Below are 72,089 nucleotides of genomic sequence, written 5' to 3'. Positions count from 1 at the left end.
AAGGTGCAACTACATCTTGAGTCCAGATCCTCTCTTTGCCTTCTCTACTTAGCTCCTTACTTGAAACGGCCCAGATTATGGAGATGGGCGACTTAGATGACTTCATTAAAAAAAATTAAAACCAATTTTTTATTGAAGTGTTAAAGAGAAAAAAGACTATCACGCCTCACCCTCACCCATCACCCTTTTCTCCTCCACCTTACCCAACCCATCTCACCGGCGACCCTATCGATGAACGACCCACTCCCAACGGTGACCTTAATGGCCACTCTATCACCTGAAACAAGGGCCTGAAGGAGAAGATCTTTCAATTCCTTCCAAAGTTTCCCACAACTGAGTTGCCAATGTATATATAAATATAATATTACAATAAATTGAGCAAAGATACTAAGAACCCATCAAGATTTTTTCCCATATTATACACCAACGGTAGTTTCAATTGCTTCATTTCCCATATCTACAAAGCAGAGAGATAAAGAGAGTGACAGATATAGATTCGCATATATATATATATATATATTGTGTGTGTTGATTTCCAACCACACTGCCAATCAAGCACTCAGTTGGAGAACACTGACAGAATAGATTAAATCCGAACAACCTGTCACAAAAAGAAGAGATTCCGGCGGTGGTTCGTCCACCCGAGGGCACTCCGATGATCAAGTCAGTTATCTCTCAAAGATAGCAAAAGTGCTAAGCTCACTATTCAGAACATAAAAAGCATACCTTAGACCCATGAGGGTGCCTCTCTTTTATAGCCAACACAATCCTAGTCCCAATAAAAGCCTAACTCTAATGGACTTAGGATTACTGCTAATATTGGACTCCCAGTAGGATTAGGATAAACTCTCTAAGAGTCTTATCTTTACCCAAACTGAAGTCTTTTCTCATTCTAGGACTCTTGTCCCTTATCCGCTTATCCCGGATTCTGGTATTCTCGCAGATAACCTCGGCCTAGCCGAGATCATCTCAACATCATGACCAGGACACGTGGCACCCCGGCTGGCATTTCGGTGACACCTCAGCCACGTGTTGTCATTCAAAATTTATGTCCCCATATATATATATATATATATTGAGAGAGAGAGAGAGAGAGGGGAGGGGAGGGAAGAAATCAAATTTTGTTAATTTTGTTTTCTTAGATTTTTGTTTATTATTTTTGTGAAATTTGAATTATTGTTTGGCTTTTGATCAAACCTCTAGAAATCTGGGTTTGATGATTTTTTTTTCCCCTTCTTTTTCTTCAATTACTCCAAGTTATGGGGAGGCATAAAAGCAACAACAATGGCCAATGAATAATGGTCGCCCGCGAACAACAATGGTTGATGGACGATGGTTGCTATGGACAAACAACGATGGTGGTTGGGATGGTTCTTTGATGTGTATCTCTCTCCCTCTCTCTCTCTCTCTCTATCTCTTGTTTCACGCTTTCAATAAAAATTTGGTTTTTTTATTTTTATTTTAATGAAGTGATTTGAGCCGTCCATCTCTCTTAGCCCAATCTGGGTCATTCCTAGTAGGGAGCCAAGCAGAAAAGGCAATGAGAGTATCCAGACTCCTCCATCTTGTATAGAGGGCAACTCCATAGAATGAAGAGTGCAAGTGTATCTTGTGAAGGCTTTTGAGATGAATTATGAATTTTATAAAAAGATTTTGATAAAAATTTTAAATTTACCATTGTAGTGTATCATATCATATAAAAAATTTTATTAAATTTTTACTTAAATTTGATGAAAATTTTGATGAAACAATGGAGATGCTCTTACTAGCCTCATAACTAATTCCATGTTTGAAAGTACATACCCTTTGATAAATTGTGTATCATACATAAATGTGTTGGAATGACTTGGAGACTATGGACCTATTTGATGCAACTTTTTGTAAATTAAAAGTTGATAATTAAAAATTAGAAGAAGTTGAAATCGCCTTTTCATAGCTTTTAGATAATCATTTTTTTTTCCAGCCGATTTAAATTATTTTTACCTAATGCGTTGTAAGAAGAAGTTATATCAAATAGTCTAGCACATATTTTCAAAACAAAATAAAGTTATAAGCAGCACGTATAAGTTGTACCAAACAATCTTGTATATCAATGTTGTACCAAACAATCTTGTATTTAGATCAATGATATGAATAGAGATTTGTAGATGAAAAAGAATAATAAATAAAAATGAAGGGTGCTTTTTTAGTAAATCCCATTTCTAACAGTTTTAGTCCATACAATCCAAAATGTTTTAGATTATTCCATTAGGTCCGACTCATTGTACAAGGACCAAAAAACCCTCAAGCGAAACGCGCATTCATCATCTTTGAATCAACTAATCGTCTTTCTGCTTGTCTCTCTCTCTTCTAGAAAATCACGGAGAAGATCTCTCATCCTTACAAAATCCCAAACCCTAGCCCTCAATCCCCTATATTTCCTCTCATCGTCTCATCATCACATCGCGGTATTCATCTTTCTTGTATTGTTCTTTGCCGATATCGCTGAAATCACTATTGTCTGCTCTATCTTTGTCGAAATCACTATTGTCGATCATCTATGGCAACCCAACCGTTGAAATGCGCACCAAATGTAAGTATTCATCATCTATTTCCTATACAACCCCTAAAATTCTTCCCAAATTTGCATCAATGCGAACTTCCACACATATCCCTTGATTCTATAATGTGTGGAAGTTCATAGTATTATTGTTATTCCCCTTAATCGTGTGGTTTTTGTTATTGACACTATTCATGACTGAATATGAACCCTTTACCTCCAGTTATATGCTTTTTTCCACCAAAAAAAAAAAAATTTGCAGTCACAGTTATTCTTATTGTTGTTAATGGTAATGAACATTCACATAAAAAACAAAAATCATGGACGAACTCACTTTTTTCATTTCTTCTTGTTATTGTTGTATATTATTCTAATGTGAACATTCATATCTCGCGTAAATTGACCACCTCTTTAGCCCAAACCATACACATATACATTCACCACTGTGTTTAGACCAAATATATCACATTGTTGTTTTCATGTCAACTTTAATATTTCAGAGTGCATTTTAATTTTGATGTTAAGCTTAACATTGGCATTGCATGATTATAATAAGTCAGCGCATTGTCATCCAAATTAGATGAGTGAATGTTCACATTGGTATGTTTTACCCAAAAAAAATAGCACTTGTTATCCCTTATGATTTCATTGGTGTTGTTTGGATGTGAACATCCATAATGAACAAATGTGTGCTAATGCCAATATGAATGTTCACACCAGATGTGAATGTACATATCAGTGGTGTGGATGTTCATAACCCTGTTGTTGTCACAAAAAAAATGCATTTGTTTAGCTATTGTGATTGAATTGGTCTTGTTTAAATGTTACCATCTACACTCTACAATTATGTGATAATGCCAATATGCATGCATATCCCACCTCCAGTACATTGAAAACTAATGCATATGTAAATGTTCACATCAGTTATGTGAACATCCAACAGATATGAATGTACACATCCACCATATGTGAATGTTCATATCAGTGATGTGGATGTTCATATCATTGTTGTTGTCACCAAAAAATAGCACGTGTTACCTCTTGTGATTGTATGAATATTGTCTTAATGTGCATGCCCCATGTAACAGATGTTGTACATAAAAAAGCTCCCAAACGAAAAAGAGAAGAATACCACATCAAGGATGAAAGCCCACCTACAGATAACATCATCCATGTTAACATGTATCGTGTCAAGTACAGGTCCAATATGACAAGCTTGGTGAAATTAATGAAAAGCACCAAGTTTACAGAACCTCAACTCGACTGCTTGAGGCAAACTCCATTTTGGCAATTGTTGGATGCATTAAGGAAGTGCATGAAGTATGACGATGTTGTTGTGCATGTCCTGGAGATGTACAAGGCATCCAAAGAGGCCTTCTACATTGGCAAAAAAAAAGATGACCATACACAACAACACGTAAAACTCATTTTTGGTGTGGACTGTGACACCAAATCAATGGACCTATCACACAGTGCCAAGCTAATGACTGGCATCATAAAAGGTGCAAAATCTTGGCCGGTTGAGTTCAAAATGGATACGCACCCTTTTGCATGTACACATGCCTCAAGTTTTTTTTCTCGGTGAGCGACGAAGCAGTAGGATAGGGATACTACGTGTATATCCCATTGGAAAACTTGAAAAAATCTAACTAGGCCAGACAAATCAGAACAACGCTGACTTCTTCCATTGCCTTAAACAACAAAAAGTTGGAAAAAGTGATCGGTTGTGTCATGTTATTAATCATAAGTACCCATATTCTCAACTGTTAACATTTGCATGTTCTTAACAAAAATGTTGACATGAATAACACATTCATATTAAATCTCTGGAGTTTATCCATTTCTTCCCCAACCCATCCCCCCCTCCCCCACACACAACTACTACACTAAACAATATCACTTTTTAATTCAACAACAATCTCCACATGTTGAACCCCCATTGATTTGGCAAGCAAGAGTATACTTTGAAGCTCATCATCATTGTCCATGTCACGACCCAAACCTTCCCTATAGGTTTAGCGTCGTAACCGGCCAGTAATCTTAAGATTACCTACGGCCTCTAAAACAGGATCACAAAATAAAGGGTTAGCAGAAGGAAATAACAAAAACATAATCGTCCAATGAGTTGTGCAAACTTATATGAAACAGAATATTTGAATCTTTATATACATGTCCAAAAATCATTCTCACGTTATACCCACACATTTAATTATAACATCTCAAGTACAACCAACAAAAACAAACAAAGTTTTATTTACAGAAACAGCCGAAGCTTATAACACGCGACACTTCAGGAAACTCTATACGAGGCACAGTGATTGGCTGACAACAAAACACAAATCCAGACAAAAGTTTTCAAGCCTGATCTCCAGAACGCTCACATATACATAAATATACATACAGTGAGCTAAAGTCCAGTGAATAACACAAGTGTAAAAAAGTTAGGGAACGAATTCCAAACATATCATATTCATAAAACCAGATCATAACCGAATCAATTCTTATATCCGAACATAATAATAGTACATCTAATAGAATATATCACATCGTCATCTGACTAGAGTAATCGATTCTGGATACCGATTAAACATATCACCACTTTGTCAAGTGGCTAACGAGATCTTGTAATCACGTATATGTCATGGACCCCCATTAACATGTCGTCCTCCATGATTTTGGACTATCTATGGATGCCATAATAGATTTCAAACGTAGGACATTCGTTCACGTAAACAAATATCATTTGAGAAATCATAACTTATCAAATCACATTTGAAACATAATTCATATGAACATATCTTTATAATAACATTACTCACAGTGGGCTTTCAGAAATAGTTAATCGGTCACTAATTCTCGACCTACAATCAAAAACGTACATAGCACATAACACGTCATATCATTACACATTCATATAGCCATCACAGCTTAGCTTTCTCTACATTTATTCTTATTATTTCTTATCACATGCTCATGTACATTGAAACAGATTCTTTGTAATTTCTTAACTTATTACATTTTTTTCTTAGTGTGTTTCTAATTTATATTCTCATTATTGTGGCTTAATTAAGGCTTAGAAATGCCTAGGATGCAATGAGGATGCCAAAGTGTACTTTGAAACACTTAGTCAAATTTTTGAAAACAAGGTCTTCGCTCGAGCGCAACTTTGGTCGCTTGAGCGATCTGCAAAATTCTGTAAAACTTCTAGGAGCTCTCATTTTACGCTCGAGCGCAACTTTGGTCACTCGAGCTGGGGATAAAAAATAAGGGTGGTTGCTTGAGCGCTGGTTCTGCTACTCAAGCGTAGTGCTCATGTTTGGAAAACTTCTGAGAGCTTGCATTCTTCGCTCGATTGGTAGATCCATCGCTCGAGCAGTCTGTGAATTTTCTAGGTTTTCAAAATAGAGTTTTGAGCTCCAAACATGCAAATTTAAAGGCAAAACTTATGCATGGCTTGTTCTTAAACTTGAAAACTTTTCCATAAATATGAATACATGACCTCTTAAAACCATTTATTCCAACTTTTTTTAAATTTACCAAAATTGAATTCAAAAGCTTATGTATGCAAGATTTCCAAATCTCTTTCTCCAAACTCATGAATTTGTTAAATTTGAGCTCAAAAGCTCCATGCATGTACAAAATCCTTTTCCAAAACATGAATTTAAAGGTTAAAACATAAGAAATGAAACATGCAAGCACAAATTAGCTCATAAACCAACATAGATGCTAGGATACAACTTCAACATGGCGAAACTTCATACATTTATGTATGCATGTATGAATTACAACTCAATTCTTCATTCTAAGCTCATAATATGCATTTAAACTCTTATTCTTCATGTATTCTCATGTTTGATGACCTAGGTTCACAATTTGGGAGTTGAATTCTTACCTAGAGTCTCCAAATTCTCTTGTTCTTGCACAATCTTGAGCTCACAAATAATATTCTTCAAGTCTTCCTTCAAATTTCCTTCAATTTCTCCTTTCTCACTCTAGAATGAGAGTTCTCTCTCTCTCCAGAGCCTTTCCTAATTTTTCCACTCAAATGAAAAATTCTTGAGCTCAAGAATGAGCTTAAGAGCCCATTTATATAGTTGTAATACTATAATACATTAATTGAAATATTAGGCTTACCAAACACAACTTAATTATCAAACTGAATCAATTTTTAATTAAATTTGCCATAATGTTCTGAAAATTCTAATTAGTCCATTCAAGTGGTCAATTTCGATTTCGGATGCCGATAAGGCTTTCAATTTTTATATCAAAGCAGAATTCTAAATAGATATTTCTACGAGTAACAGATAGAAAGCCAAATAGCATACAAAATACACAATTAGCACATAATTCTATTCTAAACACTTAGTTAGCATTCTTAATTACGAAGTAGTAATTAATTACGGATCGAGATTGTTACAGTCCAAATTGCACCTATTAATCCCAAGTAGCCAAGAGAACAATGAAATCGAACCAACAAACAACTTGTTCCATTTTTCACAGACACACTTCACCAAACATGAATAACACAGTGTTCGCACCACATTTATTACAGTAATAATGCAACAACCACATTATAACTGCACAAAACTACAAACATACAATAACCAATGATATGTGAACATTCACATCTTGCAAAAAATATAGCTATGTGCATATTTTACACTATTAATTCCAAACTGAAAATATCCCCACCATCATTGCATATCATTATACATTTGACAAGTTCAAACTCACACCACTAAAATAAAGTGACAAAATAAACCCTCCACAATGATAATAGATGCAAATAGACCTATATAATGATATGTGAACATTCACATTGTTCACATAATCTGAATTACCTAACCAAACAGAGGCAACACTACAACACCACATAAACCGTATCAAAACAAAATAAACCAATTGACCAAAAACAACCTTTCACCAAAGGTCTACCACAATCAACTTATTCAAAAAAATGTACATGCATTTCTATCAAAAATCCAATACTTAGTCAACAAAAATATACATGCATTACCAGTCAAAAATCATAATCTTATTTATTAAACATACACTTGCATTTTCATGTATTTTAAAAAATGCACATAATTCAAGAACAGTGCATGCAATCCTTCACATAAAACCAAACATAAATGAACATGCATTCATAAACAAAATGATACTAACCTTGAGAAAAAAAAACTATCAACTCGTTCTCTACCTCCGATCAATGACTAATTTCGCACAATTATGTAACAAAATAGGGCACAAACGAACACCAAACTACAAAAACGAACACACCTATGGAATGCACAAAGCTTTGAGTCGTCGTCGTCTTTTCTCTCATTGCATGCAACGAAACCCTACCACAATGAAACCCTACCATACATGATTGACTTTGCTAAAATCGTATCCAACTAAACCAGAATACAAAACATGAATAACGCTAACAACCAAAACTAACATATATTTCCTTTTTATGTATGACATGTATTAATAGTATACACAAGGGTATAATAGTCCAAAAAGAAAAATAAAATTGAAAAAAAGATCTCATGGAATAAAACAATAAAGATGTGGGACTGACCAAGCTACAATAAACCTTTGTGAACTTATTAGGTTAGAACAACTCTAAAAAGGATTTATGAATAAATCTCTCAAAAATGAATGAACGAAATATAAACTATTTTTTAGTATTTTTATTTTTCTTTTCTTTTCTTTTCTTTCACCCTACAAATTGACTTTAAAATCCTTGATCTAAAAGTATAATAGTCAAATCAAAGTGGAATTTACCAAGCTTCAAGTCAATGTATGGTTAGCCTTAATTATTGCCCAATGTGATATTAGGTTAGGGTTTAGTTGTTTCCTTGATCTAAAAGACTAATAGTCAAATCAAAGTGGAATTTACCAAGCTTCAAGTCAATGTATAGTTAGCCTTAATTATTACCCAAAGTGATATTCGGTTAGGGTTTAGTTGTTTTAGGGTTTAGTTGTTTCCAAGTTATCATTTCAGCTTAAGAGAGTATTTGAGTTTGGTAAATTCATTGTAAAACCAATTTCGGTAATTTGAACCATTCACTTTTTTGGTTTCGTTGAGTAGAATATTCATGTAAAAAATGTATTTTTGAATTATATTTGTTTTAATAAAATAGAAAATAAATAATTTTAAGACTAATCATCTATTTTTTGTAATACAAATTTGATTCAAATATGTAGCTATAGATATCTGATCATCATAATTCAGGCCAATCCTAAGTTTTGTTGGGCCTAGGCAAACTATAGAAACGGAGCCTTTATACATATTAAACTAAATTATTAATAAAATGAGATATATGCATATTTTTTTTATTTGTTAATATTCACACAGAATTTGCTTACACACACACACATATATATATATATATATATTCACTAGAATTATGTATTAAAATTTATTTATATAGATTAAGATAAAAACACATCATTACAAGTCAAAAAGATTAAAATAAAATAAAATAAAATAAAAAACTGATTTTGTTGCTTTAGAACTCAAATAAATACAGCTTTGTTTTCAATTTTTCAAGAAAAGAAACTTTAAGAAAATAAAAATTAATTTAAAATATCACTTAAACATTACTCTTTTTTGTATTTTTAAATATAAAATTACTAATTGAATTTGCATAATTTAACTTATGTACTACATATTTTTCAATAGAAGATAAAATTAATTTATTCAATTCTTATTGTGACAACTAATTTATTCAATGTTTTTTATGATATAGTCGAGTGAATATAAGATTTAATTGATTTCAATTTTAACAATTTTATTTTTTTATAGGCAATTGTAGTTGACAAAGTCAACAATATTTGTATAAACAATCAATGCATTTGACAAGCAATCAGTCATTACTTTTAAATTATTCAACACTTCAATTGTTTTTTAATTGTTTCAATAAAACTTCATTTTTTTAAGCTATTAATGCAATAATGTTATGTCTGATTCTCTAGAATGAAAGTGAAATAAAATGAAATGAAATACTCATTCATTAGTCTCTACATTCACTTACAATGGTAAATAATAATTCCATTTGCAATGTATTTTGTATTATTATTTTCGTGAACCAAATATAATAATGGACATTATGAATAAAACTATGAATCCATCCCATTTTCACTACAATAAACCAAATACTACCTAAGCCTTAAAATATTTGGGGCCCCTAATTTTTAAACAAAATTTGGTAGCCCAAGGCGACCACCTTGGTTGCCTACTCCCAGGGTCGGCTCTGTCTTGATTTTGTGCATGAATATTCTATTTAATGAATCCTAAAATATGAATAATTCAAATCAACGAAATGAAACATATGGTAAGCTCTATAGGCCCCACAAATTCTTTTATATTGAGATGTGAATATGAGAGAAATTTAACTCATTTGGTTATTACTCAAACTAAAATGGTTATGATTCAACACTCAAAAGTTGTGATTTTGTTACAATTTTTAGATTATACCAAAAATTGTTTCGATTATACTAAAAACTAGAGGAACATATATTTGTGTATTTATTAATTTTTTAAAATATTTTTTTACAAATATTTTACTCTTTAGATACATCTAAATAAGGTGCATTTAAAAAAATAAAAAAAATGTTTAAAATTTTAAAAATATTTATTAAAAACAAAACAAAAAAAAAACTTAATTTAAAAAAAATTAAATTCAAAAAATTGAAATCAAACATTGATTTTTATTTTATTTCTTATTTTTTTGAACAAATCTAAATGAGAATATGACAATTGGGGATGTGGAGAAAAACAGAGAGGTGGTGGTGGGTTTTGGGAGTGGGTTGTTAGGAATGGGGCTTTAGGGGAGGGGTGGGGTGGGGTTGGGGTTATTTTGTTTATGCTGTGTTTGGTTGGGGTTTTTGGAGTGAGATTTGGAAAAGGAATGAGAAATGTAATCCTATTTATGTTTGGTTATAATAAAAAATATATGGGAAAAGAAAGGGGGTGAGAAATAAATAAAGAAATTGGAGACCTTTTAGGACATCAATTCTATTTTATAACCAACACAACCAAACATAGTTGGGATTTGGAATTCTATTAATTCTTTCTCCTTTTCCTTTCTAGGAATGGCAACGGGGCGAGGCGGGGCCGGGGATCACCCTCCCCGTCCCCGATCCCCGATGATAGAAACTCCCCCGTCCCCGGCCCCGATCCCCGACGGGGAACCCACTACTGCCCCCACCCCCGCCCCCTAACGGGGATCGGGTTTCCCCGACCCCGAAAATCCCCGGCCAACACAAAAAAAAAAAAAAAAGCTCCAGAAAATGAATTCATCAACAACAACGACAACATCAACAGATCTAACAGATCAAAAAATATTTTCATCATTTTCATCACCAACAAATCTTCATCAACATTTTCATCTTCATCTCCACAATTTTTCAGATCTGAAGAATAAAAGCAAAAAAAAAAAAAGAGAGAAGGAATTCCGTGAGAGACAGAGAGAGAGAAAAGGAGATCCGTGAGAGAGAGAGAGAGAGAGAGATACCTTCCGTGAGAGGGAGATGAGTCGGCGGTGAGGGAGCTCTGTGGTTGTGTTAGAGAGTGAGACTGAGTGAGAGAGAAGAGAGAGAGGGGCGAGACCAGACCAGATGATGCCAGACCAAATGATACCTGTGTGTTATTTGTTGTGCCTGCCAACTCACACACCACACATACATATATATTCTGTGTTATGTTTGTACCAAGCACACATATATATATAATAATATAATAACATATATATAATAATATAATAATAAACACACAACATATATATAATATATATATATATATAAATAGACAACACAGGTACATATATACATATAAGAACAGAATCGGGGGGCTGAACGGGGCGGGGCCGAGGCCGGGCCGGGGTTGGAAACTGTATCCCGTCCCCGGCCCGAACATCATCGGGGATTTATTTTTAAATACCATCCCCGGCCCGTCGGGGGTATTTTTCGAGGAAAAACCGCTCAATTCGGGGTCGGGGGGTCGGGTCCCTGTCGGGCCGGGTTCAAATTGCCATCCCTATTCCTTTCATTTCCATTTCCCTTTTCATTTCTCTTCCCAAATCCCCCAACCAAACACAGCGTTAGGGTTCCTGGAATGGAATTGGGGGTTTATGGGTTTGATGGTTTAAGGTCGCTGGGAATGGGATTGGGTTCCCCGGAATAGGGGTGGCTAATTTCCTTTTTTCCATTTTTTTCTTTTAATGTATAATATATATGTATGTATATATTGCAAAATGATTAATGTAATGACTAAAATAAATTTTACCGTTGGTTAGAGGGATAGTTGAGATTGAAACAAAAATAAAAATCTAGAATTTAAATTGAAAAAATTAAAAATTAAAAATTTGATTTATGAAAAGAGTCCAACTTTAGGGTTTTTCTTATAATTTTCCCAAAAAAATATAATAAATTAATAAATTCACATATTAAGACCACGTATGTCCTTCTAAATTAATAGGAAATTTATGTGTAGATCTTAATAGATAAAATTATAATTAATGACATTTTTCATTCAACATTATTAAAAAAATCACTAATTGTTAATTTTAGTAAAAATTTAAAAATTTTATTACAAAAAATGTTATTAATTATAAGTTTTAAAGACAGTTTAAAACAAAATGTTACAAAAAAATATCATTAATTTTCAACTTTGAAAGATAGTTTAAAAAATTCATTATAGAAAAATGTTATTTATTGTAAGTTTTAGAGACAATTTACAAAAATCGTGACAAAAAAATCACTAATTATCAATTTTTAGCGACATATATAAAAAATTATCACAAAAAATATTTTTAGCGACAATTTTACTAGCACTTATTGAAAACAATAGTAAGTTGGTGTTTGATAAAATTGAAGACTGAAAATTAAGTATTGAAAACTAAATGCTGAATTTTTTAAGTTAAAAATTTGTTTGATAAAAATTTAAACGCTGAATTAAAAATAAGTTGTTTAATATGTGTAGTATAAAATTTGAAATTTTTTATTTTAAAATTATATATTTTAATTTTTATATTATGATAATGGTGGTGGTAGTAGTAGTGGTAGCAGTGGTGTGGTGGTAGTAGTCGCGATGATAGTAATAGTAAAATGATGGTGATGTTTATGACAATAATGATAATGGTGATGAAGGTGATGATAGCAGTGGTGATGGTGACGGAATGATGGTGGCGGCGATGGATGGTGGTGATAGTGATAGCGACAGTGATGGTGATATGATGGTAGTGGTAGTGGTTGTGGTCGTGGTCGTGATAGTGAGAACGGTAGCAATGGTGGTGACAGTGATGATGGCCGTGGCATGATGATAATGGTGACGATGGCATGATAGTATGGTGGTGGTAGTGATAGTAATAGTAATAATTGCAATAGTGATAATAAACTTATAATAATGAATATTGATAATTATATTTAATATTTGTAAATTTAATTAGAATTAAATAAATTTTATATGATTTAAACTTTTCTTAACTTTCAACTTATATTTTAAAAAATATTTAATTTTTTAAAGAATGTCAATTTTAATTATCAAATAAAATTAATTAATTAATTAATTATCACTTAATCAATTCACCTTTTCAAGCGTTAAATTGTTATCAACCATTCCCTAAATTCAACTATTATGAAAAGTAGTTTACCAAATTGATTGGGAATATGAAGGGAACAACGATCAGGGCTTGGGGCGATCTGGAGTGGAGGTATGAATAAAACGAATTCAGAATATAAATTCGAAAGAAGCTGCTGCGTTAGGTTGTATTTCTGAACAAGCTTCATGGCACGCCAACTACAAACATTCTGCTTACGTCTTTCTCGGAGGCATTCCCTTTGATCTCACTCAAGCCGATCTTCTTGCTGTTTTTGCACAGTAAGTCACTTTCTTTTTCTTTTTCTTTTTCTTTTATTTATGTGTGCAAGAACAAGTTAAATATGGAACTTGTAGGAAATCATGACATTGTTTGTTTTCATATTTTGTTCTAGATAGATGCTTCTTTAATCTACATGCACAGTTCAAAGATAGATGATAATTCTCACAAATTCTGCTTATACATGTTTTGGCATTGCTTTTGCCTGCTCCTTTGTCTTGCTGTTATAATGCCAAGTCATTTCTTATGTTCCAGTAATCATTCATGACTGGAATTAGTTACTTAAAAAAAAAAAAAGGGGCAAACTTCATTTTAGCCTATGGTTTGGATCATGTGCCGTTTACTCCCCTAACATTTGAAAATGATCACATAACCCTTTTGATTAGTATACTGTTAAGCCCGTTAATGAATTAATGAAAAAGACTAAAATGCCTTGTTTTTTCTCCATTTGTTTGGAAATACAAGTGCAATTTACCCCCTTGAAATTTGAAAATAAGCATATAACTCCCTTTGTCTGTCACGTGTTTCACACTTTCTATTAAATTGGACAGAATGTTTAGTGATGCACTTCAATCCATAAACCATGTCGGGGTTATGTGGTCACTTCCAAATGTTAGGGGATAAACCGCACATAACCCAAATCACAAGGGATAAATTGAAGTTTGCCCTTAAAAAAATTATGAATGGAATTAAGCCATATGAGTAACATTTTCTTTTTAGGGGAACTACAACTGTGGTGAGGTCATGGAGTGTGTGACAAGGGCTGGGTTTTTGGTGACACAACTTTTGGGAGTGGATTCAATTCAAGTGAGTTTCAACAAAAAATGAGAGAAGAATTTAATGTATAACTATAAATTTCTTGGACTAAGTTTCTTCAGGGGATATTAAAGTTATCGAGGAGCTATAAACATCGGCATGAATCTTTTTGATTTAAGGGGAGTATAAAATGGGAAAAAAATCCAAGCTTGATCACGTGCTAAGAAACTTCATGCGACTGCAGATTACAGAGGATATGTTGGAGAATAATATTTTGAATTAATGAACTTGGTCGGTTTTGTTCGATGTTTAAATTTTACTACTATCGCGGAAGATATCCTTGACAAGAGTATTTTGAGCTTGTGGCCCAAAGGCAGGAGACGTGAAACAACATCAAATTCAATTGCTTTTGGAAAGTGGATATTCTTGCTACTAATTCTTATTTTATTTATCAAAGTTCATCCTAATTGTGATTATTGCCTACCCTATTTGTGAATAATGGAGTTTGTCATTTGTTGTTGGATATTTCGGGATTTAGCTTTCTTGGAAGAAAAATATTGAAAATTGCTGTTTTTTCCTATCATTTTTTCCCTTGACAGAGTGGAATGGCGAAAAAAGATTCATGTAGCAGACCCCACCTAATTAGACACAAAACTTAGTTTGTTTTAGTTTAATAGATTCCATAGGTGAACCTTCTGTTCATAGCAGAGGGATGAGGGGGTGTTGTGCTATCATCATTATTAGTCATATCAGTCCCCGTCCAAATTTTGTTGTCGTTGACAGACTGTAAAGGGATTTCGATCGATGCCACCACTATGTGACCTTCGGCGAAAGAAGAGAATTAACTTGTTCCCTCTCCCTTTGAAGGAATCCAGCAGCTGCCTGAAGACGGAAGACTCACTGCTCGGTACCAAAGAGTCTACTTGAGCTATACAAGATTAAAATAAACTAGCAGCAGTAACCACATCAATGTTGCAAGTTGTCGTTCTTTACGCTGTAACATGATTTTATGAAATCCAAATGAGCATTCTTGCTATTGTCAAGGTATTCTAACTTCTGTTGCTTTACAAAAAATAAATAAATAAATAAAATCATTATTCAACAAAAGGTCTCAAACACCATTAATCACTGGGTCTATATCCTACCTTCTTTTTATTTCCCTAAAGCCTTAATTATTCTCCAGCACTTCTCATGTTTGAAAGCATTTATAACATTGAACTTGGAAGTTGGATCTCTCTTCTAATAGCTCAGTGGTGCCTGTAGTTTCATGTGTGTAGTAGATATGTCGCTCTAAGTTGATTTCCATTCAGTGTGGGGATTGTTCATACTCAAAGTAGCCCTGTGTACCGTTCTGTCCTATTTGCAGCACTAATTAAAAACTGCAGATATGTGAAAAATGAGAATTTCAACTTAAATTTAGGTTATAGGTTTTGAAAATAATTGGCTTATTTCAAATATCAAATCATAGGCCCGTAAGTTTCTTTTATTAGTTCTTGTTACACAGTAGTGTGAAACTTGTAACATAATGTTTATTTATGTATGAGAAATAATGGGTTTCATAGCTTGCATTAACTACTATTCTTTCTGATTTTTATGGTGCCATTCTTTTCCACATATATTCATCTGCTTTTATCTTGTTATGTTTTATTTTGTTTTTATTTTTGTTTTGTTCTCATCACTGGAATCTGCTGTCTGATTGAGTAATTTACAGATATGGAGAGATTGTTGATGTTAATCTTGTCAGAGATGAAGGCACTGGTAAATAAAAAGGTTTTGCTTTCATTGCATATGAGGATCAAAGAAATACAAATCTTGCTGTTGGTCTCTCTCTCTCTCTCTCTAGCTATATCAATTTGACTATAAGAAAATATTTGCTTATATAGGCCACGTTTGGGAAGTGGCTATTTTAGTTTTTGGCTATTTTAGTAGGCTAAAATTTTTGTGTTTGGGAAGATGATTGGATTTTTTTGTGGTTGGATGTGATGTTTGTGAGAGAAAAAGTGAAATGATTATGGATTTTATGTGATATTTTGTCTTATTAGCTATTTTAGCCTATTTTGTCTTTTTGTGGTTTTTAGCCTAAACTAGGCTATTTTTTTTCTTCCCAAACACCCCCATAAGTTTCTTACGAATGTCACAATTGAAAATATTCCCTATTGTTTGCTAAGTTGTAATACCATTGCTTATTGTTTGATATACCTAACAGACAATCTGAATGGAGCTCAAGTTCTCGGTCAAATCATTAGGGTTGATCATGTTACTAACTATAAAAAGAAAGAAGAAGAAGATGAAGAAATAGAGCGGCAAAAGATGGAAGCACAAGGAGTGTGCCGTGTTTTTCAAAGAGGCGAATGTAACCGTGGAGCTGGATGCAAATTTTCCCATGATGAACAAGTAAGATTGATGATTCTCTTTAGAAGCACCATAGCCATTTTATGTCTTTTCTTGCTTACAAGGTATAGAATATCTTAGTTGGTCAATTTCTTTGCTTTCAAAATTGTAAGTTATAGCCCTAATAACATTAGGAGAGCCCAATAGCATATAATACAACTGTAATCTTTCTATTAAGGGAAGTTGAGTTTTAGTGAATTTGTGATTGTGCAGCTCGTTAGAAAGTCTAGGTAGAATTTTTAAGAGTTTTCTTCTCCTGTATCATTTTTCTCCTCCTCTTTCAAGAAGTCACTATTTGGGTGCTATTCACAGTCCTTGTACCCAGAACCCTAACCTATCTTTTGTTTTTGTTTTTCCTTATTAATCAGCAACTAAGACAATTGTATTAGAGAACATGTCGAGGGGGCAGAACCTTTCTACAATCAAGGAAAAAGAAAAAGGAAAATAGAAGATGCCAGAGATGGTTCCAAAAACCCTACATCAAACCATAGAAAACCACCCCCAACTGCAAGTAATATCAATAAAGTTCTAACTTCTCGAAAGGTTCCTTCTTGGGGTCTGACATAGATTTTCATTTAGCTTCACCAGCTTTACCAATTATCACCACAGAAGTAAAAATACATCTCCTCTCCTAAAACTTCTTAAAATCTTCCATAAAGACAAAGAAAACACTGACAGACTTTCTTGGGTTTCTCACAAAATGTCCCAGCCAATGGCCCATGTTCATCAATATTCTATCAACTCTAACCCATTCCCTTACCTTTGGCCATTTGAGTGAATTAATCTTATGTCAACTAAATTTCTTTGATAGCCAGTGTGGGATGATTCATAATTTTTTATGTAAATGTCATGTTGTTGTTGGGATTTTGGAAGGCTTAGCTTTAGATTGTCTTCCTATTCATGATTGCCACATTACCAGTAATTGTGAATGAAATCTTTCTATTTTGTTATAATCTGATTGCATGAATCATTAACTATTGTGGCATGTACATGACATGAGACGTGATGGTTGCTTCATATTTTTGTTCTCAATAGATTTTTAACTATATTTCTGTATTTCATGTGTAAAAGATCATTTCCCATTGTTTGGGGAATGTATACTATTCCCAGGGTGTTAAACAAAAATGATAATTGTGCGTATATGCCTACATACGTACGTACATGCAAATGTATTTAGGTGTCAACTGTTATGCAACTTTAATTCCAAATTGGACCCTATCAATACCTAATTGGTAAAGAAACTTTTGCCCTTTGTGGATACAATTGTACATGTGTTAGTAGTTTAAACAATCTGTGTGTTTGTAATGCCCGAATGCATCTGCATCTCAATGCCAACCCAGTGATCTGGGTTATTCAACTATGATTGATTACTCAATAGTTCAATTAAAAAATTCTTATGGATCTTACACGTAATTGTTGAAGCATGTGTGAAGGTAGAGTCACACATTGGATAAAAATTAAAAGAGATAGGTCTTAATATATATAAGATAGGCTCTCCACTTATAGGCTTGAGCTTTTAAGTGGGTATAAGTTCCAAATAATGTGTGTCGGGCCTTGATGTGTTATTTGTGGACTCTAGAGTTTCTTCTTAATGGATTGGGCCGGTATTGTTGTGTGCTTATGGGCTCTTGGTATCAGAGCTAATGGCAGACGATCAATGGGCGAACTCTCCTGGAGCATCGATGTTGGTGGACTTGGGCTTGCATGGAGACTCTCAATGGAGCAAGAAAAATACATGATTAACTCTTGATGGAGCAAAGAAAATTCTTGGTACACGTGGAAAGGTTGGACTGCGATAAGGTGGCTCTCAATGGAGTATGGTGAATCATGATGGAGTGTGTGCGGATGGCCCAAGTTAGACTCAATGTTGGAGAGTTATAGATCAAGATTAAGGGGGAGTGTGAAACGATCTACGATGAACTTACTAATAATAGATCAAGATTTGAGGGGGAGTTAGGAGATGATCGATGTTTGGTTCACACATGATGGGGAGCATGTGTGAAGGTAGAGTCCCACATCGAATAAAAAATAAAAGAGATAGGTCTTAACATACATAAGATGGGCTCACCACTTAGAGGATTAAGCTTTTAAGTGGGTATGAGTTCCAAATGGATTTTTTTTTTAAAGTTGAAATAAATTGATTTATTTTTTTTCAGGTAATTTGCATTACTTATTGTTCTTATGTAAAAAAATTATTATTTTATCTTTTCTTAATCATATATTATTCTCAAATTTTAATTTTTATCTTTGAGACATTAAACTTCTAGTCGATTCATATTAAAAAAAAAAAAACACACATTAATGTTTCTTACATAACCAAACCAAGCATTGAGTCTCATGAAATGAGGTCGGCTACATGAATCATTCTTCTCTACTCAACTCTATTCAAGGCCATTTCGTTAGTTAAACTAAGAAGATTTATATCTCTATTTGCTACACTACTCCACGTCAACTTACGTCTACCCTTTCCCCTAACACTATCATCTACCGTCATTGTATTGTATCTCTTCACTACTGCCTCTGTTGGTGTCCGTTGTATATGACTAAACCATCTCAATCTATTATCTCTTAATTTATTTTCTATCGGAACTATTCTTACTTATTCTCGAATATACTCTTTCGTAACTATGTCTTTCTAGTCTTGCCACACATCCACTTTAGCATCTTCATCTCAGCAACACTCATCTTATCTTCATGTTTGTTTCTTAATTGTCCAACATTCCGTCCCATACAATATTGCTAGTCTAATAGCCGTTCTATAAAACTTCCCTTTTTGGATACTCATTTATCGCACAGTACTCCAAACGCACTCCTCCACTTAAGCTACTCCGCCTTAATTCTGTGGACCACATCCTCTCCAATCTCCCAAGTCGTTGTGACAATCGATCCTAAATAACAAAAATGGTCACTCTTAGATAGTTCTTGGTTCTCAATCTTCACTTTTCCTCTGCTTCCATTATGACTGTTACTAAAATTACGCTCCATATACTCTATCTTAGTTATGCTTATCCTAACTATTTTAAATTCAAGTGTTTTTCTCTAAATTTTTAACTTAGGCCTCGTTTGGGAACCCTCCCATTTAGTCAAAAAGTCAAAAAGTTACTAAATTAGCCAAAAAGCCAACAACCCATACCAAAAAGTCAAAGATTCTCTTCTCTCTACTTTTTGCACATCTTTTCGTAAAAAGTCAAATAGTCATCACAAACATACTAGTTTTTTTTAGCTCATATTTTAGCCAAATAGCTAAAAAATTACTAAATTAGCATGTTCCCAAACGAGGTCTTAGTATTAACTCCTCCTCTAGTCTTATCTACTAAGACGATATCATCTGCAAAAAATATACACTATGGCACATCATCCTGAATATTGCGCCTCAATTCATCCATAGCTAAAGCGAAAAGATAAGGACTTAAGGTTGATCTTTGGTGTAACCCTACAGTAATTGGAAATTCATTTGTCTCTCCAGTAGGCGATCTAATAATAATCACCACATGTTCAGACATATCCCTAATCACATCAATATAACATTTTGTCATCCCTTTCTTCTTTAACACCCACTAGATGATATCCCGATGCACTCTATCATATGCTTTAAAAAAATTAAAGAATAAATATTAAAGAAAAAAAAAATCTTACATTTATTGAGGTTTCTAACAATTAAACCAAACTCATTTATTATCAACATTTATCTTAAAATAATGCTATATGCACCAACTAGTGTTCCAATTGATGATGTAACATAATTTATGATGTTTTTGCTATTTGTAATTTGTAATTTGTATAATGAGTGGGGTCAATAATAATGTCATAACTAGTGTTGGTACACTAGTTAGTATAGTATATTAATTGGTGTATGTAGCACCATCATTTATCTTAACCTTAAATGTACTAAATTTAATTTGTCCTATTAAATATATATGAAATTCTTAAGTTTGGCATCATCAAAAAAATCAAAAAGCCAAAAAGTCACTAAAAAAATAAAAAAGTCCATACTATTTACCACTTTTTGGAGGGAAAAGTGTCCATTGAAAAAAAATTTAAAAAAAAGAAAAAAGAAAAGAAGTGCAAAACAGCGCTGCACAACACTGTGCAGCCACACATCCCAAGTAGTTTGATAACGTGACACACTTCTAAGCCACACATGCCATAAATAAAAAAATAAAATAAAAAAAATTGAAAAGGGACAGCAAGTACACTGCATAGTCCAGGTGCTTGTGTCAGCGAGGATAATATGGTAATTTTATAATTTTATACAATATTTTAATCCACATTTTTTCATAAAAAGTCAAAAAGTTAACCCAAACATCTATATTTTTTTCCTCTACTTTTTAGTCCAAAAAACAAAAAGTACACTTATTTAGGACACCCCAAACAACCCCTACTCTATTTTTTCCACAACAAGTTTTTGAACTTTTATAAACAAAAAATAAAATAAAAATTCAACCATTAATGAAGGTGAGAAATTAATTTTGTCATACTTTAATTTAATAAAAATAGTTTAAATGAGATAAATAAAGATAGAAAAATAAATTTTAAGTATCATACATGACAAATTAATTGAGTATTTTATTATTCTCAAATAATTTTTCCATTTAAGTAAAGATTATTTTAATTTTAGGTGTAAGAAATGATAAATTGTTTGAATTGTTTAATATTCTCAAATGATTTCTTGATCCTTCATTTCTTATTAGCTAATTTTAATTTATTGTGAGGCAATTAGATTTTTTTTACTTCTATATTTATTTATTTTTTTTATTTTTTTAATCAGGTAAGAAATATTAACTTGCTTTTTTAAATATCCATCGACTAAAAGTTTAATGATTCAAAGATAAAAATTAAAATTTAATAATAATATATGATTAAGAACAGATAATTTTAGAGAGATTGTTTATTTTTAAGTATTTAATTAATAAAAATTAATTTTTTTTTCTTTTTTATTAAAAGATTTAATAATGTCTTAACAATTTAAAGAATTTATTTAATATTGCATGAAATTTAACAATTTTATTAAATAATGCTAAAATATGTATGAGTCTTTGATAATATATATGTAAAATGTCAAGGGAGTTGAGTAAAATATCTCGTTTGAATAGATAAGGTAACTAATGAGCAATATTTTAATTTTTGGCATTATAGCCTAAAACATTAGTATGACATCAGCAAATTCTGTTAAATAGTTTAACAGTGGGGGAATCTTAATAGTAGTTTCAAAAGTATGAAAAGTTAATGTAATTATTGAAATTATAAGAGAAGTTCTGCAATTGTTAAAAACCTCAAGGAAGTAAGTGTAATTTACCCAAAGATTTATATATTTTCTGTTGTTTGGAAATGAAGAACTACCCCAGGTTGTTCATATGATGACAAAATTGTTTTTAATTAATTAACCCAATCTAAAGGCACATTAATTTTTTTAATTCGTTTGAAAATTGATTATTTTAATTAATTTTTTTTATAAGAGTGTGGGGATATATTTTCTGAGTACCAACACATGGCCAAGGTGACGCCGATGTGTCAGCCGAGGTACCACGTGTCCTGGTCGTGACGCCGAGGTGATCTCGGCAAGGTCGAGGTTATCTCCGAAGATATCGGAATCCGAGATAAGCGGATAAGGGACAAGAGTCCTAGAATAAAGAGGAGACTTAGTTAAGATGAGGAAAAAACTCTTAGGGAGTTTATCTTCATCTCTTGAAGAGTCCAAAGTAGGTACTGAATTGGAGTCCATAGAAGTCAAGCCTCTAGTGGACCTAGGATTGAGTAAACTATAAAAGAGAGGCACCTCCGTGGGTCTAAGGTACGCAATTTTATACTTTGAACAGTGAGTTTAGCACTTGATTATCTTTGAGAGATATACTGACTTGATCGTCGGAGTGCCCTCGAGTGGAAGAACCACCACCGGAGCCTTTTCTTTCTGTTACAGGTTAGCTGAAACCATCTATTCTGTCGGTGCTCTCCAGCTGGTTACTAAGCGGGTAGTGTGGTCAGAAAATCACCCACACAATTTGGCGCTATCTGTGGGAACTTAGAAGAATAGATGGCCAGTAACGGATAGAAGGAAAACATTGGGGGCGACTCTCCTGCTGGGAGTGGCAGACCAATTGACCTTGATGTTGAAGGAGACAACCACAATGCAGAAACTCATGACCAGGGCCACAGGGAGAAAGACGTCGGTCAGGAGGGCGACACTTCGAAGAAGACAAACCAAGGCAAGTACTATAACGAAGATAACCTTCAGGTATGGAGGGATAGGTGCCTACGGAGGGATGAGGAAGTAAAAGAATTGGCAAACAAGTTGGCAGACCTACAGTCGGTCGTCAACTTCATGATGCAAAACAATGTCATGCAGCCACCATACCCGCTGCAGGACACGCCGATGCCAGCAGCTAATACCCAGAAGGGAGGAAGAAGAACAATCCGCGAAGTCCCTCAGCACACCAGGAGCGGAAGGCACTCTCACCGACCTTCCAAGGAAGTCGGACGAGAGGAGTCCCGAAGAACGTATCACAAGAAGGACCCAGAGCCCAAAGAACATCGACATGTTTAAGGGCAGGCGCTCTGCTTTGACACAACACATGGAGAGAGATCAAAACGAGCCCACCACGAGGCCGAAAGTAGTGTGCCGACGAGATTGAAGTCCAGAGATAGCCGAGCTCCAAGGAGGAGCAAAGAAGACTTGAGAGATTACCTCAAGAGGAAGCAACAGAATGCTGAAGCCGAGGTAACTTCCTCGGTTAAGCCGAGGACACCATTCTCGGTGGAACTGGACAAATTTGAAGCACCAAAGAGATTCAGTATGCCGAGGTTCCAGATATATGATGGTAAGTCAGATCCCAACTTTCACGTTGGACTATACCTGAATTCAATAGCGTTATATAGTGGGAACAAGCCGTTGCTCTGCAAAGTATTTTCCTCATCCTTCGGGGAAATTGCATCAGATTGGTTCCATAAACTACCAAAGAGAAGCGTAAAACCTTGGGAAGGCCTGGCCGAGATGTTTGTGGCCAGGTTTGTGACAAATAAACTACAGTCCTTAAGGGTCGACGCACTGATGGCTTTAAAAATCACCAAGGATGAAGGCCTTAGGGCCTACGCAAAAAGGTACTACGAGGTGTTCAATTGAATACCTGATTGCAACTAAGAGGTGGCGGTCGTATCCTTCAAGAACGGCCTGAAAGATGACTGCCCACTACGGAAGTCTTTGGCAAAGACATTGCCAAAAAGCATGGAAGAACTCATGGCGAGAATCGAGAAGTACGCCAGAGCCGAGGAGGATGCGTCGGGAAATAAAGAAACAAAACAGGAGAAAGGAAACGGCTTGCCGAAGCGAAGCCGAGGTAACAATGGACCGACCAAACAATAAACGGAATTGAGAGCTAAACAAGCAGTAACGACTGTGTTCCGAATCTCGGTCCACAAAGTCCTGGAGCAAATACGAAACCAACCCTACTTCAGAGCACCAGCAAGGGTACCAGGGGAATTTATGGGAAGAAACGTTGGTAGGCGTTGTACTTACCACAATGAAGAAGGGCACCCAACTCAAGGTTGCAGAGCCCTAAAAGCACACTTAGAAGACTTGGTAAGGCAAGGCCATTTGAGAGACCTTGTTGATGAGGCCAGGACAAGAGAAAAACAGGCAACATTGCCTCAAGCACCAGCAGCTCCGTCTCCCCCAGCACAGCAACCGCAGGCAGGAGGACCACGGGTGGTTAATGTAATTCACTCAAAGGTGAACGAAAACGACATACGAGGGGAGACCCAGAAGGTAAAACACCTACAGCACGTGAACCAAGTTGGACATAAAAGACCTCGGCCTGAAGAATGCCAGGGACCGACGATTGCCTTTACTGAAGCCGACCTAGAGATGGTCCAGCTTCCACATAATGATGCCTTGGTAGTATCCTTCCAGGTTGGGGAGTGCCAAGTGAAACGCATCCTAATTGATCAAGGCAGCTCTTGCAACATCATGTATGTTAGATGTTACAAAGAGCTAGGCCTTCATCCTGATGACTTGGAGCAATCCAATAGACCGATGGTCGGCTTCAATGGAACGCCGACGTGGCCATTAGGCGCAACAAGCTTGGAAGTACAAGCTGGCACTAAGAAGATCAGTACAGAATTCATAGTGATTGACACACCTTCGCCATACAACATCATCTTGGAAAGGCCATGGTTGTATGTAATGGGGGCAGTTCCCTCGACATTGCATCAACTATTGCGGTTTCCAACAGAGCATGGGATTGAAGAAGTCAGAGGAGATCAACTGCAGGCAAAGAATTGCTCTATGGCAGCAATGAAATCCACCTACAACATTCGAGAGCCAGAAAAGATAGAAATTGAAGATGAGGACGTAGAAGTCCTAGAAGACGTCGGCAAAGAACCAACCGAGAAGAGTGAAGAGGCGCTAAAGAAAATCCTCGTCCAGGATGGGGATGAAGAATACTTTTTTCTTCTCGGCTCGGGCTTAGCCGAAGAAGAGGAAAAAGAGTTGGAGACTTTTTTAAGAACCAACATTAAGGTGTTCGCCTGGACACCTTACAAAATGCCTGGCATCGACCCCGAGGTCACTTGCCATAGACTGAATGTCGACCGGTCGGCAAAACCTGTGATTCAATGAGCCAGAAGACCGACGTTGATGCACGTCGAAGCAGTAGAGGAAGAAGTGGACAGACTTCTGGAGGCCAGGGCCATCCGAGAAGTTCATTACCTGACATGGCTATCCAACACAGTAGTAGTAAAGAAGAAGAACGGTAAATGGAGGGTCTGCGTAGATTTTACAAGCCTAAACAAAGCTTGTCCCAAAGACAGCTTTCCTCTACCCAAGATTGACTAGTTGGTAGACGCCACATCTGGACATGGAAGGATGAGCTTCCTGGACGCTTACAGAGGATACCACCAGATAGCCATGTACCCCCCAGACGAGGAGAAGACAGCGTTTATCACCCCGAAAGGGCTGTATTGTTATAAGGTAATGCATTTTGGGTTGAAAAACGCAAGAGCAACTTACCAAAGGTTGGTAACCAAGATGTTCAAAAACCTGATTGGCCAAACAGTAGAAGTCTACATTGACGACATGGTCGTGAAGACCAAAGAACCTAAGGGCCATCTTGTCGACCTAAAAGAGGTCTTTGATATACTCAAAACATACCGGCTCCGACTCAACGCATCAAAATGCGCATTTGGGTTGGATCAGGTAAGTTTCTGGGGTACCTGGTAACAAGAAAGGGCATTGAGGCCAGCCCAGATCAAATCAAGGCCATCCTAGAGTTGAAGAGCCCGACATCGGCAAAACAGGTACAGATGCTTACTGGAAGGGCCGCAGCCCTAAACAGGTTCATAAGCCGAAGCTCAGACAAATGTAAACCTTTCTTCAACTTGGTAAAAAAGGCCACGGACTTCCTATGGACTGAGGAATGTGAGGCCGCCTTGGCCGACCTAAAGAAATATCTGATCACGGCTCCAGTCCTCTCAACACCTGAACCTGGAGAAGAACTGTTTTTGTACTTAGCCGTTTCAGAACACGCAATAAGTGCGGTATTAATTCGTGAAGAAATAGGGGAGCAAAAGGTTGTTTACTACGTAAGCAAAACCTTAGCCGATGCAGAAACAAGGTATCTACCCTTGGAAAAATTGGCACTGGCCTTAGTAATGGCTTCAAAGAAGCTGAACCATTACTTTCAAGCGCATAAGATTATAGTGCTAACAGAGCACCCACTGAAGTCCTTGTTACAACAAGGAAACTTAACTGGAAGAATAGCAAGATGGGTAGTGGCCTTGGGCCAGTATGACCTGGAGTTCAGGCCGAGAACAGCAATTAAGGGACAAGTTTTGGCCGACTTCGTGGCCGAATTCACGTTAGAATCCATCGAACATCGGGCTCCGTTGAGCCAAGATGAACGATGTCCAAGCAAACAAGGAGAAGCCCAGCCAAAGGCAAAAGAACAAGGAAAGGAAAAACTCAGACCCTGCAGCATATACATCGACGACTCCTTTCGCCTGTTTGTCGATGGGAGCTCAAACCGGCAAGGAGCGGGGGCAGGAGTAGTGTTAATATCTCCTGATGGGGACATATTGGAACAATCTATTCGATTAGGGTTCAAGGCCTCAAACAATGAGGCAGAATACGAAGCATTGATTGCAGGACTAAAGCTGGCAGTGGCGGCAGAAGCAGATGAGGTAATAATTTTTTGTGATTCACAACTTATAGTAAATCAAGCAACATGAGAGTTTGCAACCCGAGATGAGATGATGTCGGCATACGCAAAGGAAGTCATCAGGCTGGCAGCCTTGTTTCGCAACTGCCGACTTCTTCAAGTCAGCCGAGATGATAATAACCACGCCGAAGCGTTGGCCAACTTGGCAAGCTCAATGCAAACTGGAAAAACAAGAACAATAATGATTGACTATCTGTCAAACCTGAGCATAGAACAGCCAATCACAGAGCAAGAAGCAATGTGTGTGGACTTGAGACCAAGCTGGATGGATGCAATTGTTGCATTCCTGAAAGAGGGAAAGCTGCCAGAAGACCATAAGGAGGCACACAAAGTCAGATTGAAGTCGACAAGATTCAATCTAATAGCGGACGGACATCTCTACAGAAGGTCCTTCACTGGACCCCTTTTAAGGTGCGTACACCTTTTGCAGGTTGAAGATTTTCTATACGAAATTCATGAAGGGATTTGTGGAAGCCACGCTGGGGGCAGATCACTAGCTCATAGGGCCATTACCCAGGGGTATTGGTGGCCCTACATGCAAAAAGACGTAGAAGCCTACGTGAAGAAGTGTGAACAATGCCAAAGGTTCGCACCTTTGATACACCAGCCAGCTACTGACCTGAACCCTGTATCCAGTCCTTGGCCATTTGCCCAATGGGGCATGGATCTCGTTGGGCAATTGCCCCAAGCAATTGGACAAATGAAGTACTTGCTGGTAGCAACAGACTACTTCACAAAGTGGATAGAAGCAGAACCTCTTGCCAAAATCCGAGATGTGGACGTCAAGAACTTTATATGGAGAAACATCATCACCAGATTTGGCATTCCAAGAGCAATAGTTGCCGACAACGGAACGCAATTTGACAGCAAACTCATCAAGAACTTCTGTGCGAAATTCAAGATAAAGAATTACTTTTCAACACCAAGTTTTCCCCAAAGCAACGGGCAAGCAGAAGCATCCAACAAAGTAATCTTGGATGGGATAAAGAGGAGACTACAGGCAGCCAAAGGAAAGTGGGTAGACGAGTTGCTCAATGTACTCTGGGCATATCGGACTACGCCGAGAAGATCAACAGGGGAAACCCCCTTTGCTATGGCCTATGGCACAGAAACAGTCATTCCTCTTGAGATCGGCATCTCAAGGATCAGAACCCAGGGAGTAGAGAATGGGACCAATGACATACTTCTAGCCCGAGATCTGGATCTCTTAGAAGAAAGAAGGGAAAAAGCTACAATTCAGCTCGCAGCATACCAGCAGCAGCTTGCTAGAGCTTACAATAAGAAGGTCAATCCAAGGGAATTTCAGGTCGGCGACCTAGTCCTGAGAAAAGTTGTTGGCAACAAGAAGGACCCCAGAGAAGGCAAACTTGGACCAAACTGGGAAGGACCCTACAGAATCACTTCGGTATTAGGCAATGGGGCGTACCGACTTGAAGACAATGAGGGCAAAGCTTTGCCAAGACCCTGGAACACTTGTAATTTGAAATTTTTCTATCATTAGATGTTCCTTGTTATTTTTTACCGACATCATTAATAAAATTTTAGCAGAGTTCTCCAAAGACTTGTGAATTGATAAAAGATGCATAATGATTAATAATGAGAACCCAAGTGGAACTCAGGTTCACATTGGGGGCAGAGAGAAGACAGTAATGCTTAACGTTTGTTGAAATTTGTAGCAATTTACAAGTTGAAGTTAAGCCGAGATAATTGTTTATCTTCACTTGTTGAAATTTGTAGCAATTTACAAGTTGAAGTTAAACTAAAGTAATGCTTAACACTTGTTGAAATTTGTAGCAATTTACAAGTTGAAGTTAAGCAGAGATAATTGTCTATCTTCACTTGTTGAAATTTGTAGCAATTTACAAGTTGAAGTTAAACTAAAGTAATGCTTAACGCTTGTTGAAATTTGTAGCAATTTACAAGTTGAAGTTAAGCCGAGATAATTATTTATCTTCACTTGTTGAAATTTGTAGCAATTTACAAGTTGAAGTTAAACTAAAGTAATGCTTAATGCTTGTTGAAATTTGTAGTAATTTACAAGTTGAAGTTAAGCCGAGATAATTGTTTATCTTCACTTGTTGAAATTTGTAGCAATTTACAAGTTGAAGTTAAACCAAAGTAATGCTTAAACACTTGTTGAAATTTATAGCAATTTACAAGTTGAAGTCGAACCAAAGACAAGAAAACTTGCCGAGATATATCATCGGTTGACATAACCGAGATGTGTCACCCCGAGAAGGTTACACAAAGGAGGAAGAGTGTACATATGCAGAATATTCTAAGTATAGAATCATGCAAAGACAAAACAAGAAAACAGGAGTGCAGGCACTTAGAAAAGAAAAGTTATATTCATTCACCAAAGGGCACATCGGTCATACAAAGAACATACATTGTTTCCCAAAGATAAAGAAGCAAGAAAATACAAGTAAGAAAAAAACTTAGAGCTAAGGCTCCTTTCCTCTAGATTGTTGAATTTGAAGATCAGATACCACCTCAGCCTCCTTCTTTGCCGCTATCTCGGCGTCAATTTCTTGGAGAGTTTCTTCAACAGTCTTGACCTCATAAGGGATGTCGGCTAGTGCGATGTCGGGAACAGCTTTTTGGACAACCTCATCTCCTTCTTCATCCTGAGTCAAGTCTAGGACTTGCTCATTCTGAGGAAGGGACTTGGCCCCATCAGCATCTTTGGACTTTCTGACCAAAGCCTCATCCTCTTCCTCATTGGCATCCTCATACTCGGATTCGCCGACGTCTTGACTTGAGGGTTGGGCTGGAGGGAATGGAAGAGGAATATTGTCGGCATTTCTCAGGGGCGAATCATCAGGGACATTCAGTTTTTTCAGAAGAGACATCCAACCAAGGGTGAAACCCTTGTTGCATGCCTGCTTCACTTGAAGTTCATAGGCCTCAGTAACGTCAGCCATACCTTGATTATACGCCTTTTCATCAACTTCCTTAATCTCGGCGTCTTTAGTGGCCAGAGCCTCCGGAAGCTCTTTTCAGCTTGGGCCATTTTTTCTTCTGCTTCTCTCTTTTGGGACTCAGCCACTTTCTTGATGGCTTCAGCGGCCTCAGCCTTCTCTTCGGCATTGGTCTGGGCTTTTATTGCAGCCTCGGCTTGGTCCTCTAGTTTTTTCATCTTCGATTGAAGACCTTTGTTGGTCTTTTGGAGGGAAGAAAACTCTTTCTTCATGTCGGCCAGATTTTGCCGATTCTCAAAAGACTGCATTGAGAAAGAGTGGGCATTCTGGATGGCCTAAAAGAAAACAGAGGTATTAAAGAATATTCAAAGTGTAAAATAAAGAGAAAGAAAAATTTGCCAAGTAGAAAACGTTTACCTGAACAGGGTGCTGTAACATTAAGGCATAGTTCTCATACTCGCTATACTTGGCGTTCCGCTCCAGGTCACCTGGGAGAAGTAGAGCGGTATTGAGTGCAATGCCAACATTGATATTGTCGGCACTGTCACTTGCCATTACGGGCTTATCCTCTAGGGTGATTTCGGGAGCCCAGGGGACAGCGGGCTTTTTTGATCCCGAAGTTGTTGCGGAAGAAGATCTCAGCTTTTTTGGTTATTGGGATTCCGATGGTTGAGACTCAGAGCGCCTCTTCCTAGCAGAAGGCTGAGGTTTGTCACTCTCAGCCAATTTTGAAATAGGCAGAGCGTCTTCAGACTCAACTTGAGCCACCTTGGCCTTCGGTTGGGCTTTCTTAACTCTTTTTGGTTTTGTTGGAGGTTGGGTTTGTATTGGTTATTCGTCAATAGATGATGGAATGTTGGCTAGGAGGTCTTTAGCAACTGGCTTTGGGCGACCCATCTCGGCTCTAAGAACAAGACGTCGACGATGCTTTCTTTGGGATGGTGGAATGAGATATGGAGCTGAGATTGACGGCTGTTCTGCTGGATCAGAGGTTGATCCTTGGTCTGTTCGCGATGTTGATGCAACTGGAAGAGTTGTAGCAGAGGGAGGAGATAAGCTCTTCTTCTTCTTTTTCCTGGGGACGTCGGGGAGAGCTGATTTGTATGTTGGGATGAAGTTGAGAAGCAGGGGTGCCTTTCGCTTCTGAACTGGCAGGTCCAGTAATTTCTTCAAATCCTTGCTGGGAACAAAGGATTGACGAAAGTTTTTTGGTGGCTAACGTACAGCTGCAAGAAGAACAGACATCAGAAACAGACAAAGTATTTAAATATTTTGAAGGAAAACAGGCAAAGCTGAATGCTGGGCTCTTACCCTTGCCCTTTAAAACTGATCGGGGAAGAGGGAAGAGATGGATGTTCTCGTTTAGAGCAAACTCCCAATTTTTCGAGGTAATGAGATAGTCATCTCCAGCCCCCTTGTTGGTGGTTGGGAGGTCGGCTACGATTTTGAATTCTGTAGACCTCGGCTTAAGGTAATAAATGTAGCCTTTTTCTTTCAAATTAAGGGCACACACGGTATAACAATATTGGATATCGGCTAGGGTGATCCTAACGTTTTCCTGTTTAGCTAAGGTAATAATACCAAAGATCACTCGATAGGAATTGAATGCCAGTTGCATGGGGTTCAATTTATAAAAGTAAAGAATCTCGCGAAAAAAGATGTTGAGTGGGAGCTGGAGTCCACACTCGATAAAAGTGACTACGGGGAAAGGCATAGAGTCGGCAGTGGGCATGATGGAGTCATCATCCCCAGCCAACCTCAAATGGACGTCGGCTGGGATCTCAAACTCCTGTCTAAAGTATTCTAGTTTGGAGGGGGTGTTTACCCTATGTTCTCACATACCCATGATATTGGCTTAATCTTAGAAGGTGGGTTTTAGAAGATGTTTTTGAAAGGTTATTGGGACCTCGGCAAACAGTAAGGTACGTGCAGGTTTCAGTTTTTTCGTAAGTTATGGATTCTACAGACAAATCTTAGACCTAAATTTATGGAAACACGGATTGAAGGCAAGAATCTGGAAAAGATGCAAAAAACAGAAAACAAAAACGAAGTTTCAGAAACAAGAACTGAGATGGGCTATCAAGAACATGAAAAATACAAGAGTATATGGCCAAGAACAGTGGCAAACGTGCGAAGAAGTGGTGAAACAGTGCGTGTGTTCGAAATATGGGCAAAAGCAAAATCATGGATGAATGCATTTAGATGTACGATTTATGAATAAAAAAAAAAAAAAAAAAAAGCTTGAAACAGTACAGTAATGGTGACAAAAAAAAAAAAAAGAAACATCAGGGAATTAAAAACAAAAAGAACAGTAGCTTACCAGAAAAAGGGAAACTGGAAAGGGATTTGCCGATGTCCTACGACGGTTGCAGGAGCAGAAGACCGGTGGAAATCTCGCCGGAAAGGAGAAGGACGCAGAGCTTTGGAAGCTTGAGCGATGGAGGGTTTCGAAAGCTAGAGAGAGATAGCAGGAGATTCGAATGAAAAAGTGAAGAGACGGAAAAAAGGGGAAAAGTTTTTGATTAAACAGAAACGGCGGCAAAAGCAATCAATGCGCCTAGAAGAACGAGGGCGTCAGACGGCGCACATAAAGAAAGAGGCGGCTAACAGGCGCGTCACGTGTACGGACCAGTAAGAGGGAAACGCGTGGCTAAAACCGTTGGGTTGAAGTGCATGACAGCTCATGCGTGTAAAAAGGTCCTTAAAAATCTTGATTTTTTAGGGAAAGTATGTCGGCCTGAAATGAATGATCTCGGCTGTCAAATTTTAAGCCGATTTACTGGAAGAAAATACAGATATAGGTTCTATCACCTCAGAATGCCGAGGTAATAGAACCTAAGGGGCAGTTGTGGGGATATATTTTCTGAGTACCAACACGTGGCCAAGGTGACGCCGACGTGTTAGTCGAGGTGCCACGTGTCCTGGTCGTGACGCCGAGGTGATCTCGGCAAGGCCGAGGTTATCTCCGAAGATATCGGAATTCGAGATAAACGGATAAGGGACAAGAGTCCTAAAATAAAGAGGAGACTTAGTTAAGATGAGGATAAAACTCTTAGGGAGTTTATCATTATCTCTTGAGGAGTCCAAAGTAAGTACTGAATTGGAGTCCATAGAAGTCAGGTCTCTAGTGGAACTAGGATTGAGTAAACTATAAAAGAGAGGCACCCCCGTGGGTCTAAGGTACGCAATTTTATACTTTGAACAGTGAGTTTAGCACTTGATTATCTTTGAGAGATATACTGACTTGATCGTCGGAGTGCCCCCGGGTGGAAGAACCACCGCCGGAGCCTTTTCTTTCTGTTACAGGTTAGCTGAAGCCATCTATTCTGCCGGTGCTCTCTAGCTGGTTACTAAACGGACAGTGTGGTCAGAAAATCACCCACACAAAAAGTATGTGTAAAAAAATAAAATGAGTAATTTGATTATAAACTCAAATTCCCAAACAAAGTCTCACTTGTTGTTTTCAAAATAATATTGTAGAATCAACATTTATTGAAGTCGATTAAAAACAAGGAGAATACAGGTGGTTTGAAGACTTTAAAGAGAAGAAAACAAACGAAAAGGACACTAAGGGGTTGTTTGGGATATCCTAAATAAGTATATTTTTTATTTTTTTAGATTAAAAATTTGAGGAAAAAAATATGGATGTTTGGATTAACTTTTTGACTTTTTATGAAAAAAATATGTATTAAAAAATTGTATAAATAAGTATATTGGAAAATAAAGTGATGGAATAGGCCGTACGGTTGGAAGCCTAAAGGGCAGCGCGGCAGAGGATAGTGTAGGAGATTTATTCTCTACTTTTTGGGCATATATTGATCGGTTCTGTTCGGCCCATGGGGGCCACCACGGGTCCCGTTTTACTAATCGGAACCGTTAAATATGTAGAACTCGTCGAGTACTATATGTTTGTAAAAAATCACCTTGATTGGATATTGATAGTAATCTGATCGTGTTAGTTTTTTTTGTTAACTGTTAACTATAACACCATCCATTTTTATACAAAACTGATTTCATCATGTATTTAGCGATATCCGATAGACGTGATTTTTTACAAGAATATAGTACTAGACGAGTTCTACTCATTGACGGTTCAGATTATTAAAATGGGACCCATGATGGGCCCCCACGGGCCCAGCCCTACCATCAAATTTAGTAAATATTTTACTATAATTTTTTTTCCCCGATCACTGACTTCACCATCTTGTCAGTACCAATCCATGAGTTTATTTTTTTGATTTGTATTAATATGTGTATATTATTTTTTTTAATATTTTTTTTTTGTGAATAGTGTTAACTTTTTAATTTTTTGGATAACTTTTTGTTTTTTTGAATTTTTCAGGGGTTGCCAAACTTGGCCTAAGGCTTCGTTTGGGAATAAGCTTTTTTAGTATTTTTTTAGTTTTTTGACTAAAATATGATGTAAAAAAAACTAGTATGTTTGGGATATTTTTTGACGTTTTACGAAAAGGTGTACAAAAAGTAGAGAGGAAAGGTAATCTTTGACTTTTTGGTATCGGTTATTGGCTTTTTAATTTTTTTAGTAACTTTTTAAGTTTTTAGCTAAAAAATAACTTTCCAAACGAGGCCTAAGTACTAGTAAAATATTGAAAGGACAAATGGAAAGGACATTAAGGCTTTGTTTGTCATAAATTAAAAAAGTCAAAAAGTCACTATCTTATTTAAGTCACATCACCTCTCTATCACATCACTTTAAACCCAACCCATACCCAACCTATATTTCATAAAATGTCAAAAAGTATACTATTTAGATCATCCCAAATGACTCGTAAGAACTATTAAAATATTGAAATTGTTCGAATTAATTTGGAAAATATTTTAGGCTCCAAAATTCTTTCACAATTCAATTTATAATATTGTGATCTGATAACTATCAATTTTTAATTGGTTAGGCTTTTAATGATATGAGATCCAGCACCCTTATCATATCGCCGTGGATGTATTTATGGGTGTAAAATGTAGGTCACTAGCATTGTTAAATTAATTTTGGTACATGGTTTGATCCTATGGATGAAGGAATAAACCAAGTGCATAACCTTCAAGGAAGTAGACTTCAAATTCCCATCCTCAAATGCAAATGGGCTTCGCTATATTGTTAAATTTGTGGCCATTTTCCTTTCCATATGCATGATTATATAAATTGTGCAGAAGTGTTGAAGACGAATAACTTAAATATAGAATAATATCAAGAAAAATAATGGAAATGATGATCTAGAAAGAAGTATCAAAATATGTGGAGCGTAAATGAAAATGATGATATAAATTGTACATTAACGTTGAAGACGAATAACTCAGATATAGAATAATACCAAGAAAAATAATGTGTGAATTCTCATCTGTTACCCAAAAGACAACTTAAGAGGATGGGTGAATTAGGTTTTTACAATTAAAATTAATAATACCCTAATAAAAATTATGACTAGCACAATAGATAAATATAATTAATGAAATAAAAATAATTAAAACAAGTGTCTTAACAACTATATCAGTTAATGATTTTAGTACAGTAAAAATGTAAAATATAACTATGGCAATTTAAAATAAAATAAAGAGATAAGAGAGAGAGACAAACAAATTTATAGTGGTTCGGCTTTAACTCGGCCTACGTTCATTCCTCAAGCTTCACTTAAGATTTTCCATTATCTTCTCGCTTCACAGGGGTGCTAGCAACCTCTTTACAAATGGAGCAATCCTTTACGGATTTTGTACAGACTTCACAAGTCCAAACCCTTGCAAATCTTAGGTGATTCACAATCACTCTCAAGATTTCAAGAACACAGTGTTTGCAACACTTTTACAAGATGAAATGGTATTTTTTCTTTCAAAGAAAGCTTACAATAAAGATTTCTCAAAGATAGATATATAAAATGAAATTTTGATTTTTCTGTAAATCTCACACAGGAAAGATGGGCTTAAAGCTATAAGGCTCAGTGTATAATTTTTTAGAATAGATGTGAGTGATTATAGATCAAAGAATATTTTCAGTTTTTTTGTAACTTGTTTATATTAGAGACTTTGGTATATATAATGAAAATTATAGCCGTTTATAGCTGTTATAGTCATTTGAATTTATAGCCGTTTATAGCCGTTGTACTTCCATCATTACCAATTTGAATATCTTCTACTCCATCATTACAAATTTGAATATCTTCTACTTGAACCTTTTGAACCTTTTGAACCTTTATAGTCGTTTATAGCCGTTGTACTTCCATCATTACTAATTTGAAAATTTTCCACTTGAACTTTTTGGCCTGCTGCTGTGCTAGGCTGTTTGAACCTTTGTTTTGGGCTGTTTGAACTCCTGATTTAATCAAATATTAAATACATTTTAACAACATTTAGGATAAAAGTTTAGATGAGAAATAATGTGACAAAATAAATTTTGATTTTATTAAAACATAAAATCATCAAAATAAATTTTGATTCTATTTTTCTCTTCCAAATAAATTAAAACATAATTAAATAAATCATCAAAATAAATAAGTCTAACAATCTCTCCCTTTTTGATGATGACACATAATGATGTTTTGATTTAATTTGGGAGTAAGAAAGGCTCCCCCTCAAGTAATGCTCCCTGAATTCATTTCTAAATGCATATGTTAGCACATGTGTAATAAATAAGTTTTAATTAGAGACATGATATGAGACTAAGATATCAAACTATAAATACATAATCATCAGATTAGTTTTCAAATAATGCCATAATACATAACATCATATAATTTCTCCCCCTGTGACATTATCAAAAGGAAATCATGGGTCCAAATCTGGAGGAGTATGAGAAAAATGATAGTGATAAATGACATCAAAAAATAGATAATCAAAACATATATATACATATATACATATATATATATATATATATATATGAATCGCCCGTGCCTCTATTTTTCGTTGAAAATCACGTCGAACACGCGGCCTCGCTTTTGCGTCAGCCGACCGACAAAAACAGCTCTCCTTGATTGCCGCTCGCCTCGGCTATTTTTCCCTCATTGTCGTCTTCTCTTTAGCCTTCTTCTTAATCACACTCGTCTGCTTCTTCTTCTGCACCTCACTCTCTTCTATCTCTTCTTCTACATCGAGAGACAAAAAAAAACTGAACGGAGGAGGCCAAACCTCAGTCTATTTTCTTCTATTTCTCTGCAACGCATTGCTTTTACACCTTTCACCTCTAAACCATGGCTTTCTCATCCTGTCCCCTTACTCTATTTCGGGACCTGAACGATCCCATAAGCTCTGCTGGACCGAGTGCCTCTATTCCCACTCTTCCTGTCATTCCTCCGCCTAACCTTCCTATGATGTCGATTGGGCAAATCATGGCAGCTCAATCTGACATAGAAGCCAATCATTTCACACTGACGTCCTGTATGGAGACGATGACGGCAGTCACAAAATTGGCTCACCGATTGCAGAACAGGACAAGTGAGCTCCATCAGGTCAACGCCCAACTCTCTCTACTCCAACGCATGTACAAGGATGCGCGAGTAGAAATAGGTGCACTGAAGGCCGAAAAAAAAAAGCTTAAACGGAAGACCATCTCCATGACTCAATTTGGAGCAATGTCATTCTTGGCCTTTGATAGTCAGTGGGGAGTCATCGCGCTTGACGAAAGCACGGAGGCAGGGGCGTCAAGGGTCGCCCAAGGTGATAAAAAGAAGAAGAAAACGATGGAAGAGGTGAGTAAGTAAGATCGGCGTATGGCCGGAAAAAAAATGAAACGTTTTTTTTTTTTTATGTTTATTTTGATCGGCGTGTGGCCATAAAAAAAATGAGGGGTGTTTTTTTTTTTTGTTCGTTTTGTTATGTAAATATTTGTATTTTGATTTTTTGTTGTGTTTATGTTTAAGTACTGAAAAATGAAATTAAAAAGCAGAGAAAAAAAATAAGAAAATTAAGCCCAAACAAAAAATAATAATGAGAGACCAAATTGTTAATGAGTATATGAGAAGTATTTGAGCATGATCTAATTCTCAATTTCTTAGCAAGAGCATACCAATCTCAAGACTATAATAGACATAACAGTGCATAGATCAAACAAGGTTGCCAAGCAAGAGCATAAATATGGAGTTAAAGTTCAAGTCACTCTTCCTTGAGGAAAATGATCTTCCTCTTACATTATCAACAACTAATCAGCCCAAAGGTCATGTTGTAAGAATTAAGATATCAAAAGCATAGAGATACCAAAATAATCAGAGATACTAAAACAATTAAGTCTTTTTTTCTCACCCCATGACATTTTTAACAAAATCAAGCACAAGGAGGGAGTATGGTACAGCATCTAGGCTGAAAGAATGTAAGTCTCATTATAGCACAAATAATCATCCATATCAAGGTAGTTCTATGATACTAAAAAAAAAAATGATAGCACATAATGATCATACAATTGAAGCTCATACCATTTGACAATAATAGGCAAAAAAAATAGTAACATGTGAAGGTGCAAGCCCATAAGTTTGATATCAAATACAGAATAAAAACTGAGGGGATTTTAAAAAATAATCAATTTTAAATTCTTCCCCTTGTTTCATTTGGCAAAATCAATAGGAGATATGATAAATGAAAGCTCATAACTGAAATGTTCTCGTCAATAATATCAAATAGGATGCCAAAATGATACCAACATGCAATCTACTAAGGATACTAATATGCAATCTAGAAGATTTAACAATCATAGCTCAAGCATTATGTAGAATACCAAATATTGCTCATAATAGGTTAAACTCAATATAATCTCATAGAGCTAATGTAATTCCAAAAAAAATGAATCATGTTCAAGGTATAGTAATCCATATGCCAAGAAGAATCATGAATTTTAATATGTACCACACATTTAAGCATATGCATGATTTTTAGGTAAGAGTATCATCAAAGAGTATACATTGCAAATCATATGAAGCATAATCAATCTTTTTCATATCAAAGTAATAACAGTATTAGCTCAAGGGATATAAGATAGAATTTTTACCTCAAAAGCTTAAGAGAGTATATGAGGCATACCTTAGGTTTAACAGATGGAAGCTTTTCAATCTTCAATTTTTTTTCATGAGGAGTTCATCTCAAAAGGGTTTAACAAGTATGTTAGCCAAGTGATTTCTCCCCCTAAGTTGGTGCTATCCTTTTCTAATGTGATTTGTGTAAATATAACATTTATAGAACAATCACTATTACTCAATAAAAATATAGCACAAATCACTTCTAATCACAAACTCAAAAGGTGAAAAATAATTCAATGATCAAACAAGAGTTTAGAATGCTATTTTTCAGAATTTTCAAGTTGTAGCACATAGCATAATATGCATAAGAAAATAGTATTATGCTTTTTGTTTTAAAAATGATGCAACAATCTCATTTAATCACATAACATTATCAAGAGGCATTTTCATCAATTCAATCCACATACTCAAGTGTGATAAAACATTTTACTTAATGTGGAACACAATATGAATGTTATAAACAATTAATTCAACAATTTATCAATCAAAAGCATTTCATGAGATGTATGCCAATATAATTCATATTTAAAAGATATTCAATAGGATAGATGCAATGTCTCTACAAACGTATGATATTTCTTTTCATTTAGATGGATCATAATCAAGGAATTTCACAACTCATTCAAATATTCCAATGTAAAGCATATAAGCATGAAATTTTCATATTGAGAATATTCGTGAGATCACAAATGTAGAATTCAAAATATAGATAATATATATCTCAAAAACATGCTATGACATCAAAATTGATTTTACAAAGATATGACTCAAAAAGGAATTAACATATTAGTATAAAGTCATATATAAGATGTGAAAAGTATGCTCACAATTTTTTTTTATCACTTCTTATCTCTTTTTCATAGCAATGGATGACATGATATAAAATGTTAATGAATACATGAATCATTCATATTCTAATAGGCATTCATCAAAATAATATAATTCTCATTTTTGAGTTCAATGAATGTTTGAAAGAAACTAGCAGAACATGACTTAGCAAACTTAGTACAATTAGGTTACATGAAAGCAATTATTAAACACAACCTATTGTACACAAATCACACCTTAAAGAATATAGAACTTTAAGCTGAAAGGTGTGTTAGGAGTTATACCTTCATTTACCTCTTTGGAATCTTCACACATACATTACCTCTATTGTTTATCTTGGTGATTTTCATTTCATCATTCTTTTTCTTGTAAGAGCTGATTTTGCTCTTTAGATTGAACATTCTTGTTGTGCATTTCCTCTCGAAGTCCTTGGTATTCTTTGAGATTTCATCTACAAAATATCTTGATTTCTTTCTTAGTACCCATACTTTCTTGGGTCCATAAGGATTAGTCTCAAGAACATTTAATCTCATAAAAGGTTTAGAATGATCAAAACCAAAGCCTACTTTGTCAAAAACACATCTTTTATTTCCAAGAAGCTTGTTGAGATTTTCTTTTCCTTTTACAAAATTTTCAAGAGTTTTATTTAAATCATCAACATTGTTTTTCAAAATGTTTTTCTCATTGGCAATAGACGTAAAGTCATTTTTCAAAGTAACATTTTCCATTTTTAAAACATCCACATCATTTGAAAGAAAAGTAACTAATTTTTTTAATTTAGAATTCTCAACACAAATATTTCTAAATATGTCATGTAATTCATTGAAAGCACTTTCAAGTTCTACATAATTAGAAATTACCTCATCTTGAGTGAATTCTTTTTCTCCAAGAGCCATGAGACACAAGTTGGCTACTCTATCATTTTCTCCCCAAATGGCTTCTTTTTTGCTGACATCCATCATTGAAAGTTCATGAGGCATGAGTGAGCCTAGGATTTCTTCAATGCCTAATTTTGTGAGGTCTTTTGCTTCTTGGATAGCTGTAACCTTAGCTTCCCATTCATTTGGCAAAGACCGAAGTATTTTTCTCACAAGCTCACCATTAGTATAAGATTTACCAAGAGATTTTAGAGCATTAATAATATTGATAAATTTATAAGACATCTCAGAAATAGATTTAAATGATTCCATAGTAAGAGTTCATAATCATGAATAAGCATGTCAATCCAAGACTCTTTTATTTGGTTAGTTCCTTCATAGGTGATTTCAAGTTTATCCTAAATCTCTTTAGCAGTAATACACCCAAAAATTCTATTGTGCTCATTTTCATCTAATCCACACACAAGAATAAGCTTGGCTTTAGCATTAGCTTGAAGGGGTTTATAATCACGCTCATCAAATTCATTCTCAAGTTTAGGCACACTGATATGGTCTACTACCTTGGTAGGGATTTTAGGACCTTTAGTGATAATGATCCACATGGCATAATCAGTGAGTTGTAGGTATAGGGTCATCTTATCCTTCCAATGACTATAGTTGTTTTTGTCAAATAATGGTAGCCTATTTGTGGCTTGTCCTTCAGCTAAGGTTGCCATGGATTGAAACTCCTAGATGGTTAAATATAAAACAAGAGTCTAGGCTCTGATACCAATTGTTACCCAAAAGATAACCTAAGAGGGGGGTGAATTAGGTTTTTACAATTAAAATTAATAATACCCTAATAAAAATCATGATTAGCACAATAGATAAATATAATTAATGAAATAAAAATAATTAAAACAAGTGTCTTAACAACTATGTCAGTTAATGATTTTAGCATAGTAAAAATGTGAAATATAGTTATGGCAATTTAAAATAAAATAAAGAGATAAAGGAGAAAGAGACAAACAAATTTATAGTGGTTCGGCTTTAACTCGGCCTACGTCCACTCCTCAAGTTTCACTTGAGATTTTCCACTATCTTCTAGCTTCACAGGGGTGCTAGCAACCTCTTTACAAATGGAGCAATCGTCCACGGATTTTATACAGACTTCACAAGTCCAAACCCTTACAAATCTTAGGTGATTTACAATCACTCTCAAGATTTCAAGAACACAATGTTTGCAACACTTCTACAAAATGAAATGGTATTTTTGCTTTCAAAGAAAGCTTACAATAAAGATCTCTCAAAGATAGATATATAAAATGAAACTTTGATTTTTCTGTAAATCTCATACAGGAAAGATGGGCTTAAAGCTATAAGGCTCAGTGTGTAATTTTTTAGAATAGATGTGAGTGATTATAGATCAAAGAATATTTTCAGGTTTTTTGTAACTTGTTTACATTAGAGGCTTTGGTATATATAATGAAAATTATAGCCGTTTATAGCCGTTATAGTCATTTGAATTTATAGCCGTTTATAGTTGTTGTACTTCCATCATTACCAATTTGAATATCTTCCACTCCATCATTACAAATTTGAATATCTTCCACTTGAACTTTTTGAACCTTTTGAACCTTTATAGCCGTTTATAGCCGTTGTACTTCCATCATTACTAATTTGAATATCTTCTAATTGAACCTTTTGAACCTTTTGGCCTGCTGCTGTGCTAGGCTGTTTGAACCTTTGTTTTGGGCTATTTGAACTCATGATTTAATCAAATATTAAATACATTCTAACAACATTTATGATAAAAGTTTAGGTAAGAAATAATGGGACAAAATAAATTTTGATTTTATTAAAACATAAAATCATCAAAATAAATTTTGATTCTATTTTTCTCTTTCAAATAAATCATTAAAATAAATTTTGATTCTATTTTTCTCTTCCAAATAAATTAAAACATAATTAAATAAATTATCAAAATAGATAAGTCTAACATCATCGTACAAGAATTAAATCTAGATCACATATTATTTTTTTTTGATATTTTTTTATGTCTGAATTCTTGATCTTTAACTTTACTCTTTGGTTATGTTCAATTATAAAGTGCGGTTGGAAATATTGTGATATGTAAGAAATCTAGTCAAATCAAATTTGTTTAGAATTTAAGAATAATATACTAATTATATTATAAATACTCAAAATTATATAAGGTATAAATCAAAAATTTATATTTTTAGGAGGCCCAGTCCCTTAACGTCCTGCCCCTGCTTTCGGATCTTTAGGTGGAAAAAAAAGGGGCATTTACATACAAGTCCCATTTTGTGAACTTATAATCCATTAAGTCTTAGATAAAATTATTTGCTCCTTCAAGTCCCATTAATTTTTAATAGATTTTATAATTAAATATCCAAACAAGCAGTGAGCTCCATAAACATATCCTTCGTAGAAAGAGAAGACAGAGTCAAGAGAGAGAGAGAGAGAGAGAGAGAGAGAGAGAGAGAGAGAGAGAGAGAGAACGGCGATCAAAGAAGTCACATCCGAATTGCCGATCTATTTGGCGAATTCACTCAACAGTTTGAGACTCGAAGGGCAAAAAATAGCCGCCATTGAAATTCTACAGCAATTCGATTGGGAAGTTCCAGATTGGGTCATCGTTCCTGGTGGAAATCTAGGCAACATTTACGCATTCTACAAAGGATTCAAAATGTGTGAAGAATTGGGACTCGTTGATCGAATTCCAAGGCTTGTTTGCGCTCAAGCAGCGAATGCGTATCCATTGTATCTACATTACAAGTCAGGTTGGGGTGAATTCAAGCCAGTGAAAGCAAATACTACATTCGCTTCGGCTATTCAAATCAGAGACCCAGTATCCATTGATAGAGCAGTATTTGCTCTCAAGAACTCAAATGGGATTCTTGAGGAAGCAATTGAAGATGAACTTATGGATGCCATGGCACAGTGGATGATGAATAGATGGCATCCCAGGAGTTAAATTTAACTTTATCGTTAACACTTACTGATTCTTCTGAATTTTGATCGAAATTGAGAAATTTCTCAAAATTGATAATTATAAATTTCTTAATTGTGATAATATTCTTAGTTCATACTAGAAAAAAATTGAGAAATTTCTTAGTTTTGATAATTATAAATTGAGAACATTCTCAGTTTTAAAATTGAGAACATTCTCAGTTTTGGAATTAAAGGGCAAAACGTCTTTTTACCTATAAATGGGACTTAATGGTTCAAAAACTTTTTGACATGACCTAAGCTACCACCAAATATGTAGATAGGACTTTTTGATAATTAATCCAAAAAAAAATTATCACTTTGCTTGGTTTGAGTTTTTTAAAAAAATTTACTTTTTTATTTTCTGTATTTTTTTATTTTTATTGAATTTTTTAAATATTTTATGCAATTTTTTAATTTTTAGACACACCAAACATAAATACACTTAAAAAGTATAATTTTTGTGAAAAAAAATCTTTAAAAAATTCACTAAATACCAAAAATATTTTTTAAAAAATCAATACATTTTTCGCATTTTTGTGTATTTATTAATTTTTTTAAATATTTTTTCACAAATATTTTACTTTTTAGACACATCTAAGTAAGATACATCTAAAAAAGTAAAAAAAAATGGTTAAAATTTTAAAAATATTCACTAAAAATAAAAAAACCACGAAAAATAAAAAAAAACTCAATTTTCAAAAAATTTTATTCAGAAAATTCAAACCAAACATACTGATTATTATTATTATTATTATTATTTGAAAATGATGATGACCTACCTCAAGTTCTCTCTTGTGACGAAATTATTTTTGATTTTATAACCCCCCCCCCCCCCCCCAACTATAAGATACACTAATCATGCATGTCCACATCTTTTACTTAAATAAAAATAAAATAAAAATAAAAAAGCAATTTTTTATGTCCATTGAAAACCAGGAAAATGAAGGTCACTTGAAGACTTGGTAAGGAGAAGAAAACAAATGAAGAGAACGTTAAGAACTAGTAAAATATTGAAATTGTCCTGATTAATTATTGAGCAAATTGCATTGGTAGTTCTTACATTTTATCACTTGTATCATTTTAATTCCTATAGTTTCAATTTATTCAATTTTGACCCTTAATTTTGGTCCAATTGATAACATCATTAGGGTTTTTGACAGAAATTTTTCACTGAATTGATTGAGGTTAAATCATTAAATTGATCAAGTATAAAATTTACTTCTAAAACATGACACATGCAGTTTATGTGCAAATTTGTCATAAAAAAATGCTAACAATTGGAATCAATTGGACCAATTTGAAATAAAAAAAAATAAAAAATTATGATCAAAATCGATCCAATTGAAATTACAAAAACTAAAATGATACAGAGTCAAAATACAAGGGCTAGCAGTGTAATTTGCCCTTAATTATTTGTCTGTCTGGTACATGGTTTGATCCCATGGACGGATGAAATCAAGTGCATGGACTTCACTTATATAAGAAGCACTGAAGATGATAGACTTTCAAATTAAGCGAGAGTTTCTAATCCTCATATGCAAATGGGTCTAGCAATATTGTCAATGTCGTGGCCATTTTTCCTTTCCATGCATGTCCTTGTTCTCTTGCGCATGGGTTTAGGATTTCGCCATGTTGGGGTAGGTGTAGCCGGTTCAGTACTTGGTGGGAATGAGGCTGACAGACTAGCCTTGCTTGCATTCAAGGCCGAAATAACAGGTGATCCCTCGGGGGCTCTAAGCTCGTGGAATGGATCCATCCATTTTTGCCAATGGGTTGGTGTAACATGTGGCCACCGGCATCATCAGAGGGTCATTATGCTGGACTTGGGTGGTAAAGAATTGACAGGGTCCATTTCGGCTCACATTGGAAATCTAAGCTTTCTTAGGAAACTATGGTTGATTAACAATAGCTTGAGTCATAAAATCCCACCAGAACTCGGCCGTTTGAAGAGACTGCAAATCATGTCACTGCGTAATAATTCTATTACAGGTGAAATTCCTGCCAATATTTCTGGTTGCTCTAGCCTTATTTCTCTTGAATTTTCTATGAATCCCCTGATGGGAAAAATTCCTATGGAGCTTGGTTTCTTGTCTAAACTCAAGAAACTGTTTTTGTGGAAAAACAGTCTAATAGGAGTCATTCCTTCTACTTTTGGGAATCTTTCTTCTCTACAAACAATTTATGCAGCTGAAAATAGTATTAGTGGGAATATACCTGACATCCTGGGTCGATTGACAAACTTACAAGTTCTTGAATTGGGGTCTAACAGGTTGGTTGGAATAATTCCTTCCACAATCTTTAATATATCTTCTATTCAAGTAATTAATGTTGTAAACAACCAAATTCGAGGGAAACTTCCCTCATACCTAGGAATTACTCTTCCTAATCTTCAATTTCTTGGGGTTGTTCTAAACTTGTTTACTGGATCCATTCCTTTTTCAATATCTAATGCCTCCAAACTACAAAGATTTGCCATCGAAGCCAATCAATTTACTGGAAAAGTGCCATCTTTGGAAAAGCTACATGATCTTTTGTGGTTGAGCTTTTCTAGTAATTATCTCGGAACTGGAGAAGCTAGTGATTTGAGTTTTCTCTCCTCTTTAACCAATGCCACCAATTTGCACATTTTAGCTTTGAATGACAATAATTTTGGAGGGACATTACCTGAATCTGTTAGCAATTTCTCCGCCAATCTATATCTACTAATCTTGAACATCAATAAAATATCTGGAAGCATTCCAACTGGGATAGGAAATCTAGTCAAGTTAGAGCGGATTGATTTGTGGATCAACGAATTTACAGGTGAAATTCTGGCTTCTATTGGGCAACTTCAACAACTAAAGCAATTGAGTCTTTCAGATAATAAGTTTTCCAAGAACATCACATCATCTTTGGGAAATTTAACTTTGTTAATTAAACTTCATTTAGCTAGAAATAATTTCTCTGGCAACATCCCTTCAAGTTTAGGGAAATGCCAATTTTTGACAACATTAACTCTTGGAGGAAACAATCTTAATGGTACCATACCTATAGAAGTTATGAGTCTCTCATCATTATTGTAGCTATATGTATCTCAAAATCATTTGACTGGATCCCTTCCAGTCGAAGTTGGAAATTTGATAAATCTAGAAGAACTGATTGTTTCTGAAAACATGTTGTCTGGTCAAATTCCAGAAACTATCGGTAGCTGTGTAAAATTGAGATTATTATATATGCAGAAAAACAGCTTCCAAGGGATCCTTCCTCCATCTTTAAGTAATTTGAGAGGTATAGAGGAATTAGATCTTTCTCACAATAATTTCTCCAGAAAAATTCCAGCCTTTTTTGGGGACTTTGTTTTCTTGCAAAAATTAAACCTATCATTAAATGATTTTGAGGGTGTGGTACCAGAAGGTGGCATATTTAAAAATGCAACTGCGATTTTTTTGAAGGGAAACAACAAGCTTTGTGGGGGCATACCTGAATTACACCTACCTAGTTGCAACTCCAAAAGGTCTAGAAGGAAAAAGAAGTACTCTTACCTTGAAATTAACAATCCCCATAGCTCTTGGGCTTGTAGGACTAGTTCTCATGGTGTGTTTTCTATATCCTTCTTGGTATAAAAAGAGAACAGAAGTAGTACCATCTTTAAGAGTTTTAGGGAACACATTTCAGAAAGTATCCTATCAAAGTCTACTTAAAGCTACTGGTGGTTTCACTCCAGCAAATTTGATTGGTTCTGGTAGTTTTGGTTCGGTGTATAAAGGAATTCTTGATCAAGGTGGAATAGTTGTTGCAGTGAAGGTATTAAACCTTGAATTCCATGGAACATCCAAGAGTTTCATAGCTGAGTGTAAGGCATTGAAGAGCATCAAACATCGGAATCTTGTAAAGTTGCTCACAGTTTGTTCAAGCATTGACTATCTTGGTAATGACTTCAAAGCTTTGGTTTATGATTACATGGTCAATGGAAGCCTAGAGGATTGGTTGCATCCAAATGAAAATGAAGATGAGGAGAATGAGGACTCAAGGAATTTGAATCTTTTACAGAGGTTAAATATTGCCATTGATGCCGCTTATGCACTTGATTATCTACACAATCATTGCCCTGAATCTATAGTTCACTATGATCTAAAGCCAAGCAACATTCTTTTGGACAGTGACATGACTGGACATATAGGTGACTTTGGGTTAGCAAGATTCCTTCCAAAAGCCACTTGTGAATCTTCTGCAAATCAATCAAGTTCTATGGGCATGAGAGGATCTGTTGGTTATGCTGCTCCAGAGTATGGCATGGGAAATGAGGTGTCAACATCCGGTGATGTATGGGATTCTCTTATTGGAGTTGTTTACAAAGAAGAGACCTACGCATAACATGTTTTGTGATAGTTTGAGTCTCCATAACTTTGTTAAAATGGCTTTGCCAAAACAAGTAGCAAACATTGTTGACATAACATTGTTTGAACAAAGGGGAAAAGGGGAGGCAAGCTCAAGCATCTCCAATGCTCGGAATCAGAGCTCAATTGATAGTCACAAAAAACAATAGTGCTTGATTTCAATACTTAAAAGTTGGAATCACTTGTTCAGAGGAACTACCGACGGATCGGATGGCCATTAATGATGTTGTTACTCAGTTGCATATGATCAAGAACACTCATTTTGGAGCTAGTGGAGTACATGGAGGTAGAAGAGCTACAACTGGAATGTGATCAAGAAGGTATGATCCTCTCACTATCTTAGTAATTGGAGAAACAACTTGCATTTGGTACTGAAACTATAGTACCCTATGTAATACTTTTCCCCAATTATGTGCTATTATTCTTGACTCCTTTTTATATTATATATAATTCGTCTCATATCTTGAATATTATAATCATCCTCGCCCTTTTATATTCAATTTGTGACCTCACAGTATATATAATTCATATCATATCTTGAACTTTAACTTGATTTTCATTTCTTGCATCCTCTAGACTATATGAAGAACTCAGTAATAAAATTGTTTTTGAGCTTCTTAATCCAAGTCCCATTCAATCTTTCCAACAGGTTCCACATCTTTTCCTCATAATTCCTAGTTTTTGCATAGATCTCAAGTGGGCTCTCTGCATTCTTTTTTTTTCTTTTCATCTACACATTTTTACTTACTTAAAACTGTTCTTGATCGGCTTTGGCAGGGCATAAGGATCTTTATAAGCTATCACATTTTGGCAGCCCGGTTGATTCTGGGAACTTATGTTGTCCTACTGTCTATAATTCTGGCTGGTTCTGGGGTATCAACTTTCTCATGGTTTGGTGGTTGTGTTTTTTATCCTAAGGGTTTAGTTTTGGGTATTCATGTTGTTTTATATCTAGTTTTGATTTTGAAGTTGTTGTCCTTGGTATGTTGGAGCTCATTTAGTTCTTTTTGAGTCGTAATGTAACTTTTGTTGTTTGGTTTTCTTTGTTATGGTAGTATTTGTAATTCTTCGTCTAAACTTGATTATCTTTGTAGGAAAATGCTCCGTAGCTCGAGAAAGTGAGGCTCGAATGGCTCGAATGGTACAGAAAATATTATCTTACCGGTAAGAAAATCAAAAAAACATACTAAAACGACGTCGTTTTGGGATTTCGAGCCACTCGAGCTACGGAAAATTCGAGCTACGAATTGGAACCGATCTTTGTACTTTTTATTTGAAGGATAAATTACATACACCTCTCAAGTTTGGAGAAAATATGAAAGTAGTTATACAGTTTTAGAATAATTTTATTAACCTCTCTTTTATTAAAGTTAGAGCGATCAAAATTAATATAAATAGTCTAAAGATACAAAGATAAATAAGAAAAATATATATATTTTAGTGTAAAAGATATGATAACACCACTTTTCTATCTATATGTTTAATAAATTATTGATGAAAATTGAATTAAATATTATATAAATTAAAACATTAAAAGAATCTAATATAATTATGTTAAAATTATAAAATTTATTGTATTTTTTAAAATTTCAAGGAATGTCAGCATAATTTAACCTTATTTGAATGAATGAAGTTCAATCAAAAATTAAATAAAATTGAAAACCCAAGAAAAAGAAAAGAAAAAAAATTACAAGAAAAGAAAAGCAAAAAACATTAAAGCTCCATAACAAACAATTAGGCCTATTTTGACAATACAATTAAAAGTTAATTTTTTAATATTTTTATTTTTTAAAATCACATCATTTCTTTATTTTTTATTTATTTTTTTAAAAAATAACTTTTAAAATTATTTGGGATGTAATTTTTTGATTTTTTGACTAAAAAAGTATTTAAAAAAATATTTTTTAAAATAACTTTTTAACTTTTTACGAGAAGATACGTAATAAAATATTATAATAAAAGCAAAATAATCATTGGACCTTCTTGACTTTAATTTTTAACTTTTTAATTTTTAGATAATTAAATTCAAAAAGTAAATTAATAATTTTACCCTCAACTTCTTTCACAAACTTTCCCAAATAATATAAATTTTTTGATTTATTTAATAATTTTTTAACCTTCAACTATTATGCCACATCAAGCCGCATAATCACAGTGGGAAGTGGAGCCATCGCCCGTGGAAAGGTTGCTAAAGTGTTAAAGAATACTTGACATTTTGCCCAAGAAATCCAAATGTCAATAAGATGGCCCCTCCACGTTTTCATATGATAAATAGATTAATATTCCTCTGAACAGATTACTTCAAATGGAGAAGCTTTTGAATGAGAATAGCTATTGGTCTAGATAATGTATTTATTAAATGAAAATTTACTTATAAATTTCAATTTGAGAAATAGTGATCAGTTCTGAGAATTTTTTTATAAATCAATTAGTCTCATTGATTTTGAAAAGGTAGATTAAATATTTTAGTTGAAAATTATATTTATAGTTATATCTTTTTTTTTTCTTTTTTTTTTTGGTGCTAGAAACGTAAGATACATAATTTATAATAATCAAATTCAAGATAAATTTTTATATGGACATTTTTTTTATTTGGAATGACTTGAAATATAATATTTTTTAAAAATTTCAAAATGAATACAAATGATTTTAAATATGGGATTCTTCAAACATCTCAAAAAGATGTGGGATTATTCAAATATTTCAAAAGGAATACAAAAAGCTCTTTAGTAAGTTTTGGACAAATGTATAATTTCAAATTGAAATATTCCAATGTAACATTCAAACGTATCACTCCAAAAAAACTCCTTAGTGTATTTTTCTTAAACGTAACACTTCGATATAGCATTCCAAAAAAATTGTTTAGTGTAACACTTCAATTTAACACACAAAAAATTACTTAGTATATTTTTCTCAAACATAACACTTCAATATAACACTTTAGAAAAAGGATATGAGATTTTTCAAACCATTCCAAAAGGATGTGAGATTTTTCAAATCATTCTAGAAAGAGTACAAAAATTCCTTAGTAAGTTTTGGACAAATTTATAATTAAACTATGAGTGCTACATTTGAAAAAAATACAGTAAGAAATATTTTAATATTTTTATGTATATTACATTGAAGTGTTACGTTTGGAAAAAAATAGACTAATAAGTTTTTTAGCATGTTAGAGAGTTAAGTTCTTATTCATAATTTGAGATTTGTTTCAAAGTAAAGAAAAATCTAAAACCTTTATAGTGCGGATTGGCCAAATTTATAATTTCACATTTGGAGATACTCATTTTTATCCCTCAAAATGAAATCCAAATGTGTAAATTACTACCTTTTGTGTAATTTCTACTTCAATGGGACCTTTAGGTTCATAAAAAATAAAAAATAAATAAAAAATAGACTAAACAGTTTATAAGATCACATTTTGAGATTTATTAATGTTTCATTATTTATTAAATTTATGTTTTTTCTTTAGAAAATTATTTATTAAATTTATGTTAGGTAATGAATGAATAAATGTAAAACGAGTAGAATGGTCATTGTTAGGTTTCCTAGGACTAGTTGTTTACTTACAATATAGAGAATAAAAATTTCATTGGGTAGTTTTTGATTCACTGAAATGAAATAATCATTCTAACAAGAAATCCATTCATATGTTTAGTTGAATAAAGAAATAATGAAAAATACATTACAAATTGAATCGTCATTTACCATTATAAAAGAATGATTATTCAATAGAGAAACCTATGAAATTGTTAGATATATATATTATTAGTCTATATTTATCTATCTGTATTGTAGATGTATTTTTATACCTATCTCTGATGTATCTCTATCCTCTTCTCTACACTTATGTATGTTTCTTCTCAGCCAATAAATACAGGCTTCTTGCAATTAATTCAATACAATTCAATATACAGTCTTTCTACTTTCATAACATGGTATCAGAGCCTAGGGATCTCTCCTAACATTTTTTTCTTTCCTCTCTTTTTTTTTTTTTGGCAGATTGCTTTTGTCCTCTGTCAGGTTCTGCTGGTTTCAGCGTATCTCGTCCATTCTTCTTTCAACGTTTGGACTACACCTACCTCTTCGTCTTTTCACGACGAAGCCACCGCCACCAGATTCACCTCCATCGAAAAGTGCGCACGCCCTCACGCGACTCCCAAATCCCAGCACGTCGGTTGACAACGCATCTACTCTCAGCACGCTCCCACACACATCGTCTCAGCCGGCTTCCCTCGGCTTGCTCATCGGTTTCTGCAACAACCATCTTTCCGCACTAGCGCCTCAGTTGACCCGATCTCAGCTTGCCCATTGGTTTCCGCCTCAGCCGCCGTCGGCTTCCGCCCCTGCATCTCAGCTAATCAAACGTCGGCTTCCACATCAACTGTCACAGCCCCAAATTTTTTTTTTTAACGTCATAAGATTTAAATAACAATAACTTGCTAGATAAAATTTTAACTACTAATTAGGAACTTTAAGTTCTTACATAATCAAAGTCCAACAACAAAATAAAACTACAAGTTCACACACAACGTCACAACATAGTTAAATCCTAATACAAGAGATAACAGGATTTTATTTTGATAAAATCTTGACTCTAAGTTAGCCAAGGTTCGATATTGGCAGCAACTCCAATTTCAGCCTCAGTCCCTTCTTCGACATAATCTGGCATGAAACGCCAGGGCAACAAAATATATGCCATGAGTTTTGCAACGTAGTAAGAAAACGCAACCAACCTACCATTCTTTTTAAGAGAAAAATAATAATATTCTAAACATGAGATAACAATATAATTATACACAGAAATTACAACCATTAGAATAATTTCAGTAATTTTTATAAATTAGGTGACACTCGAAATCTCACCAAAGAGATTTAACTTACCAACCACTAAGCATGGTAACGGTTAATTTGAAACGCTCCCTTGGTCAAATATTTAAGTGTTACCAACTGTAACTACCAGGGATGCCCACGTCCGGAGTTATATACCTAAGTAGTGGCATCCGTGGTCTGCCCCAAGGAAACGGTCTGCCAGGGGTAAGTAACCTCCCTGTGTGCCACCTGCACATCCACCCTTATTCCAAAACCGAATACCGAAAAGGGGTCAAATAAGTCCCGTGCCATCTTAGAGTTTCGCAACACAATTTACGTGAGAATTCTCAAAACCAGGGCTCACCCTGAACAACCGGTGTTAACCGTCAACCCTTAATTCCGTACAGTCTTTAAACCAAGACTCACCCCAAACAACTGGTATTAATCGTCAATTGTTAACTTTGTATATGCCGTTAATCATTTCAGTTAATTTTGATATTAATCACAAATAATTCCAAATTTTTAATCACAAGTAATGTTATACCAACTCATTAAAATTTCCAATCATAAAATATTGCATGTGTCACACAATACTAAATAAAAGTACAGAATTTAAATAAACAATTTATTTAAACCATGGTATGAAATAATAACTTAGATACAAGAATTAAACCATAAATACACACATGCACAAATTTTTGATTTACAAAATTAGACTAGCATAATATTAAAGTGGTGATTTTATCCTGTCCAAAAAAATTTCCAGAGTATATATCTTGCAAATAAAATTATAAATACATTACTTATACAACTCTAAAATTCATATCAATCTATAGGATACTCAATAAACATGTTATGATTATTTTTCAGAAAGCATTTTCCAAAATAACTTATAAATAATTCTAAACAAATTCCAAGGGTGTTTATGACTTAGATTTGTCACATTTCCTTACATTAATTCCATGCTTAAATTTATAGATCAAACCCATAATCTAAAAATTTATCATGAAACTAGACTTCTCAAATTTCATCTTTTAGTTAGGAATTACCAGATTTGGCTTAGTATAGAATTTTAAATAAATTTTCAAATACATGGTAAAATCTGTCTCACAGTTTCAGATTTAGTTAGAAATTTGTATAAATTCGTAGAAAGCTCAAAAATTGTTACCAAACTTCCTGGACGAACTAGATATCATTATCAACAACTTTGTAGAAGAAATCATCTCGAAATTTTGAGTATAAAATTTTCTAAAAATTCGAGTAACATTCTGGCAGATTCAAAATAGACTATTTTCATCACAGTTTCAGATTTAGTTAAAATTTTGTATAAATTCGTAGAAAGCTCAAAAATTGTTTCCAAAAATTTCTGGATAAACTAGACATTATTATCAACAACTTTGTAGAAGAAATCATCTCGAAATTCTGAGTATAAAATTGTCTAAAAATTCGAGTAACATTCTGGCAGATTCAAAATAGACTATTTTCATCACAGTTTCAGATTTAGTTAAAATTTTGTATAAATTCGTAGAAAGCTCAAAAAAATTTTCCAAAAATTTCTGGATAAACTAGACACCATTATCAACAACTTTGTAGAAGAAATCATCTCGAAATTCTGAGTATAAAATTGTCTAAAAATTCGAGTAAAATTCTGGCAGATTCAAAATAGACTATTTTCATAACAGTTTCAGATTTAGTTAAAATTTTGTATAAATTCTTAGAAAGCTTAAAAATTGTTTCCAAATATTTCTGGATAAACTAGACATCATTATCAACAATTTTATAGAAGAAATCATCTCGAAATTTTGAGTATAAAATTGTCTAAAAATTCGAGTAAAATTCTGGCAGATTCAAAATAGACTATTTTCATCACAGTTTCAGATTTAGTTAAAATTTTGTATAAATTCGTAGAAAGCTTAAAAATTGTTTCCAAAAATTTCTGGATAAACTAGACATCATTATCAACAACTTTGTAGAAGAAATCATCTCGAAATTCTGAGTATAAAATTGTCTAAAAATTCGAGTAACATTCTGGCAGATTCAAAATAGACTATTTTCATCACAGTTTCAGATTTAGTTAAAATTTTGTATAAATTCGTAAAAAGCTCAAAAATTGTTTCCAAAAATTTCTGGATAAACTAGACATCATTATCAACAACTTTGTAGAAGAAATCATCTCGAAATTCTGAGTATAAAATTATCTAAAAATTCGGGTAACCTGCTGGCAGATTCAAAACAGATTATTTTGATCTCAAAATTCCTACACATATATATAAAATTTCTATTTATGAGTAGTCATTTCAATCACAAGGAAGTAATCTGAAAGTTTCACTAATAAAAAGAAATGAGAAGGTTGAGAGGGTTTTCTCACTAAAATCTTCAATTAATGAATCCTTGACCAAAACTTTAACTCCTCTTCAATTCTTCACTTTCCCGAGCTATTTCCTTAGCCTTTCTTTACCATTTCCAGCATATGAATTCTAAGCTTTGAAATCTCTCTCTCTACAATGTCTTAACTCTTAAACCCATTTTTTTTTTTTTTTTTTGGAAATGCTCTCAGCACAATGCACAATACATACACCTCATTCTTCCATTACACACCACGTGTGCACATGGACACTAACACATTCCATTGAGGCTCCAGCACATCACTCACATGCACACACACCCACAGCAGATTTCTCAATACACCCACACCCATAAACACTCTCACTTCTAGACTCTTACATAATTCAATTTATATTTTTGCTTAATTTAATTGAGCAACACTTAATTTTAATAAATCTTGATTAACACATAATTAAATTAATCAAACATAATCACAAATCCCACATAATTTAATTGGTCTAATTTGACTTCCCAATTAATTTTGTTTAATTTTATCATTCTGAATCAGATTTCAAATCAAACTCCCAAAAGGCTCCAAATATCAAATTAAACTTATTGAGCTCATCAATTTTGGTTTCTCAAACCTTTAAGGCCTTCAATTTCAGATCAAACTCAAAATCTTCATCTATAAATTACATATTCAATTGAGCACCTCATAAATAAATTTAGTTCATAATAATCTAAATCATCAAACCTCACAACTCAATTAACTCCAATTCGGACCCAATTGATCAAACCTTAGTTTTATTAAACTGAATCGAATATTTAATTACACTTTCATAGGGTCCAATACTTGAAATTAAACTGATTTAACTTATTAATGTCACCTCCTTAGGCTATTTGAATGTTCAATTTCTAATTCTAAAATAAATCCTTAATAAAATAATTTATAAATAACAAATATTAAACACTCACAAAATTATTATTATTTATTTATTTATTTATTATTATTATTATTATTATTTTATTTTATTTTTTTGTTAGTGATTGAATTGGATTAATTTAAAACTAACTTTTACACTAATACATATTTCAGATAAACTCTGGATAAAATTAATTAATTAATTTATTTATCTTCTTTTAAAAATAATAAAATGTGGGTTTTCACATCAACCAAACTCGGCTTCCACATCAGTCGTCTCCTCTTGGCTTCCGGTCGACTTCTCTCAGTCGTTTCCCTTATTCCTCAACCGCTGACATCAGCCCTCCTCAGCCGCTGACGTCAACCCTACTCCGCCACTGCCTCGCTGTTGACATCATCACAGTTACAGTGCTGACATTAGCCCTATTTGTCCCTAAGGTTTTTCAACCTTCTGAATCTGTTGGTGACCTCCGTTTTGGCATTTATGGATCATACAGAGAACATCCAATCTGTTTCTGTTATCCTTGATGGGTCCAATTATGTTAGTTGGGCTCAATCTCTCTCGAGTTTCATCAAAGCCAAACGCCTTTGGCGGATCATTACTGGTGCTCTTCCCAAACACACCCAGAAGGAGGATGAGATGGACTCTGCATTCGATGACCGTCTTAACGAATGGGAAAGTAAGAATTATCAAATTATCACATGGTTCCGGGCTACCTCAATTCCTTCCATCAACCTTCAATTTGGATGCTTTCAGGATGATGACTCCATTGGCTCTCTTGCCAAAGCAATTTGGAATTTCTTGAAGGAACGTTATCAGACCACTGGACATGCTCATCAGTATCAACTGTTGCAGACTCTTCATCACATGCGCCAGGCACTCGGTCAGTCTCTCAATGACTTCCTATCCCAAATGTCGTATGTTTGGGACCAGCTCGCTCTTTCTGAACCTCCATGGGCTCATTTTGATGATGCACAATTATTTATTACTTATCGGAATCATCAGCGACTATTACAGTTTCTTATGGCTCTTCATAGCACTTTTGAGCTTGTGTGTGCTTCTTTGCTCCATCGTTTGCCCTTGCCCACTTTAGAGCAAGCCATTATTAAGCTCCTATCAGATGAGACTTTGGGAGTCTTTGATCTCAAGACATGGATTATGTTCTTGCTACGCCATCCTCTCAGAGTTCCTCATCTTCACAGCCAATCTTATGCAATTATTATCGCAACCAAGGCCTGCCAGCTAATCATTCTCTTGTTCACTGCCAGGTTCGCGAATGCTTGACTTGTCACAAGACTGCTCCAGGCCATCTCCAAAGCAATTGTCCTCGAGCTCCCTCCACTACTTCATCTAAGAAAGGGGCTTCTCGTTTTGGGTCTCAATCTAAATCTGGCCACGGTTCTCGTTCTGCTGTTGTTGGCTCTGAGGGTTATTCTGCTCCTTCCTTCTCTATGGATGATGTTGAGTCCGTTATCCACCAGGTTCTCAACAAATCTGGTACTCCTCCCTCTACTGCTCTTTCAGTAACCTCAAGTAACTCTTCCTAGTATTTTGATTCCACATGTTGTAATCACATGACTTCTGACTCCACTTTATTTTCTTCTCTGTCATTATCCTCTTCTACTCCCACTATACGCACTGCTGATGGTTCTCATATGCCTGTTAGTCATATTGGCCAAATCTCTACTTCCACTGTGTCTCTTTCTGATGCTTACCATATTTCTTCTCTTAAAATGAATCTTGTCTCTGTTGGTCAGTTATGTGAACTTGGTCTAACTATTTCCTTCTCTGCTAATGGTTGTTTGGTGCAGGACCCTCAGACGAGACAGGTCCTTGGGATAGGCTGTAAGCATGGATGTCTATTCGAACTTATCCATCTTCGCAGTCCACACAAATCATCTACAGTTGCTGCTGCATCTACTATGTCTTCTTTTCATCTTTGGTATTGTCGCTCAGGACATGTCTCTTTTAGTCGTTTGAAAAATTTAGTTTCTAGTGGTCAGTTAGGTCGTGTCCGTCTTGAAGATGTCGATTGTTTATCTTGTCAAATTGCTAAACAACCTGCCTTACCTTTTAATAAAAGTAATTTAATTTCTGTTGCTCCTTTTGATCTTGTGCATTCAGATATTTAGGGCCCTTCGCCCACACCTACCATGGGAGGGTCTAGATATTTTGTAATTTTTGTTGATGATTTTTCTCGTTATATTTGGTTTTTTCTTTTAAAAAATCGCTCTGAACTTAAACAGATTTACTATGATTTCTCTGCTATGGTCTGCACTCAGTTTTCTCGTACTATTAAGCTTTTTCGTTCTGATAATGTTAAGGAGTACTTGGATTCAGATTTTCTTTCTTTTCTTCGGGCTCATAGTACTCTCTCTCATCGATCTTGTGCAGGCACTTCCCAACAAAATGGACGAGCCGAAAAAAAACACCGTCATATTCTAGACACTACTCAGGCTCTTCTCATCTCTTCTTCTTGTCCTGAACAATTTGGGGGGAAGTTACCCACACTGCCATCCACACCATCAATCAAGTCCTTACCCATGTAATAGCTAACACTTCTCCTTACGAGCGCTAGTATGGTTTTCCTCCTGATTATACCAGTCTTAAAGTTTTTTATTCTGCTTGTTTTGTTCTTCTTCAGCCTCATGAACACACTAAACTAGAACCTCGTTCTCATCTTTGTTGTTTTCTGGGGTATTGTATAGAACATAAAGGGTATCGTTGTTGGGATCCTATCTCCAAGCGTCTTCATATTTCCCGTCATGTGGTCTTCTGGGAACACAAAATGTTCTCCACTCTTTCCAAGTTTCACCTACCACAGTCCACTCACTCACCGGTCTTTACTGATATTTCTATAGATCTGTTTTCTGATGACTTTGATGCAGATTCTGGCCCCATGCTTCCACAGTTGCCTATGCCTATCGTCTATCCTGAGGATCCTGTGTCTGCCGATGGCCCTACGCCTTCTCCAGATCTGCTGGAGGTTCCTCCGGAACCTACTTCCATTGAGGTTCCTCTTCCACCTGAGCGTCATTCTACACAGGTAAGACAACCTTCTGTTCTTCTCCGTGATTATATTGTTCGTTCCACTGCCTTTTGCTCTCATAAACCTACTTTCTTATCGCGAAGCTATTTCTTATCGAAAAGCTTCTTCTAACCCTCTTTGGCAACAAGCTATGACTGATGAGCTGCAGGATTTCGATCAAACTCATACCTGGGATGTGGTTGATCTTCTTCCTGGAAAGCGTATTGTTAGTTGCAAATGGGTTTACAAGATCAAAACTCATTCTGATGGTTGCATTGAGCGTTACAAAGCTCGCCTTGTCGCCCGGGGATTTAGTCAAGAATATGGGATTGACAATGAGGAAACATTTGCTCATGTTGCCCGTCTTACTTCAATTCGCAGCTTACTTGCCGTTGCTGTTGCTCGACATTAGAGTCTTTATCAAATGGATGTCAAGAATGCATTTCTCAATGGTGATCTCACTAAGGAAGTTTATATGCAACCCCCTCCTGGTTCTTCTGTTCCATCAAACAAGGTTTGGAAACTCCGCCGAGCTTTGTATGGTTTGAAACAAACTCCGCGTGCCTGGTTTGCCAAGTTCAGCTCTACCATTCGTAACTTTGGTTTTTCTTCCAATGCCCATGATTCTGCCTTGTTTATCCGTAAAACGGAGCACGGTACTATTCTTCTTCTCCTCTATGTGGATGATATGATTATCACTGGAGATGACACAGTGGGTATTTCTAGTCTCAAACAGTTTCTCCATCGCCAGTTAGAGATGAAAGATTTGGGTTTACTTAGCTACTTCCTTAGCTTGAAAATTTCTCAAGATTCCTCTAGTTATTTTCTTACCCAGGCCAAGTATACTTTTGATCTCTTGGCTCGTGTTAGCCTTACCGATTGCAAGACTGTCACTACTCCAGTTGATCCTCAGACTCGTCTTACACCTCTTGACGGCCCCCTATTAACTGATGCCACTTTATATCGTTAGCTAGTTGGTAGTCTTGTCTATCTCACAGTTACTCGTCCAGATATTGCTTATGTTGTTCACATTGTCAGTCAATTTATGACTGTTCTTCGCTCTCCACACTATGCTGCTCTGGTTCGCATTTTGCGCTATCTCAAAGGAACTCTGTTTCATGGTCTTCATTACTCCCATCACTCTTCTCTACAGCTGCATGCCTTTTTTGATGCCGATTGGACAGGGGATCCTACTGATCGTCGTTCCACTACTGGGTTCTGCTTCTTCTTAGGCAACTCTCTTATTTCCTGGCGTAGTAAGAAGCAAACCCTTGTTGCTCGTTCTAGTACCGAGGCTGAGTATCATGCTCTTGCTGACACTACTCAGGAGGTTGTGTGGCTTTGTTAGCTTCTTTCTGACATGGGTGTTTCTCATTCTGCTGCCACCAATCTTTATTGTGACAATCAAAGTGCTATTTAGATTGCACATAACGATGTCTTCCATGATCGCACCAAGCATATTGAGATCGATTGCTACTTCATACGACAGCATGTTACTAGTGGCCATGTTCGTCTTCTCTTTGTTACCTCTGCTGATCAGACTGCCGACCTCTTCACCAAAGCTCATCTTCCAGGACGCTTCTCTAATCTCCTCTCCAAGCTCAAGTTGATATCTGACTTACCACCTTGAGCTTGAGAGGGGGGGGGGGGTGTTAAATATATGTATTATTATTCTATATTTATCTATATGTATTGTAGATGAATCTCATCTCCTTTTCTATACCTATCTCTAATGTATCTCTATCTTCTTCTCTACACTTATCTAGGTTTCTTCTCAGCGTATAAATACAAGCTTCTTGTAATTCATTCAATACAATTCAATATACAGTCTCTCTACTTTCATAACAGAAATGATCATTTCATTTCTTCTCATTCCAATTAATCAAATGTAAGAACTAAATATGAAAATAGATATTTTAATATAATGATAATTTTATTTTACTTTCATTCCAATAAATCGAAGACTGCCATATCTAATCTTCACCGGCTATCATTTTTTTTATAGAAAAAATTATTTATAACATAATTGATTACGGATAATAAGGCTTTGTTTGACAATCAATTTTTTGGCTAAAAAAGTATAAAGCATAAAATAGGCTAAATAAATTAATAATATAAAATACCGTATCCAAACTATAATCATTTTATTTTTTCTCTCACAAAAGTCAAAAAAAATCAAATCAAACAAACTTTTAGTGCTAAGCTAAAATAGTCAAAAAATCAACTAAAAAGTCTATTGCCAAACGACAACTAACTAGAATTTTGTTATCAATTTTTGAGATTATATAGTTTAACAACTTAAGTAGAATTTCATTAGAATTTTACTATCAATTTTTGAAATTATATAAGTTAACCCCTTAGATATAATTTTTGTGTCCACCACTGCTCATAAATTGGTAGAGGGGTTAACTGAAATGCTCCCCCCACACAAAGTAGGGGTAATTCTATTTCAAATATGAGAATTAGAATTTAATAAATTAAATCTCAAATGAATATGTTTATTAAAATACAAAAATATTTCATAAATAATTGGTATTTTTGTGTATGTAATATTGAAATGTTATATTTGAGATTACATTGATTGGAGTGTTACGTTTGGAAAAAATACACTAAGGAATCTTTTTGTGTGTTACATTGAAGTGTTACGTTTGTGAAAAATACACTAAGGAGTTTTTTTAAATTGTTAAATTGCTACGTTTAGAAAAAGTACACTAATAAGTTTTTTTTTTTTGTGTGTGTGTGTGTGTTATATTGAATGTTATATTAGAGTATTAAGTTCTTGTTCATAATGTGAAATTTGTTTCAGAATGAGAAAAAATCTAAAACTTCTATAGTGCGGATTAACCAAATTTATAATTTTATATTTAAAGAAACTCATTTTTATCCTTCAAAGTTGAACCCAAATATGTAAATGACTATCTTTTGTATAATTTTCATCTTAATGGGACCTTTGAGTTCATAAAAAAAAAAATTGAAGAATTAAACAATTCACAAGATCACATTTTGAGATTGATTAGTGTTTCACCCTTTATTAAATTTATGTTTTTTCTTTAGAAAAGTATTTATTAAATTTATGTTAGATAATGTTTGCTTCATTAGAATAGATGTGAAATTGAGTGGAATGGTCATCCTAACTAGTTATTTACTTACAATATAGTGAATACAAATTCCATTAAGATAGTATTTGATTCACTGAAATAAAATAATCATTCCAACAAGAAATCCATTCCTATGTTTAGTTGAATAAAAAAAATAATGAAAAATATAGTATAAAATGAATTGTCATTTACCATTATAAAATAATAATTATTTAATAAAGAAACCTATGGAATAACCATTTCATTTTATTGCAATCAATCAAATGTAGGAACTGAATGTGAAAATAGATGTTTTAATAAAATAATAATTTATTTCACTTTTATTCTAATAAATCGAAGACTGCCATATCTAATCTTCACCAATTATCATTTTTTATAGAAAAATTATTTACAACGTAATTGATTACGGACAACAGGTAGAGTTTTGTTATCAATTTTTGAAATTATATAGTTTAACAACTTAAATAGAATTTCATTAGAATTTTAATATCAATTTTTGAAATTGTATAAGTTAACCTTTAGGGCATCTCCAACGGTTCATCAAATATTTCACCAAATATGAGTAAAAAAAGTACGAATTTCTCTATCTGATATCAGCCACTCCAACGGTGAATTTGTAACTATCATCAAAACACAGGTTGTCAAGGGAGACGACCAGCCGGTCAACCGGGCAAGAGCAAATGAAAAAAAAAAATTCACCGACCTGTTGATAGTCAAGAGCAAATGAAAAAAAAAAAAATTGTCTTTCTCTCCCCTCTCAATCTCAAAAAAGGGGGGCTTGAAACATTTTAGATAAAAATAAAATAAAAATGTACAAATTTTTGATAGCTTGATGGACCGTGAAACACCATTAGCCTCATCTGTAGTCACCCCTGCTATGCACCTAATACTATTCAATCACTATATCTTCCTCTCAGGGTTATTTTGGGAATATGATTAAAAGTTGACTTTTTAGCTTTTTTAAATTTTTTTAAAAAAACGTGTAAAAAATGTGAGAGATAATGTGACCAAAAATAAGTTAAAAGCTAGAAAGTAACTTTTAACCCACTTTCCAAAAAAAATCCTTAAAAAAAGAGATGCTCCATGAATGTATTGGCCCCGTTTGGTGTAGTTGTTAAAACAGGTTATAGCTCCGTTTGGTAAAGTTGTGGGAAAGTGATTATAGATTATAACTTAACAGATTATAACTTACAACTGTGAACATAAGCTGGTAACCTGTTTGGTGTAGCTATGTGATTATGGATTTGAGTAGCAGAGTAGTATTTGGTAAATAAACTGTAAAATAGCTTTTTGTTATGTAATTGTCATTTTTGCCCTTATGGACATAAAAATTATAATTTTGTTATTTTCTTCACTTTAAATTTTGAAAAAGTTATTTTGTTAATGGAAGTTGATATAATTAGTACCTAATTTGATACATTTCATTACCTCAATTTTTTTTTTTTTTTTTTTAATATTAAGTTCACAAGGGAATAAAAAAATGTCATTGCAATAAAAATACAATAAATTACTATTAAGGCAATAAAAATAAAACTTCTTAGATATTTAAAGAACTCCTAATTTCGTCTGCAAATTAACATACAAATATTATGTCTCCTTACTTCCATCTCGTTGCCATCACATGCAACATAATTTCCATAGCATGCTTGTTAAGACGAAGATCCTTCCTCTTCATTAAACACATAATTTGTGAATCTATCATATAAGTCAAATGCAATATCGCGGAGCTCATTTCGTCGGATGAAATTACGAATTGCCATTGTTGCACAAACAAGTTTGACTTGGGTCGGCCACCTGTAGTTTGGTGGGATATCCTTTATTATTGGTCATCTTGCTTTCTAAACCCCAAACGTTATTTCTATTACACTTCTTAAGTGATGAATGTGCTTAGTTGAATTTTTCTTGTGCATTTTTTGGGGATTGACCATGTTCAAATTGAGCTAGATGGTATCTCTCTCCTTTGTAAGGTGCAAGATATCCTTTCATGTTTAGATACCCAGCATCCACCAAGTAACTCATCTATTTTAAAATTCCAAAACAAAATTAAAGTAAGTAATTATAAATGTAAAAATAAATATGAAAATGTGAGTGTGGTGCATCTACTATAGCAATCAAATATAAAATAATTACCTCCTTGTGGTTTTGAAAAATTATAACTAGGATTTCTAATTGTATCTAAGAAGATCCGAGTATCGTGTGCACTTCATTCCCATCCTGGTACGCAAAATGTGAAACACATATCAAAGTCACATGCGGCCATTATGTTTTGAGTCGCATACCCCTTTCTACTTATTAAATGAGGTTGCTTATCTGGAGATATATATGTTTTGATGTGTGTTCCGTCAATTGCTCCAATACTATCCTATTACAAAATAGTGAATAAAAATATTTTTAGTCACAAATTATTAGAAATGTCCTGCCAACATTAATTATATGTAACAACTAAGTTCCACTTGTAATTAATTATTTATCTTGAAATGAGGATAATATTTGCGGTTGCTTCGAATATATGGATGCACACCATTTCTCGGTTGAGGCCCTACCCAATCAATAGACATCATTATAATAGCTTTTAACACCTTCATGAAGTATTTTGAAATAGTCTTGCCGGAATGTTGAAATCTTTCTTAGACATTTCTATTTCAAATGTCACCGCCAATAATATACAAAAATATTGCAACCTGCTCCTGAACCGAGACTTTTCATCCAGTTTCAAGGCAATACTTTGTCTATAACAAATCACATAATTGATAAAATACCTCTCTTCCATTTAAAAATTTTCAAATCTTCTTGTTCGATTCCCTTCTTGTAATTCTACCATCCACTTCCACCCTGTTAAACTCGATGTCCTATATGGTTCTTTTATCAAATAATTTATCGCATATGTCACTGCAACTGTTGCTGCCGTAGTTAAGAGCATATTATTATTTCGCTGGGTTTGCGATGTACTGCCTTCATCTTCAGCATCTTCATCATCGTGATCATAATTCCATAATACCTACTCATTTAAAGTCTTAGTTACTATTACAAGAATGATTCATGATATCATTAAATTATTAACCCCCATGGCATTGTATTTTCACCACTAGCATGAGTGTTTTTATGTGTTTATATTTTAATAATTTTTTAAACCGTAATCCCTTTAACAAAAGGAAAACTATTCTAAATGTTAGAAAAATCCCAATGGTTTAACATGCATGTGGACACCAAAAGATGCACCATGACTCATGAACCAGAATTGGGTTGCTTATTAAAATCAGTAATCTTGAACTTAATATTATTAACTGATTGATGTAATAAAGAAATTAATTCAGCAATCAAATTGGTCATATGAAATTCTTCTACGAGAAAGATAAGCTTCCATGGTCTACTGTTTAGTAAACACCAATATATAAAAATTAAAAATACATATATATACAAAGGAAAAGAAAAAGGAAAAGAAACAATGAAGAAGAAAAGATAACAAATTTATAAGAATTTGAGTATTTATTTCATAACCCAATTAGCTCAACTACAAGCCTCACAAAAAATTTGACACTGAATTTACCATTATTGAAACGATATCTGTTTTTAATTGCTCAAAATAAGAAAGTCCAAACATGTTCCAATATAATTGAAACCACTCCATTCAAATGCTTGCTCAAATTCATGCAACACCAACAAAAGCTCTTTAAACAATTAACATTTGAATCAAAGAACTAACATTTTCATCAGTAAAACCGCAAAGTTGAATAAAAAAAATACCAAAATACATAGGGGCTCAAATTAGAAGAAAAACCTCAACTATTGTCTCAGCAAAAGACTTGCTTCAAGAGAGCTGAAATATCCTAATTTGTTGCAGCAAAAGACCAACACATCTACATATATATAAAAGTCTTAACCATTAACCTACCATTCATCTTCAAGATTGAAATAAATCCCACTAACCATTCAACCATTCAACTAACAAAGTCCAACATAATAAAAGTCCAACAGAATATTAATAAAAGTCCAAATAATGAGTCCAACATAAAAGTCCAACATACTCATACATAATATGAATAAATAAAAAAATAATAAGTCCAACATAACAGTCCATAATTAATAATAAAAGCCTTAATGAAGGTCTTAAACATGAAATAATTAGGAAATTTAGAAACATCCAACTTCATAAACAATTAGCCACGATAACCTGTGATGGTTTTCTCCATCTCAATCTCCAACTTCAGAAACCGCAGCCGAACTTCAACCATAAGAAGTGTCATGATGCACTTACGACGCTTGTCTATTAAGAACAATCTGGCAGCCCATACATACAGCTCATCATCCAGGGACACAGCAGGGATGCTTTCCAACTTCGCCAAACATTTTGAAATTGAAAGATATCTTGATGAGGTTTGTGTTGAAGTTGCTGAAGATGACTCAACCACATTGACTATACGATCAAGTGTCTTGTTAAGTAGAGCTGCACTAGAAAATTTCTTCTTTGTCTTGCTCTTGTTTGATGAACCATCAGTGTTTGATGAACGTTTTTTGTTTAACTCAGAAAGATGAACCACCTCCAAATCAGCATCATCATGAAATTCAACATCATGTGGGGTATGAAATTCCTCCAAAGTCTCATCAGTGTGAGGCATAACCCCTGAGCTAGAAGTGTATGCTCGTTCTCCTGTAGCAGCTGCATCTGAGAAGAGTATGCCTACGTCTTCAGTGAATTGCAACTGCATACGCCGAAATTTAGTAGCATCAGGATACCTCTGCAACAATTACAAAGAAAAATTTAACAATTTCAAGTAACAAAATTTGGTTTATTTAAACAAAAAACAAATAGAATATGTACATTAAGCAATTCACTTACCTCTAATTTATTGGTCCACCACTCATCAGACACAGATATAACTCCAATCAATGTATCACGGGCTAAGCCTGTCTCACCCCTTAACAGATTATTCCATAAAAGCCAATCTATTTTCAACACATCCCAATGATTTTTCATTTGTATTCATTGGTATGCTTTTCCAGTCATAGTTTTAAACTTAGTTATCACATTTTCCCACCCGATCCTATCTAAGTGTGTACCAAGTCTGTGTCCAACCTTCACTTGCTCAACACAAAGCTTAATAAAAATTTCATTTGATTTTGCATCCTAATGAGCCTTAATAGATGGTACTTGAGAGGATTTTTCCTTATTCTTCCCAATTTCATATTGTGTTTCCTTTTGGGTACTCATTCTATGAAAGAAAAAAAATCTTTAACACATACTCGTTCATCATTGCTTGCATTAAAACACAAGATTAGTACAAAATAATCATACATGGCAACTAGGACAAACATATCAACATTTATTGGGTACACAGCTTAGCACAAAAACACTTGATCTAAAAGCCACCTACAATCATTTGAAGAGTAATGCAACTGACAGAATAATACAAATTGTGAGCAAACTCATAACAAGCTGCTTCAAGAATGTTAAGGATTGCTCAAGCATTTGGTTCTTGACTTTTAGTCCTATAGTCTCGATGTTTTAATTTTGATAAAGATTTGTCTCGTTCCTCTGCCTCTCTACCATTGTCACAGATTTTGGGGTACATCAACTCCAAAATTGACAATTTCTCTTCTCACAAATAACATACAGTCTCCCTTTTGATGCTTGTCAGACTCGGTAACCATTATGGCAACTCTTACACCACAATCACATTTCAAAACCTCATATCTCAAGTCTAAGGTCTCAGCACTGGAAAAATAGTTACTAGAGGATGACATGCCATTACATTAATTAGGAAGAATTGAATCCAAATCATCTAAAATTGATTGGGAAGTTAACTGTATAATACATTTCATTTGGTCATTTTCGCATTCAACTTTTATAAAAGATGATTGAGATAATACTTCTCACACAACTGTAAGCACACACCTCACAGCATTTGATGAACTAAACATTAATTCATTATCATACCAGATTTGTTCAAAATATCACTACAGTCAACATATAAACATTAATTGAAAATATAAACTAAAGTCCATGGTTTGAAATGAGATGGGAATTCATATCACCAATGAACTTACTAAAGTCCATATTCATCATACCAGAACAAACAGCATAGTTTGAAACAAGGTTTTGAAAACCTGACCGGACTGGCCGGTTCGACCGGTTGAACCGTCGACCGGTCGGGGTTCCGGTCCGGACAAACCCTCTGAATTGGCCAAAGATGAAAACCGGCGTATTTAGCGAGAACCGAAAAAATCGGCGGTTGAACCGGTGAACCGGTCGACCGGGAGCCGGTTCGTCAGGCTGTCCGGCTCGATTTCTTTTTTTTTTTATTTTCTTTCTTTCTTTCTTATTTTATATATATAAAATATAAGAATATAAGAAAATTTTAATTTGAAAGTCTTTTTCAAGGGTCTCCTCTTGTGAGGAATCCCATTAAGAACTTGATGAAATTATTGTGAAAGCCTTCACCTATTTATAAGAAAAAAATTCTTTCAAAAAGACTCAAGAAATCCATGTGGGGTTCAATCAAATGTATTGGAGGAAATATTGAAATTTTGATATCCCTCTAAAATTTTTGCTCTCCTTTCAATCAAATTATTTGAATTAAAATCATATGGAGGAAATATTAAATATTTGATTTCATCTTCCAAAATTGAAATTAATAATATTTTAAAATATATTATTATATTTTTCAGTAAAACAAATATTAGGACAAATATTTAAGATAATTTAATATTTTTAATATTTTTAATTTATAATTTTATTACTTATATTTTTATTAAATATAATTTTAATATATTTATTACGTCACAGTTCGATTCCGGTTCAACCCGACGGTTGAACTAGTGACCCGTCCACCCGATCCCTTTTCCGGTTCGCTCACTGGTCCGATTTTTAAAACATTGGTTTGAAATGAGACAAAATGAAAACATTAATTCATATCACCAACGAACTAACTAAAGTCCATAGTTTGAAATGAAATAGAGAATTCAATAAAAATACAGAAATAATAATTAACTAGCATATGTTGAAGTGTTCTGTTTCAACGAATTCAATGGCGAAACCCAACATTTTCCTTTTGATTTTCTACATTTATTGGGTTATAAACATACTGCTTTAATTTTGTTTTCTGTTTATTTATTGAAATTATTAAGTACCTGATCACTGTTATTCATAATCAAACTCTTTTTCATTGTTTGCTCCCAGCCTTTTGCTTTTGCCCTTCTTCATATAACCCAATTAAGCAATTTTACAAGCATGTAACATGTAAAACCATAAAAACCCAATTCTGCAATTTTATAAAGATGTTATACTTGACCATTGTCTTTAATTCTTGACACTATTATGCACTTTGGTCTTAAATTCCCATCAAGACAATCAAACAAATAGCATAACTACCATATGGTGTGAACAACCAGTTTAGTTGCAAAGATAGTTAAACAAAAACAAAGAACCCCAACTTCACTCAGAGAAATGAAATTAAAGAAGCAAAATTTCTGGTAATTAACTTCTCATCAGAACAATCAGCAACAAAATATTGAACTACCCACTTAGTTACTGAAAAAATTAAAACAATTACAGTACAAAATTGTCAAGATTTTCTTCAAATTCTAGCTAACCAAATAGAAATTAAACAAAACAGAGCCCTTCGCAAGCCTTGTTTGCCACTATTTCATAGTAATTAGAGAGAGAGAGAGAGAGAGAGACAGAGGGAGAGAGAGCGAGAAGAGAGTGCACAATAACAACTCGCACACACAGAGCAACCAAAAATAAAAACCCTAACTCGATGTGCATATATATATATCTATATATAACAAACAAAGGGCATGAAATGTTACCTTTTTGGTGTAGAACAATGAAAAACAAGGAGGAAATGAGTTCGATCGACTGCGATCTTCAAGATGTGGAGGAGTTCTCGTCGTCGGTCGCCAGAGAGGAGAGTGTGAGAGGAGAGTGTAAAAGGAGAGGAACGTGCTAGGGCAACAGAAGAGGGTTTATATAATGGCAATTCTGTAATTTTTGAAGTTTTGGATGAGCATTTAAGTCATTTCAGCCCCTCCAAACCAGTTGCGTGCATAAGTTGTTTCAAATAAGCACCCCATGAGCTGCTTTGGCCCCCAAAGCTGAAAATAGCTTTAAACAAGCTATAATCTGATAATTTAAGTTGCACCAAACACATATTTATAGTTTAAATTAAGTTAAAAGCTGAAATAGGCAGCTTATAAGCTGTACCAAACAAGCACTACAGATTATAGCTTAACAAATTATAGATTATAACTTTAATAAGAAACTGTTAATCTGTTTGGTGTGCCTGTTGGATTTTAGATTTAAATTGCTGAGTAGTATTTGTTAAATAAGTTATGAAGTAACTTTTCAATTAACTTTTATTTTTTGTTATTCACTACTTGTCTACACTTCTTATAAAAAATAATAATGATAATCTATAGTCCATTTGAGTCTTTTTCTATTTTTAAAAAATAAAAAAAATAAAAAAATCTAAGAGTATAACTGTAAATTAATATGTCCACAGCAGAAGCTGATAATCAGAAGTAAGGGTGAATAATTTCTCAGAATCAACTTTTTTGAGTTAAAATAAAATATTAAAATCAGAAACTATTTTAAACAAGTTTAACCAAACAATTCAAAATAACTTTTTAAAAGTTAAAAGTTATAAGTTGATTCAAAAAAATCCAAACAAACACCCCATTATAATATCAGTAGGTCTTGGTTTTGGAATATTCAATTAACTATTAGATTTAACTCAAATATAAAAGAAAAGACCCATTTATATAAAAAAAAAGACCCATCACTAAAATAAATGTGGGCTCCACTCACATTTCACAATAGAAATCTTTAAAATCTAATGAGAGGAATATAATTTTAAAAAATAAAAAAATTAATTAAAATTTTAAAAATATTTACTAAAAATAAAAAAATATAAAAAAATAAAAAAATTAATTTTTAATAAATTAAATTCAAAAAATTAAAACTAAACATACTTAGGTATCATTTGGGAAGATAGGTTTGGGATTTTTTTGATTAAAATAGTCACAAAAAAATAAAATAAGCTTTTTAGCCCTTCATTGTTTAAAAACGTGATTTATCACATGTCTTGAATTGAATCATGTACTATGCTCATAGCCGAGCCTCTAAAATTGCATAAATGTGTGTATTGAATTAGCCACATTGCATTGTTTAGGAACATGTATATTTTTTAATTATTTAGCTTTGTTTGGCTTGCCTTGGAATACTAGATGAGCGTTTATTGCTTTAGCATCTTGCATTGCATGTGATTATTGCTATGTCGAGCATGCTTTCCATGAGGTTAATGGCTTAAGTGATATAACTCTTTAAATACCTGTAGATGAAGGCTGATTGCTTAAGTTTGGATAAATTGATTAATGTACGTACAAACTCATATTTTTAAGTGACGAGTATCAAAAACAATTTTCAAACAAACACAAGATCAAATGTTTCAGTCTTTGCAAATTATTTTATACTTATGTGCGTCACATAGATAGCCTAATAAATCGAAACAAGAGCATATAATGTAAATAAGAATCTCATCATGATTAGTGGAGGCCGATTTTCGATCGGGCGAGTGAGGTGCTCAATTCATGTCTCTTTCCCTCTCGTACCTAAGTTCCTGAGCCAAAACACTTTGGCGATGATAGATAAGTAGCCTTTGGCACAAGTCTCGGGTTTCTTAAATTTTCTAAAAATATTTAAGTGGAGACTCTGAAATCTGTCAAAGCAGTTTATATTTGACATTCGATTTAAACATCGATTTTTTCTAAAAGAATTGTCGAATTTGGACTCTTTTTTGTGTTTTTACTGTTTCACATTGCACTTGTGAAATTATATTCAAAACCACGAGAGTCTGATTTGTGGGCCTAATCGTATCTGAAAGAAGCACGAAAAGCAAGTCACAGTTTCTGACGACTCTGTTGGGGATTTAGAGAACTTGACTTGAAATTTATGATATGAAATTTTATCTACCAATATATGTTCTTTGCATTGCATTTGCATTGTTACTTTAAACTGTGTTTTTCATTTGCTATTCCTGGACGGTTTGCAGAAGGTTTGCCCAAAAGTTTGCCAAAAGGCTAACCGGTCATAGGCTCTGCTATGTTGGAAACATAACCCTTAGATCTGGATTACC

The 72,089-nt window shown here is 34.3% G+C and overlaps 2 protein-coding genes and 1 pseudogene across 16 annotated transcripts; 2 read left to right on the top strand and 1 right to left on the bottom strand.

Moving 5' to 3' along the window:
• The first annotated feature begins 13,134 nt into the window (after positions 1 to 13,134).
• Positions 13,135 to 48,850, top strand: LOC114323202 (putative LRR receptor-like serine/threonine-protein kinase At3g47570). Of its 15 annotated transcripts, none has more exons than XM_082916294.1 (7): positions 13,164 to 13,409; positions 14,763 to 15,207; positions 15,875 to 15,984; positions 16,370 to 16,557; positions 46,829 to 48,093; positions 48,350 to 48,422; positions 48,551 to 48,850. In XM_082916294.1, exons 4-5 carry the CDS (start codon positions 16,547 to 16,549, stop codon positions 47,748 to 47,750), a joined length of 933 nt encoding a protein of 310 aa, XP_082772420.1. In that variant the 5' UTR covers positions 13,164 to 13,409; positions 14,763 to 15,207; positions 15,875 to 15,984; positions 16,370 to 16,546; the 3' UTR covers positions 47,751 to 48,093; positions 48,350 to 48,422; positions 48,551 to 48,850. The 15 variants fall into 15 exon arrangements, 11 of the variants coding, with proteins under 11 accessions (XP_028126536.2, XP_082772419.1, XP_028126533.2 ...); XM_082916295.1 differs by having other exon boundaries at positions 13,176 to 13,409; positions 15,031 to 15,207; XM_082916293.1 differs by lacking the exon at positions 14,763 to 15,207 and having other exon boundaries at positions 13,143 to 13,409; positions 15,875 to 15,980.
• Positions 48,851 to 59,903: 11,053 nt separating this feature from the next.
• On the top strand, positions 59,904 to 60,488 carry LOC145819287 (secreted RxLR effector protein 161 pseudogene; annotated as a pseudogene).
• Positions 60,489 to 66,113: 5,625 nt separating this feature from the next.
• On the bottom strand, positions 66,114 to 66,931 carry LOC145819286 (L10-interacting MYB domain-containing protein-like). The gene is made up of 2 exons (XM_082913257.1): positions 66,794 to 66,931; positions 66,114 to 66,692 (listed from the first exon to the last, which is right to left on the bottom strand). Exons 1-2 carry the CDS (start codon positions 66,929 to 66,931, stop codon positions 66,114 to 66,116), a joined length of 717 nt encoding a protein of 238 aa, XP_082769383.1.
• Positions 66,932 to 72,089: the final 5,158 nt, after the last annotated feature.

Source organism: Camellia sinensis, chromosome 2 (assembly GCF_055761805.1).
Source record: "Camellia sinensis isolate YWXY chromosome 2, ASM5576180v1, whole genome shotgun sequence".
NCBI classification, from domain to species: Eukaryota; Viridiplantae; Streptophyta; class Magnoliopsida; order Ericales; family Theaceae; genus Camellia; species Camellia sinensis.
The sequence above is the reverse complement of the archived record's forward strand: the minus strand, read 5'-3'. Positions and strand labels throughout refer to the sequence as shown.

What these genes read in the sequence shown, in the direction of transcription:
- LOC145819286 (XM_082913257.1), bottom strand. Translation starts at nt 66,931, where the DNA reads ATGAAAAATCATTGGGATGTGTTGAAAATAGATTGGCTTTTATGGAAT. An exon ending in GGTGGACCAATAAATTAGAG is followed by an intron (nt 66,693 to 66,793) that starts GTAAGTGAATTG and finishes TAATTGTTGCAG; the next exon opens with AGGTATCCTGATGCTACTAA.